We start from the raw sequence: 68,242 nt of genomic DNA, 5'->3' as shown, positions 1-68,242 counted from the left end.
AATTAACCTGCAGCCCAGGCCAAGCTGCTCTGTGGCCACTGTGGGAACACCCACTCCTTCCGGGGGAAGAGAGCTGGCTTGCAATTTCTCCCATCAGTGAAGCACTAACAAATAAAGAAATATTTACTCCAGATTTCATGACAACCCACAGCCTGAGAGACATCATCCTTACAGCAAAGAGAACCTCCTGGAGGCCAGGCATCCAGGTGCTCTCACTGCCCAGTGAGCCACTCTAAGTCTCATTATTTCCACTGCTCTACTCATTGACAACAGGAGTTCAGGCATTTTATAACCCTAAAACCATGACTAAAACAAAAAACGTCAGATTCTCTTTAGAATACAGAGAAAAATAAAATGTACCAGAAACCCATGTAAGCTCATAACTATAATTGAGGACATCTTTTAATTCTGAGCTTCCTGGGAGTCTTGGCAAAGAAGGAAACCAGATAGGTTCTGCTGCTTTTATCACCCCATGAAGAGAAGCACAGACATTCATTGAACTTTTTCCAAGACCAAATTCTTTTTTTAAGATTTTATTTATTTACTTATTTATTTGAGAGAGAAAACACAAGCGGTGGGGGCGGGGGGGGGGGTTGGGGGACGGCAGAGAGAGAGGGAGAAGCAGGCTCCCCACTGAGCAAGGTGCCAGATGCAGAACTCAATCCCAGCACCCTGAGATCGTGACCTGAGCCCAAGGCAGATGCTTAACCACTTAACCGGCTGAGCCACCCAGGCGCCCCTCAAGACCAAATTCTTAAAGGGATTTAACATCAGACCTTACATGAGGGAAAAGTATAACATTCCGACAACACCTTTAATAATAATTTTGCAAGATACAGAAGGATTCGCATGAACTTATCTGTTATAAATTCCCTCCTAAAAATTGAGGCCGGCATGTGGCATGGTAGCCTGGCACAACCACCGGGAGCCCGAGGTAACATCGCCAGACCCTCTACTTTCTGGGGATTCCAGCTTTGTCCTGTGCCAGAGTACAGAGAAGAGAGAGGCGGAAGGACCGGTATGTCCCCCCACAACACCCCTTCTCCCACTTGGGGGCCTCATCCCAGCCTCAGGCAAGAACAGTGAAGAGCTGCATTTCTGGGCTATCGATTGCATCGTGGTGCACCCATTCAACGCCAAACACTCGGGCAGCAGAACTGAATGGAATGGTATAGGAAAATACAGGTCTTCCACTCCCATTTTGTTCGTTGTGGGAAACCTCTATTCTCCAGAGAGAGGTCATAGGTAAGAAAAAGCACTTTGAACCTACCACGCTCCCTCCTTGACAAGAGCATTCAACTCAGCCATGTCTAAGGTCCCTTCGGGCTTCCAGTTCTGATTATTTAGGATTATTTTTCCCATTAGACAGAGCTCTGCTTTTATGAGAGACACACCACTGGAGAAGCTAAATTCATTTTATAGCCAGCTGTTGAGACCACTCCTGCCTTGTGCGGCTAGCACCAGTGAGGGGTTCCAACACACTTCACCCTGGCCCCTGGCCGGCCCCTGATCCTCACGAGCTGCTCTGTCCACTCAGGGCCGAGGCCACAGCCTCAGGGATGGGACGGTATAGATTGACCTCAAGTTCAGGATTCAGGCCGTCTGGCCTCAGTGTCTCCTTATAGAGCCCGGGCCGTGCCCCCCGCCCCCAACAACCCCACCCCAGCCGAGGGCGCCAGTGCTGTTTAGAGAGCTGCTGACAGGGTCAAGTCTAACTTTTTCGCCACATTTCGAATGAGAGCCTCAGACATGTGCCACTATTCTCACACACACTCATTTCCCCAGCTTTTGTAGCTCATTAAAGGAGCTAATGGAACCAATTTTGCAGCTATGGATTAGCTGGCCTCGTGCCAGATCAGACCTCACTTCATTAAGTTCTGGCCGTATCCTGGCCGCCGGCTTGCCCTGTCCATTTACCTCTCCTCCTCAGAGGCTAAGTTCCAGGGCGGTCAGCTCACATGATACCACTGACCCCGAATGCCCAGGCCCCAGCTGGGTGCTCCGGGACTGAGAGCGTCAGATCCGTTTTAGCCACCCCTTCGTGACAGCTATCTCTCCCTGGTTCTCGGCCAGTGGTGTGTTGGCCACGGCATCTGATCACAGAAACCACCTCATTCAGTGCTCACCATATCCTGAGAAGAACCAGTATCATCCTTTTAACTGTGGGGAAACTACGACTCCGAGAGGTTAAGTGACTTGTCCAAAGTCACACACCGGGGCAGTGAGAGTCAGGACTTGAGCCCATCTGTTGGCTTCTAGGCAGTGGGGACCACGCCGATAGCTGCTTTGCTCCTTTTGTATGTGGGGTTTGGCCCCACACCTCGGGACCTAGACGAGGCTCTGCCACTTGGTGGCTATTATAACTGTGGCCCAGGAGACTGAGGCTCAGGGAGGTTTTGTGGCTTCTCGGGGTCTCACGGCTCACACATGGCCACCTCTGCAGCCGGGAGTCTTTTGGGAACCAAGATTCATCCCTCATGCCTAGGGAGGCCTGCCCATTTTATAGATCCCTCCCCCACTTCTGCCAATGTTTACTGGCCCTGCCTGAGGGTGAGGCCCAGAGCTGGGGCCGGGAATGCAGCCGTGGGCACTCTGTCCCCAAGGATTTGGGGGTCCATGGATGATTTACTGCCAATCAGAGTGCTTGATGAGGATGTAAGCCCTAGGGAACTGGTCCTGGCTCCTTCTCTCCCTCTTCTTTTCTTTCTAGAGCCAGAACCTGGCAGAGCAGACAAGACGGGGAAGCCCAGCCAAGGGAGCCCAGGAAGAAGAGGAGCCCCCAAACAACCCCCTTCCAGGCCAAGGCCAGAGTACCTGATGGCAGGCGGTGGAGCGCAGGAGGGAGGGTAGGACCGCTGATAGGCTGGGTGCCTCCCACCACAGTACCGGAAGAGGAGAGAATGGCTGAGGCTCTGAGCCTACAGGAGATCCAACACACATTTGGAAATGGTTAAGTCTCAGGAACACAAGACTCCTTCAATTTGCTAAATTTTGATGGCCTCAGTTTACCTGTTTCCCACCAGCCACAGACGACCTGGAAACAAAGGCAGAAGTGCCAGGTCTGGGGAGGGAGATGGCTGGAGACACGTGGGAGAGGGGAAGAATGCTTCCGGAAAGAGGGAGTTGAGCTGGACTCCAAGGCAGGGAGGGAGAGGGACAGCAGGAACATAAGTGCTAGCTGGGGCAGGCCCAGGGGTCCCCGTGCCCCCGGCTGGAGACCATGTACTATGAAGGACCAGCTGTGGGCACAGGACTCCAGGGCAGACATGGACTGCCATCTTCCACTTGCCTCTAGCTTTGAGCAGGCCATTCAACCTCTCTGAGCCTCACTGGTCCCAACTGGAAAATGGGAACAGTGACAGTACGCATGTTCCCTGGTGGCCATGAGGACGGAATGAGAACGCAGAGAGAGCTCAGATAAGCACAGTGCCAAGTACATACTGAGTGGAAATGGGCCTTGAGGTTTGCTTGGCTCCAGGATTCCCCTGGGTCTGCCCTGAAGTGGCCCCATACTCTTCACCAGCAGAACTTGGGGAAATCCAGATGCAGCCTCTGGGATCAAGGGGAGACAGACCCCCTGCAAACCAGCAGGTCACAGGAAATGGTCTCAAACCCTGAGAGGGGCAGGACTGGACATGGCTTTGCAAAAATGGACTAAGAAGCAAGAGTCTATGGACCCTGCTTTGCTGTGAAAGGCCCAGTGAGGAAGGGACAGACTCTCCAGGGTGGGGAGAGGTTGAGATGGCTGACCTCAGGGGAGGGGGCCAAGGGTCAGGTGAGGGAGCAAGGTGGAGACCTGGGCACCCCAGCCAGGGAACCACCCCAGCTCTCAGCGTGGCAGACTAGGGGAGGGGCACAACTTCACTCTCTCAGGCGGCAGCCACCTTTATACATCTCAACTGCCCCCATGCATCCTTTTGAGCAATGTCCCTTTCTGCAAAGTGTGTGGTGACTCTGGGCCAATCCCTTAACCTCTCTGAGCTCCCGCTCCCCATCTATGGAAATGGATGTGCAGTCTCCTCACACATGGCAATGGGGACAGGACAGGCAGGTCTGTGACTATCAGCATCTACTTCACAGGAGGGAAAAGAGGCCCAGAGAGAGCTACAACATCCTCTCTCTCTCTCTCTCTCTCTCAGAGATTACACCAGCAGTAAGTGGCAGGACCAGAATTCCCTCTGCCTGAGGCAGGTACCAGATCCCAGCACCCCACCCAGAGACCTCTGAGAGGGGGTTTGAGGAGAGGCCACTCAGGTGCCTTGTGAGGCCCCAGAGTGCCTCCTCAGAGGGTCCAGGTTCTATTATCCTCCTTTAAACTTCTTAGGGGATAAAAAAAAAAAAAAAATTCTTAGGGGAAAAAAGCATTTTTCTGTCAAAATCAGCTATGTTATCGGTGAAACATTACCCTAGTTCTATTTCTCCTATGGCAGTGTAAAAATAGGACATTTTCAGCCTAAGAGTGGAAAATTTCAGCAAACGCAAGTGTTTTATTCTCATCTCAGAAGCCAGGTCCCTTTAATGGTCCCTCCTCGTGAAGAGAGCCCCACCCAGCCACAGTCTGTGCTCCCAAGTGGCCAGCTCTGCCACAGGGATGCCCACATAGCCAGTGGGGCTACAGAGGGCAGTGGCCACCTTCCCTAAGCAGGGGTGACCAGGGCAAGTGAGGCCATGCCCGGGGGACCCCTGCTGAGGCACCCAGCAGGCCACGCCCCGGGCCGGCCATAGAGACAGGAGACCCAGCACCCTCTAGCTCTGAGAAGAGTGACGGCTGGCCTCTGTGCCCTGGAGGAGGTGTCACAAAGATAACAAAGGAATAAATGTGTGTGCTGCGGGGGAGAGGGGAGACAGACTGGACTACTCCCAGAGGCATAGTGCCGAGACCCTAGGGAACCTTCTGACTCCCCACTCCTCAGACCTGCTCTTTCTGAAGCCAACAGCCAACATCATATCTGCTAGCATCTCTCCCATTTCCCTTGGCTTCATCCACGTCCCTGCAGCTCCCCACACAGGCTTGGGTGAGCACAGGCCGCCATGGCCTCACTCAGGCTCCTCCCAGAGGAGCGTCCAACCTCCACCGGCCCCTGGTCGCTCTCCCTCTCCTGCTCCTCTTCTGCTAGAGGGCTCTGAGGGTTCCAACTCCTGGGGAAATGTCCTGGTCTTTGATCATGCCATGGAGCCATAGCCAGGAGGAAAGGGAAGTCCTCGGAGAGGCCAGGGTAGTGGCCTAGCCACACTGAGGGATGCTCCTGCCATAGGAACGGGCAACAGTGACTCATCCCCACTCTCTCATGCCTTCCTAGGGTAAAGATGCGCCCGGGGACAGGCTCAGCCTGACTACAGGCTTTAACTGGGCAATGGAGTACAGTGGAAAGGGGTCTTCCAACCTAAGTCATAACCCCAGAGCTCCTGTCCGTAGCTGAACGCAGACCTTGCTGGCGGAGTCACACAGCTGACCGTCGTCCTGGCAACACCACTTAGTAGCTAGCTTACGAGAGGCATCTTGGGGCTCCCTCTAGCCAGTCTCCACGCTGCCCGTCTATTGCCACTATTTACCTGCCTGCTTCCCTAGCAATGCCCACAATCACTGCCCACCAAAAAGGTCTGCACAGCTAGAAGGGGGGCTCTCGTCAAGCAGAGCGCCCAGCCCCTCATCTTATAGATGGGTAGACTGTGGCCTGGGAGAGAGGTCTGGCTCCTGATCCCCAGAGATAGCTGAGAGCCACAACTCTGCCGCCAGAAAGGCCAGGGGTTCCAGCCCAGCAGGGCATGTCCCTACTCTGAGACTTGGAGTGAGTTACTTTACCTTCCCAAATCTCAGCCTCTGCATCCGTGACACGGGGGTGATACACCCATTCTTAGATGTTTCTGTGTCCGGGTTCAGCACGTAGGAAGCACTCAAGGGATAAGTGGGTGCTCTTATCCCCACCCTCCACCCCCAACCTCTGCCCCATGGGCCACTGCCTGCCGGACAGCATGAAGGCTCCCTGCCTGTCCCTCTGCCACACCCTGAGGAGGGGGCTGGTTTATGTTGGGGGAACATCTACAGAACAAGCTGTGAGTCCCTTGTTAGAGGCTGAACCCTTAGGAATGGGGTGATGAGTGTGCAGGTCCAGGCCCTGGCCCATCACACCCGTGAAAATAGCCTCGAGTGTCTCAGGTGACGGGGTCAGGTGCAGAGTGCAGGCTAGAGAGTCTGGTGCTCTGGGGTGCTTGTCCCGGCCAGTGCAGGGCAGCTCACATGCAGTTTTGTCCCCTAGAGTAGTGGGAGGTTGCACCTCATGTCCAAGCCCTCCCAGTCCCTCGACAAGTTCCTCCCACTGGCTCTGAGGCCCTGGCTCTGACCCCAGCCCCTTCTCTCCTCAGCCTCAGCCAGAGAATCCCTGGGAGTCACAGTGCTCCTAATCTCACACTGTTGTCCAGAGCGTAAGTCTCAGACCATTGAGCCATAAAAGGAGACCCAACAGCGGAGGCCCCCGCCGACGCTGACTTCCTACACTCCACAGGGGACTCCTCGGGTTACAAGCTTGGCCCAAATGTTCCTGACTCCACTGCTCTGGCTGCCAAGGCCACCAGCACCTGGTCAAGGCCAGCAGCAAGGAGGGGACATTGTGAGTGGCATGGGTACAGATGCTCCTCCTTCCTGTCCTACCCCTACCCAACCCTGTCGGGGGGAGACTTCAGGGTGACCCCTTCAGGGTGACTCGCGTGAATCCCCAGCACCTGACCAGCCCCCATCTGTCCGCTGCCTGCCCTTGGCCTGCAGGCTGCAGAGAAGAGGCCCATTAAGCCTGAAACTCCTGAGACAGAGAGTAGCAAGGCCAGAGAGGGGAGGAACTAAGTGACAGCAAGGGTAACGGAGAGGGGAAAGAAGAAATGAAAGTGACAAGGAGCTAAGAAGAACAGAAAGTGCCACAAAGAGAAAGCAGCAAGGACAAAAGCCCTAGTCTAAAGAAAAAGGCAATCCTAACACAAAACCCGCAAAAAAAAAAAAAAAAAAAAAAAAAAAACGCAAAATCAATATTCTCAGCGTCTCTGGCCTGTCCAGTGCTGGAAAGGCCTCCTGAGGCTCCTTGTTCCCCCAAACAGCAGTCTCCTCTTGTTCTCCTGCTCTAAGCAAAACCCCCACGGTTCCCAGCAGCAGGATTTTATTCACAATTACACAGGGCCTAATCCACTTAGTTCTAAAAGGGTGGGAGGGTAGGGAGGAGTCCAGGACCCAAAATTCCTTTCACACTATCCTTTCTCACCCCACAAGGGGCTGGCTTCCCCAGGTGCACGATGAGCCCAAGGGAATCCTCATAAAGGCCAATAACATGCCACCAATAAAATGCACTCAGGCAGCCTCTCACGTGGGAACACGTAAGATCTCAAACAGACAGGAGCAAGGCCAGCAGGACCAAAATTCTCCTGGAAAAAACACAGGAGCCAATGGGAGCCATGTTCTTAGTGCCCCGAGAGCAGGAGACCCTCACACGCAGGAGGGCTGGGTGCACACTGTTACCACACCTAGGGATGGCCGCTGTCTTCAACTCTTGCCTGGTGACCACCACCTTTGGACACCCGGCAGCCAGTCACCAGGTTGGAACCAAAGGAGGTGAGGGGACTGCAAAGCCAGGTGCCCCACCTGCTGCCCCTCACAGGTGTGTTCCATGATGATATCCCAAGGAGGCCCCTGGAGAAAAAGATGAGGGATCCAAGTAGGGAAATAGCTTCCCCAAGTGCAAACCTCAGCAGAGACATAACAGACCTCTGTTGTCACAGAGACCAGGCCCTTCCCACACGGCCTGAACTAAAGGACAGCTCAGGTGACCCAGGAGCCTCTAGAGCACCCTAAGCAACAGTGCTCCACGAGGGTTCTGGCGATGTTAGGAAAGAAAGCTCTGGGGGAAGGAGGGAGGATTTCTGCCCACTTAGTGAGAGAGGACACCAAAGACAGACAGAGGTCCCTGGGGGCGCAGTATGAATCTGAGTTGTGGGAGAATGGGGGGGGGTCGCTGACCTTTTTTCAAGGCCCTATGTAAAAGCCTCTCCTTCCACAGAGCCCTCACGGTCCCTCTACAGCTCGCAGCGTCTGTCAGGGCCTGGACGCCTGCCCCGCTGAGATCAGCCGCATCCTGCCAGGACCCCCGGCTGGGAGCGGGGAAGTGGTACTCCGCAGCAGGTGCTGAGTGGTGCAAATCAGGCATGCCGTCACGCACACCCTGTGCCCTCCTCTGTCGGCCACATCCTTCTCAGACCAGAGGCCTGGATTAAAGCTGGCAGTCTCCTCCAGGAAGTCTCCCCTGGCCCGCCCAGCCCAGACACAGTTTCTTCTCGCCCACTCACCGACCTCACTTCCTGCCTGTGGCAGTCTGGGCTCTGCTGGGCTGGGCTTGTCTGAGACTCACCAGGCTTGAGATGAACCACACAACCTCTCTGAGACAGCCCCACAGCCATCATGGCCCTTGTGTGCTGGCCTGTGGGACCACTGGTCCCCTCACAAGCAGAGTCCTGCATAGTGAGGAGAGCTGAGGAGAGAGAGACAACTATGAACAGCACCACTGGGGCTCCCAGTGGAGCCAAGGATGCCAGCACCCTTCCGGGGGCCAAGTCTTAGAGACCCCCCCCCCAGAAACTAGCATGAGGTGTGGGGTGACTTAAATGCAAAGACTCTGGCATCAAACTGCATAGGCTCACATCACAGCCCTGCCACTCTTCCCCTGTGCATTGTGGGCAAGTCGTTCACCTTACTGAATATCAGCGACATTACCCATAAAATGGGAACCACAGGAATTAGGTAAGAGAACACGTATCATGCACTGGGGACGGGGCCTGCTGGACAGAACACTCTGGAAAACCGCTAACCGTCTATGAGAATATTAGAATCCACAGCACCAAGGCCTGAAGCCTGGAGAGACGGCATCAGCTCCTGGATAGGATGGGAAGATTCTGGCACTCCCAGCAGAGGGGATCCCCAGCAGAGGTGTAGGCTTCGAGCACAGCTTCTACACCTGTGAGCAAGGCCAGCTGGGCAGGTGTGAAGCAGCTCAAAACAACCGACCTCTGCCCCAAACCCCACTACTTGCATTCTTTAGGGTTTGATGCCCTTCCTAGGATCTTTGTTTAAACAGCCAATTGCCCACCCCTGACAGTTCCGAAGGTTCCACTGGCATGGAAGCACACGAGCTCCAACGATTCTTTCCTTCAAGGAGAGGGGCAGCCCGGGGAGGAGGTTGGGTACAGTGAAACCCCTACTGGGGGCCTCCATGGGACAGGGCTACCAGCCCCTCCACCCGCTTCCTGATTGGTTGACTCGGTAACAGATGGCCCTGCCAAGGCTGATCTGACCGGTCCCGAGATGGCAGGTGAGGGGGCGGCAGCTGCCAAATGAGAAAGTACCTGGCCCGCCTGGCAGCCGCGCCCAGCCTCAAATCCAGCTCTGCGGCACCAGCTTCGACAGGCCGGCCCCACCCAGGGAGCCATGTGGGTAACTCCCCGGCCTGCGGCTCCAGCACCCCACCACTCCACTCTGTCCGATGAAGAAGTGAAGAGGAGGGCACGGGGAGCCCCAGGGGCCTCCGACATATTCCAGCGGTCAGAGAGGAGGGCCCCAAGCCCCAGAGCCCGGAGCACAGGGGCAGGAAAGAAGACTCCCCTTTCCCCACAGGCAGAACCCCTCTGTCCTCTCAAAACCTTTCATTGTGCTTATTTATCTAAGTGTCATGGTCACTCTGCCTGCCAAGAGGCGGGGGACCACAAGTGGGCTGGGCAGGAAGTTGGGAGGGGAGGAGACTCTGGCCTCTGCTACAATCTGCCATCCCAATCAAGCTACATGATTTCTGACCACTGACTCCAAGTCACAGTTTTCATATATGTGATAAGGATGGAGGTGTTGTGTCTCGGATGTGGTGGGGTGACTGATGGGGGGCAGATATGCAAGGCTGTGCCCAGCTAGGAGTAAAACTGAGGGGTACCAATTCATCAGTGAGGCCTAGGAGGGCACAAGATGTCGGTAGGAGGCAGGGGGCTCCTCTAGGTCCTGCCAAGGGGACTGCAGCAAGTGCTTAGGAATGGAGAGTGGAATGATGGCACCGGCAGCAGAAGTGGCCTTGGGAAGGAGCCACTGAGTGGGAGCGAAGCCAAAATGGACCACAACAGTGGTCAGGGGCTGAGGGGAAGAGGCTCAGCTCCCTGGGGAGGAGCCTTCCCTCCAGGGCCCCCAGGGAATAGTAACAGCTACAGGGACATTGACCACAACTCTTCCTGTTTTAGGAGTGCCTGCTACATTCCGGGCTTCAGGCTGAGCACTCTCTGCCATCTCAGGGCCAAGAGGACAAGCAGGGAGAGAGGCCGGGGCCCTAGGCCTGTACTACCAAGAAGGGCAGAGACGGCAGGGAGCAGAAGCTAAGTAGAAAAATGCCACTCTCCTCATCAAGGCTGGAGCCACCACTCACAGTACTGGTATGATGTTTCAGAAGCGGTGCTAGCGCCATCTTGGAAGATGGTAAAGACCTGCCAGATGGTAGAGACTTCCAGACTCACCCACTAGACCAGAGGGAGACTGGGGGCAAGACAAGAAAGGTGTTGGAGTGGGAGCCACATCTAATCCATGTCCTCCTAGGGCCAGCTCCTGAAGGTCCCAAGGCAGTAGCCCTAGCCACACTCACCCATAAAGCCTAAAGGGGTATAGCAGGGGAATTTGTTCTAGGCCTGTCCTAGTTCCCAGTCTAGAACAAAGAAAGCACTGAGGCCCTAGATTCAAGAGGAGGTGTTTTAGAAACTGATGCAGTCAGAAGTTCCCCCAAGTCATTTGTCAGACACAGCGTCTACGGAGAAGGGCCTAGATCCAGGCCTGCTTAAAACTGGTGCTGCCTGGGCCCAAGATCTCTGGCCTCCCACTCCATCCCTGCCTTGCTCACAGCATCTGGAACACCACAGGGGCTGGTCAGAGCTCAGCCCTGGTTCACAGGGCCAAAGCCTTGGTATTAAGAGGCTCTCTGGCTTCACTTGGCCCCTTGTCTATCTACCCAGACTGCCCCTTACCCCACTATAGGTGAGAGCGCTAAGATGGTGCTGAGCGAAGGGGTAGAGACTCCCCCCTGAGAAGAGCCATTTTCTCCTGAAGGACTCAGAGAAGGCCCCCCCACCCCATTCCACTGCTGGGTTAGTAGGTGAAGAAGCTGCGCCTGAGATTCAGCCTCACCAGCCCAGCCCTGAGCCTCCTCCAGACACATCCTATCAGCCCTCGTGCCCCTAGGAAAGACACAGGGAGTTGGACCCAGGTCCCTGCTCAGATACTTGCAGACACTGTGCCCTAAATAAGTCCCGTAACCTCTCCAGGCCTGCATCAGGCCCTGTACCAATTACTCTGCAAGCATCATCTCGTTCCAAGTTCACATCAACTCCTTATCTTTCCCCCTGAACAGAGGCAGAAACCTGATTTCCAGAGTCCAGGACCTAGCCCAAGATCACGGAGCTGGCAAATGCAGGCCAGAGATTAGAGCCACGTCCACAGAACTCTGCACTTAGGCTCATAATTGCAATGTCTGTAAAATGAGAGCCCTTGCTGTAGTCTAACTTTCCTTGCCATGATCTATCCGTCCAGGTGGCCACTGGCACAAACTGCAGTTGAGTGAAGTTCCCAGTAACAACAGATTCAAGGCATTCTGGGTATGGGGCAGGGTCCTGGGCCCAGAACTAAATGACTTAAGCCAGAACTATGTGGCTAGATCAGCCACCCCCAGAACTCCCTGGATTCCACCTCTATCAGTCGAGTTCTTGGCCTCCAGGGAGCACAGTGTGACACAGATAGATGGTTGGCCCGCCCTCTGCCCAGGAACCAGGGTGAGCCAGGCTTGGAGCAGGACCTGCCCTTTTCGACATAGGGCCGGTGACTCAGCTGGAGCCCATCAGCAACCTCTTGCTCACAGGTGTGATGGACACCATCCTTGCCCACCAGCCAGCCCTGGGAGGCTCCCACCCAGCACTCCAGCCCAGGCAGTCAGGGGCCACGAGAGAAAGCAGCCCCACCCCAAGCCTTGGTGGGGACTCAGCCTCAGGTAGAGGGAAACTCAGATCCATTCCACTCAGAACAGCTTCTCATGGAAGGAACAACCAAGCTGAGCGAGAGCACCCCCCCCCCCTTTGGCAGGAACACATAGGCCCAGCCATAACCCGCGTCAGGAACCACTCCTTCCCTGTTTCCGGGTCCAACAGACTCTACTCATACTGACTCCACCCCCTTGCTCTCTGGGAGAGAGAGCTTAGCTAGGCTAAGTCTTGTTTTCCCCATCTGTAAAGCAAGGAGTACCAGGAGCCTGACCTTACAGGGGAGTATAAGAATGAAAGGAGATACTGATCATAAGAAGCTTAGCAGGGGTCCTGGGTACACCTTGCACCCACAGGCCTCTGCTGTTGGGCCCTCTAGGTCACCCATGGAGCAGTGAGGGGTCACTGACCTTCAGGGCACATTTCTGCCCAGTGCGCCTGTGGAAGCACTCCAGCACCTTGCCGTTCACACCCAGGCCCAGCACCTGCTTGGACAACTGGTAGTCATCGGTCACTGCATACTTCTTGGGCTCCCGCCGCCCCCCGAGGGCAGGAGCGCCGGCTGAGCCGGGTCCGCAGGGTGCACCTTGCGGGGGCACATTGCCCCCCTGCTCCTCTGCTGTCTCGCCATCCATGGCCCCCGCGGGGCGCTCAGAGACGACCCCAGCCTGGCGCGTCCAGGGCCACCTGGGGGAGAAGTGAAAAATGAGTTCCGCTCAGACTCTTCCAATACTCCGCAGCCCGGAGCCCCTGAGCCTGGCTGGGCTGCGGGCAGCAGACAGGGCCGGGAGTGGGAAGCGAACTGTCCGAGAGTACAGGCGGGAGGCGGGGGGCGGTGGTTGCGCAGCCCGGCACTAGCAAGTCCTGCCCGACTCCTGTCAAGAGGGGAAGGGACTGGGCGCCGAGAGGCCGCGAGTTCTGGGAGCAGGAGGTGGAGGGAGCCCTATGAGGGCGTACCTGGCAAGAGCGTCCCTGACAGCAGGGTACCTGGCTGGCGCCGGCGAGGGACAGGGACCGGGGCCCCGGGAACCCGCGGCGGGAGCTCCTAGAGCCGAGTCGCGCCGGCGGCGGCCCACGTGACCGCTCCCCTTTCCCTCCCCCCCCACCCCCCATCCCCCGTGAGTCCTGGACTTGGGGCCGGGCTCGGTCAGCCTTAAAGGGCCAGGCGAGCCCTGGCAGGACCGGGCGGGGAGGGAGGCCCTGGCGGGCCCCGCCCGGGCGCCCGGACAGAATAGGGGGCGTGGCTTCTCGAAGGGGGCGGAAACCTAGGCGCTCTGGACACCCGCGAGGGCGGTGTGAGCCCCGGAGTTTACCAGCGACCTAGGAAGTGACAGTGCAGGAAGTCTAGTTTCTCTCGGAGCCTCAGGAAGCCACTTGAGTCGGGCGTTTTCCCTGCACTCTGCAGACGGCCCTCCAGCAAGGCTTGTAAGGCTTGCGACTTCCTTAGTGGTGGCCCACCGCCAGCCTACCTAAAGTCTTAATTTTTGCCATCAGGCCAAGTGAAATGGCATTTCGTTGTGATTCGCCTTTTTCCAATTCCTGGGGGCTCTGGGTGTCTCTCACCTTCTGTGCATCTCCTGCTCATATCCGTGGCTTATTTTTTTCCCTTGGGATACAGCGTCCTTAGACCAGATAGCCTAAATTCCCATTTTGTCAGATCCATTAACTTTTCATCTTATACATTAGGCTTTTGGTGCCCCGTTTAAAAAGTCTCCTCCTGACACTCCATATACTCTATATTAACGATGTGGTGTTCCCTTCCACTTTTAGGTCTCTATTCTGAGCCCATCTTAGACTATCTTAGGTATTTTGACCCAGTTTTCCCATCACAGGCTGTTAAACAACTCTTATTTCACAGATGAGGAAACTGAGGCCCCCGGAGAGGAAACAACTTGTATAGAGCCACAGGGGGTGTTGCTCTCTCCTGTGACAAATCTGCATTACTCCTGCACACCCGCCCACTCCTCAACCCTCAGGCTGAGGGACTGGAATGTGGTGGTTCACTTGGGACTGGGAAGGAGAGGCTTGGGTTAAGGTCCCTGCGCGGGCCTCTTCTGCCATCTACAGGCCACTTGTAGGACTGCAGGCGCTGAGGCCTCAGTCCCACCCGGTTCTCTGAGCCCTTCTTCTGGCTTTGGGATTGGGCCCAGATAGCCTCCCGCCCACCTCCCCATACGCCAAAACACATACACACACACACACACGCACGCACGCACGCACGCATGTGGATGCACGTGGATTCCTGGGCTGCAGGTCCAAGGCTCTTCAGACCAGCACTCCCAGGAGAGCTGGGACTCCGTGTGTGCAGGCATAGAGCCAGAGGAAAGGGCCCAGGGCTCTGCCCTGTCTCCTTGAGACAACCTTCAAGCCAGCAGGGTTTGGTGAAGCAGAGACCCTGATGATGGCCTCAACTGACTAAACCCTTCTTTCGGACCAGACACTGAGTGGATGTTCTACCGGGGCACTCCATGACCTCACTGAGACCAGAGGAGGCAGGGCTGTACCCACCCCACATAGCCTACAGGACAGACACGCCCTGAGAGATCAAGCAACCTGCCAGTAGCTTGATCAGTAGCTCTCATGGCAGGGTCTCCATCCCAACCCCCAAAGAACAACTCCAGGGCCCAGATCTCACCCTTGAACGATACCCTCCTCTCCTGTGCCTCCCTGCCCCCTTCCTACCTCCACTTGTACAAATATGCTCTTACACGTGTTCACAGATGCACACACATGCACAAGCGCAGATTTGCACATGTGCCCAGACACATGGGCTTACGCGTGCACCACACGCATACAGACATTTATGCCCAGCAGGACCCAGAACCTCAGTCCCAGAGCCCCACCTAAGAACCTGATCCAAGATCTCAGAGACTGTGATCTGGAAGCTTTCACAGCTTGGAGACTGGAGAAGGATCCTGCTTCTGGAGGTGACTGGTTTGGGCCAGGTGAAACCAAAGCTGAGCAAGATCTCATTCTGGACAAGCAGGGTCCCAGTCACAAGCAGAGTGCTGGGCAGCTGAGGGTGGGGGCTGGCTCCTTGTCCCAGCCAAATTATCTCAGTGTATGTTGCAGTTGTTATCTTATTTTCTAAAAATAGAATCAGATTACAATTGTTCTAAACATTTTATAACTGTATTTTTTTAAAAGATTTTATTTACTTATTTGAGAGAGAGAGCGTGAGAGAGAGAGAAAGAGATCACGAGCAGCAGGGGAGGAGTAGAGGGAGAAGCAGACTCCCCGCTGAGCAGGGAGCTCGACGTGGGACTTGATCCCAGGACCCTGGGATCAAGATCTGAGCCGAAGGCAGACGCTTAACTGACTGAGCCACCCAGGCACCCCTATAATTATATTTTTAAACTGATCTCTTTTTAATTCAAATTTTAATTGCATAAGTAAAACTTGCCTGTTATAATAAATTCAAACCATAGGGAAATGTAAGAAGTAAGCAATGGCGATGCCTGTCCCTTTGCAGTCTCCACCACCAATGCCAATGCTTACACAAGCACATACATTTCCCATGTAGGTAGGTCCATCATAGACAGATGTTTTGCAACTGTTCATTCAACCCAAGAGACTCAGAATGCTGCTCATTTTCCAGCAACCACTTGCACACTAATGGGAGAATTCACTGTTTGGGATAGCTGGGCTAGGGCAGGGGTGGGTTCGTGGTGTCAGACTTTGCCACCCAGCCCTCCATGATAGCTTTTTGTCCAAGGGGCCGAGGGCTGAGGCCTTTGGAATAGCTTACAGTGACAAAGGGGTCCAGTGTGTGTGTGTGTGTGTGTGTGTGTGTGTGTGCAAACGCTCGAGCATCGGGCGGGGTGGGGGTGGGCAGTGTAGAGGACTGAATATAGCCCCTACACATACACACACACACACATAACATGTGTAGACTATTCTTCCGGGAGAGGAAAGGCTGCAAATGATGAGACTAGAGAGACCAAATGAGCCAGACTTTGAGGAAGGCACTGCTGTGTATTATTGTGACTGACCCGTCTTGTGACTATTCCTGGTGGGGAGGAGCAGGGAGATCCTGCAGCAAGGCCCATCCCTGGAGTGTGGGGAGGGCTTATCCTGGAGAGAATAAGGAAATGTGTCGAGTGAAACCATGAGACGAATTGCCACTGGGTGGCATCGTGGGCCCAGCACTCAGAGCAGGGATGGGTAGGGAGCAGCCAGAGCAGGAGAGGTGATAATGAGATGGCCAGAGGGACCCACAACACCTGGGGCAAAACAGGGGCACACCATAGACCATGCACACAGGTGAGGTGCGTTACTCTGTCAAATGCACAAAGGTGGTTGGAGGGCAAAACCCTTGGGGCCATTTAGTTTAACACAGAGAACTGCATAATCCCTGACATCCATAAGGGAGCTTTCAAGGGGACACCCACGGTGCTCTGACACTGACTAGCCTGGCGGCAGGGAAGCTTCACTGTGGACCTTAAAGCTGGATCTTGAAGGATGCCTAGGAGTTGTTAGGTCAAGGAACCTAGAGAGGAGGCGGGCGGCAGGGGGTGCTGGGGTCCAAGCACCAATTCATCACTTGCCAGCTGTGAGATCTAGGGTACATTCTCACTTCTCTGTCCCTCCATCTCCTCACCTGTAAAGAGGACACACTATGTAGTGGTTAGACAATGAAATGAGGCTGGAAATCACTGATAGTACATGGCACATCCAAAGTGTTCAGTGAAGGGAAGAGGTAGTCCTGGGATAGAGAGCTTGGGATTTGGCCCCATAGGGACCCAGCTTCAAATCTTAGTTCTGTTGCTTGGCAGCTATGAGGGCCCTTTGTCTTCACAGTAATGGGGCAGTAGACAGTTTCTACTGAAGAGACTGCACCCTACATAGGTGCTCCATGCTGGGGTCTCCGAGTGCCCCAGCCATCAAATGGATAATGAGGTCGCCACACCTGCCCTATCCCAAGATTGGGATGTGCCTTCTCTCCCAACTCTTTCAGAGAAAACATTCTTGCCTGGATCCTTTTAGCTGTGGTGGATCCTTGACCCCCGCGGACCTGTTCGGATCTGAGGCCCCCCTCTGCAGCCCTCCCCTCCTCCCACGTCCTTCTCCAAACCCCACCCCATGCCACCGACTTCCCCACCACCCCACACAGAGTCCGGGGATCCAAATGCGGCCCACAGGGGGCGCTTGCACACCGGACAGACCGCTTTGGGGGAGTCGCTAGATGGGCGGACAGGCCCGTGACCCTGCCCTTGCGCTGCCACGAGTTCTGCAGAGACAAAGGGGACTGTCCCCAACGAAGCGGAATGCCCAAAAGTAGTCTGGGCTCGGGCGGGTAGAACCCCTGCCCCTCCCTGGCCTCCTCCAACCGGGTCTTTCCCTACTGGTCTCTAGGTCACGTTCAACCCGGCTCGTTCTTCAGCTTACGATCCCAAAGCTGCAATTGGCCCGCCCCGGCCACTCGGCTCCGCCTCCTGAGCTGCGATTGGTCGGCGAGCGGGACCCCGCCCCATTTTCCTGGAAAGTTCTTGGAAATCTGTCAAAGGTGTTGGCTTTAGCAGCCCTCAGCGCCACACTGGGGAGCCGGCGCCCCCACCCACGCCCCTCCCCGGCCCGGCAGCACAGCCGGCGGTTCTAGGAAGACGTCGCTTCCGGGAAGGGCTGGGACACAGAGAACAAAAGATTAGGCGGCTCGCCCCGCCCTCCCGGCCCGCCCCCCGCGCCCTCCCGGCCCGCCCGCGCGGTCGCCTCTCAGTCCCAGCCCGCCGCCCGAGCGCCCAGGGAGCCTCCCCTGCGAGCGAGACCTGCGCCCACGGGCTCCCTCCAGCCGCCGCCGTCCGGCCGAGCCCCAGCTCCGGAGCTGCTGCTGCCGCTGCCGGGACATGGTCCTCTGCGTTCAGGGGTAAGCGCGGCTCCTCGCCCCCGCCCGGCCTCTGCGGCCGGCATTCGGGAGCGTACCGCCTCGTGCTCGCTGCCGGCCAGTGAGAGGGCTTGACGGATCGGAGATGACCGAGTGCGGAAGGACCTCGGGGTGACGACAGGGAACGGTGACAACACCGTCACTACCTGTACTCGCACTGTGGGTGGTGAAACTGGGGGTCGGCTGGCGACGGGAGGAACACGGGGTAGCCTAACCCTGGGCTCTGGCTGGAGCAGTTGAACGCCCGCGAAGCGCGTACTCCCAAGACGTGGCTCACCTGCCCAGACCCCCTCTGGGCCCAGAGCTCTCTACCCTAGCCTGCAGGCCGCAGGGCCTACTGGTGACCTTGGGTTAGCCCCTGCCCCTCTCTGTCCCATCATCCGCTGTTCTGCCACGGGCTAACAATTAGGCTTTTCTTGGGAAGCCAGCCTGAGATCCATGGCACCCCCCAGGTTGGCACCTGCTGACCAGCAGCTCTTGGAAGAGCCTGAGTTTGGCCTGATTTTACCTGTGGTACCCCCACAATTGCGTCACCCCTCCTCTCGGCCCAGTCTGGGATCCCATTGTGAGGACTTGGCTCCTGCCTCCCTTCTCCAACTTTCCCCAAAGACAGGGGTGGGGTGGGGGCTGATAAGACAGAATCTTGGCCTCAGCTGAGCATTCTTGGTACATTCCTTCCGCCTCAGCATCCCCCTTCAACCAATAGGTCTGATGTTCTCCAGACTGATCTGACAGGAACTCAGAAAGCTCCAGGGAGAGAGAAAGGAGAGATGAGTGAGTGTCCACACCCAGGGAGAGCTGGGTGGCCCAGTGACTGTTGTTATCAGAACTGGCATAGTACCAAGTGAAGAAGGGTGGAAGGTGGGGCAAGGCTGAAGTGCCCCTTGCCCTGAGCCGTCCTGTTTCCAGGGAGGCAAGCTAGGAAGATTGTGCTACTATACTTTTACCTGATTGTCTCCAGCATCTCCCTCCTCTGAATTTTGGGACTCCCGAACACCCCACACCCTTGTCCTCAGGACCCCTCCCCCAATTCTGGGGTCCCACATTCTCCTTTTACTTTGTTCCAGACGAAGGCCCCTTGGGACCTCAGGGCCAGTGTTCGGTGTCAGGGAGCAAGATTTTTAAGACCTCCAAATACACAGCCACAACCCAGCTGGTGCCCTCCTGGGGTAGGGAGCAGAGATTCCCAGATGTAGGTTTCAGCTGCTGGCTTTGCTTGAGGGGCCCACCCTCAGGGCTGAGTATGCTCCCCTGGCATGTGTCCCCAGTCAGGACTCACAGGCGGGGCTCCGCAACAGGTACCCACACGTACAGGCACCCACACCTGGAACACACAAGCCATGGCCCTTGCCATGACGATGACAGCTGTGGACACACCCCTCCTCAGGTACACGGTTACTGGCCAGGAGCTTGCGGAGACCAATACAGCTGTTTCACACACCGAGACACCATGTTGACCCTAGAGGTGCCCACACGCACAAGGGTCCTGCTAAGCTGTCTGGACGTGGCCACACTGGAGGCTCTGGCCTGAGTGGCTAGCCTGAGCTGAGTTCGGGGACCCAGCAGGCAGGCCACCAGCTGGTTGCTTAGAGCTTGGCCTCTGTTTCCCCCAGTAGGATTCCAGAGCACCCGTAATGCACCCAGAGTGGCTGTGGAGAAGTACTACGCAGACTATGGTGGACCAGGGTCTTGTGACCCCTTCTCCGGGTTTGTTAAAATCTTCTAATGCTCACCTATAACCTACACTGTGAGATCTGGCTCGTCTGCCTGCGTCCCACCAAGGCTTCTGTCCACCTCTTCCCACCTCCTAAGAAGTCCCTGGCACTGTTTACCTGTGCTGTCACCTCTGCCTGGAGGGAGTGCCTTCCCCCTCCTCCTTCCTTTGGCCTCACAGACTCAGCTTAGGAACAGGCAGACCTTGACCCCCCATGACACCCTTTGCATTTATGACTTTGGGTTATAAGTTCTCCTTGAAGGCAAGGCCCATGGTTTTGTTATCTTCGTGTCCTGAGGCCCAGCAGGGGACCAGACCCAGAACTGAGGCCTGAGGATGTATTTCCTGAGGAGTGAGGAAGGATGAGCAGTCTCTTCCTTGGGATCCAGGGCCCATGCCCCTCACTCCCGGGAAGCCCCAGGATCACCATGCTGGGTGGCCTTCCCCTAGAGAAAGGCTACTGCTCAGATTGGGGCTGGCTCAGCAACCCAACTCTAGCCACCTGAGAATATGGTATAGCCAAACCCCGCAGGATCTGGACTGGTAGCATCCCTCATTAGGGGGTGGAGAAGCTGACAGCAACGTTCGCATAAGATCATAAAGCCTAGTAGGGCTGGCTTCCCAGGGTGGGAACTGGAATGTGGAGTGAGTACCCGGCCCTTTGCGGGAAGCTTATGTTTGTGGGAGGTGGGAATTGCCAGCGCCTTTAGAGGTCAGTGTCCACCCCAGACTCCCAGCTGGGAGGAGAAAACAGGATGGGAGTCTGACCTGTTTGGGGAGATTGGTCCAGCCTCTCAGCCCTGGCCAGTGTGGACCTAGGTCCCTCCGACAGATACTCCTATCCAAGGGGAGGTAGCATGTGACCTCAGGCATCCTACCATAATTTGGGGGCCTCTCTGGAGCACCCCATGAAGGCCCAGGCCATGGCTCAGGTGGGACCAGTGTCATCTAATCAGCCCCCCTCAGCCCACAGGGCACCAATGGGAGGCTTCTTTGCATTGGATCCTACCAATGGCGGGGACGCCAGTTGCCCATCCTGAGCTAGAAATGCCTATGGGGAATGATCTGTGTTTTCGGTTGGTACGCAATAGAGAGATTAATTACTGTTCAATAAATGCAGGAGGGTGGAGAAGGCTCTTTAAAAAGAGAATCACCACCTGGGGGAAGCCATCAAGGAGGCTTTTGTGGTGACAGCTGGGAGGTGGTATGCTGACGTCATTGAGCCCACAAGGGGGACACTGAGATGGACTGGCCAGAGGTCATGTCGCTGGTCCGGGGCACAGGGGGTCTCTGGAAATAGGGCGAGCACAGGGCCTCCACTCACTGCCCATCCACCCTCTTCTAGACCTTGTTCTCTGCTGGCTGTGGAGCGGATCGGGCAGCGGCCCCTGTGGGCCCAGTCCCTGGAGCTGCCCGAACCAGCTATGCAACCTTTGCCAGCCGGGGCCTTTCTGGAGGAGGTTAGAGAGGAGACCCCAGCCCAGCCAGAGAGTGAACCCAAGGTGCTGGACCCTGAGGAGGATCTGCTGTGCATAGCCAAGACCTTCTCTTACCTCCGGGAATCTGGTGAGTTTGAGGAGGGAAGCAGGCTTGTTCTGGGAAGTCCGGTGGGAAAAACTTAGCTCTGTCCGTTGAGTCTGATCTGAGAGACGTGGCCCTGCCCAGGAGAGTCTGACGGGGGAGGTGCAGCGCTCCCCATGGAAGCGTAAAGGGGCAGGCAGAGTCCTGCCCTGCCCTGCCCGGCCCTATGTTGTGCCCCCCAGCCGAATTCCCCTGTGACCAGTCTCTCGGCTCCCTCTCCACTTGCCTAGGCTGGTATTGGGGTTCCATCACGGCCAGCGAGGCCCGGCAACACCTGCAGAAGATGCCAGAGGGCACATTCCTCGTCCGCGACAGCACCCACCCCAGCTACCTATTCACACTGTCGGTCAAGACCACCCGAGGCCCCACCAACGTGCGCATCGAGTACGCCGACTCCAGCTTCCGCCTGGACTCCAACTGCCTGTCCAGGCCGCGCATCCTAGCCTTCCCCGACGTGGTCAGCCTGGTGCAGCACTATGTGGCCTCCTGTACCGCCGACAGCCGAAGTGACAGCCCCGACCCTGCGCCCACCCCGGCCCCGCCTACCCCGAAGGAAGACGTGCCCGGCGACCCGGCGCTGCCCGCGCCCGCAGTCACGGCCGTGCACCTGAAGCTGGTGCAGCCGTTCGTGCGCCGAAGCAGCGCCCGCAGCCTGCAGCACCTGTGTCGCCTCGTCATCAACCGCCTGGCGGCGGACGTGGACTGCCTGCCGCTGCCCCGGCGCATGGCCGACTACCTCCGACAGTACCCCTTCCAGCTCTGACGCGCCCGGGCGTCTGCCTAGCCTCACCCGGCCGTACCCCGAGGGGACAGCGGCCCCAGCTGGACTTGGGCTCCCGCCGTCCCTCCTCCGGTCAGCCCGGTGACTACGTGCCCCTGAGCGGCCGGACCAGGAAGAGCCAGCAGGAGCAAAGGCTGGGGGGTGAGGGGCAGGGAAAAGCGTCCCACAGCCGGGAGGTCAACCCCCACCCAGCTCCCTTGTGGCTCGTTGTGGAGAGCCATGGGTCAGAAGAGAGGGAGACAGGCAGGACCTTGTCTCACCCTGTGGGCTGGGCCCAGGCCCCCACTTGCCCGCTATGACCTCCTGGACTGTGTAGACTTTGCCCGCCCTGGTTTCTCAGTCCACAGGGTGGGGCGGGCCCCCTCCTTCCAGCCACCCTGTCTCGGGATGGCGGCCAGAGGAACTGAGGTTGGCAGTGACCGTCCCCCGATGGGGGAACAGGCCAGGCTGGGGGATGGCAAAGTTATACAGTATTTATTTATTTATTCTCCTTGGATTGGTCTCGAGGTGAGCCAGCCCCACCTCTCTGCCCTGAGCCCTGAGTGCTCTGGAGACCCCAGCTCTGCCCCAGCTTCTCTGGTTCCTCCTTGTGGAGAGCCCCATCCTGAGACCTGTTGCTGGACCCAAGGCAGTTCTGGATATCCTGGCGCTGACCCACCACCTGTGAATGTGTCCCCCCTCTTCTGCCCCCAGCCCTGCTTTGGGAGGGTGGGTAAATGGACAGGAAAATGGAGCCAAGGTGTCAGTGCCCGGCCCAGCCCGCCACTCACCCCATCACAGGGCAGAGCCCTACTGGCGCAGGGCTGGTCTGACTGGGCCCCGGGTCTGCTGGGCCCGCTTCCTGCCAGGAAGGCACCTGCACATGAGAGGGAAAGGAATACGTATCTGATAAGACTTTATAAAATAATTATTATTATAACAGGCAAAACCCAGTTCGGTAGTCTTTTTTTCTTCTACTGATTTTTTCTGTATCGACAATAAAATTGTACTTTTCATTTAAGGAGCCCTCAGTGGGTCCTCTTTTGAGTTCTTACACAATTTGTCCCATTTGATATTATTATTATCCCCCACTTTACATCTGGGTCAGCTGGGGCCCAGCGACCTTATATGGCTGAGCAGGCCCTACTAGGGGACCCACTAAAAGTTGGAGGGGAACAGGGAGCAGGCTTCCTCTCCTGCTACCTCTTGTTCCCCTTGGAGAATGGGAGGCAGGAGGTGAAGGGCAGTGGGACTGCCTGCCGGGTCACTGCCCAGGCCTCTGCCAGCTGGGAGTGGTGGCAGCAGACCACCCGACCTGAGAGACGTGTAAACAGGAGATGTCAATTAAAGACTGAAAGTGGAGGATCCTGGGGGAAGGGTGCTATGGGGACACCCACTCCTGGAGGCAGTGTCTTTTGAGATGAGGCCAACAGAGAAGTCGGGGCCAATCATTTCGGGAGAAATACAGGGAGTGCAAAGGCACCAGGGCGTGACCACAAGGAGGCGTGGGGAAGGGTCATTCTGTGCGGTGGGGCAGAACAGTGGAGCTGGGGATGGTAGCCAATAAGCTGGCAGGGTCTGGCCTGAGGTGGGACCTGGAAGGGTTCTGGCACAGGCTAGTTGGGGTTGGGGGGACCCCTCTCCTCTCAGGGCCCTATACCCCAGAAGTAGATGGAAGAGCGATTAAAATGAAAATACTCTCCATCATCTGATGGTCTGACTTTGTAACACTTCCGTATCTGAAATTCCACTGTGTCCTGAAGTCTTCTGCACTTTCACTTGAATAACTCACAGGAAAGCTCTTCTGAAACTCATTTATAGCCTTCTAACCCTTATTTTAGAAATAGTTTTAACCTTCCTGTTTTCTTGGGCTTTAGATGATTAGAAGAGACAAATGCTGGAAGACTGAGAGCAGAAAGGTATAAGGAGCGGCATACTGATGACAGGAGGAAGCAGGAAGGGATAAAAAGCCAGAACTGTGGAGGCACAGAAATTTGTGGGCGTGGAGATAGTTCTAGCAAAGATTAGAGCTGATACTGGATGAGAGTGAATAAGAGGTGAGTGAAGGCTGACTTTACTGGGACTAGTGCCCAGGCCCAGGTGCCCAGCCTGGCACCCTCTCTCTTGCCGGCTGCAGGGCCCGACAGCACGCCTCCTCCAGGTCACCATGACCCTGCCAGGGATATCTGCTGTTCCTCATTGCTCCAGCCTGGATCTCAGCCCCTTTGTGACTCCTCTGTCTGCTCCACCCCCAGATCTGAGTCACCCGATGGGTGAGTAGTGGACACAGAGGGGCCAAAGGCCGGGTGTTCCCCACTTCATGCCACGGCCTGGACAGAAAGCTGCTGTAGCAGGAGGAGGCCCACAAACTCTTCATTGTCTGCAGGGGTTGGGGGGTGGCTCAGGGTGCCCGCCAGGTGCTGGCAATGGACGAGGGCTTTGCACCTCATGCAGTCCTCGCCACAACTGTGGGACTAGACCTAAATATGACCCATACTCCACGGAGGAGGAAACTGAGGCCCAGAGGGGGCAAGGCACTGGCTGGGGAAGTGAGGCACAGAGCAGAGTTTACCTTGAGGGGTCCCAACGGCCCCCTGCCCCTGGGCTGCTACATGAGCTGGCAAGAACAGGCAGCTGGGGTTGGCAGCTTTCAGGCAAATTGATCTTAGATGCTGGGTTTATCCCCCTGTGTCCTCGAGTGTTCAACCAGTGGGGTCAGGAGAACTTTCTGAAGGAGGCAGCAGGGGCAAGGGCTGGAGGCCGGGCCCTAGAGGATTCCACCAGGCCATGGGGAGGTGGGTTTGGAGAATGATCCCACGTGGTATCCCTCCCTAGACTCATAATAGCCTTCCGGAATGACTTTGGGACAGAGATACCACCAGGCCATCCAGATTTCTCTCATCAGTGAGGTCTTACTGGGACGTTTCTCCCATGATCACCAAGTGTCCTGACACCCCTAGGATCATCAGTGCCCCTGTACCCAGGCTCAGCTTTTAATCTGCCAACTAAGTAAATCTCGCTGGGCCAAGGCCGAACACGAGTCTGGATAGGGCTGGGGGCAGAGCTGGGCAGCTTGCACTCTCAGGCGGAAACGCTCCCAGCCTGCACAGCGGCCCACAGTGAAGGGCAGGGGCAGGCGCTTGAAGTAAGTCCCGCCCAAGAAAGCAGGAGGATTCTGGGGACCTCACAAAGGCCATCTTCCTCCAGGAGACGTGGAACCTGTGCAGGCCTGGGCAGTCCCTTCACACCAACCTGTTAGACCAGTTTTAAATAAAGCAGGTTCTAGCTTTGCCAGAAACTCAACAACTTCTCACGGTGAGTGAGTCCTCACCACCCCGACTGCACGGTGTGGGCCTTGCTCCCCAGCTTAGGCAGGCCACGAGGCCAGCCGCCCGAGGGGTCTGCCTAGCTGCCCTCACGCAGCAGGCTGAGCCTCCCACATCTGAGACTCAAGAAGAGGCCCTGGAGGTTTAATCCTGGCCGACAGGGCCCCACCTTGGTCTTACCCTGACTGCCCCCCTGCCGCTCCAGTTTGGATTGTGTGCCATGCACTTGGTTCTGGGGAGTCTCCTTCAACCTCACTGACCCTGAGAAAATTCCTGGCTGTGAAGTGAGGAGAGTGACAGGGCCTCCCTCAGAAAGGACATGGGGAGCCTGACGGATTTATGCGGTGATGCTGAAGAGAGCTGCCACAGCTGTCATTATAACTCTTCCCTGTCCATCATTTTCGTCTTTTTTGAGAGGAGGGCTAGGTGTCGATGTCTGCTGAGGTCCCCATGGGGCTGCAGGGGAGCTGGGCTGGCACCACCTGGAGCTAGAAGTGGGCCCTCTCCCCATTAGCTCTGCCCTCTAAGCCCAGCCCTCCACCCTCAGGCGTCAGTTGCCAATGACCTTGGATTCTGGTCCTTGGTGAACAGACCCCTTGGTTGGTCTCTGCATGGGCTGGGGTGGAGGTGTGGCCAGCTCTACCTTCTAGCAACTTCTCTCACAGTAACAGTAAAGATTAGGCCATTGGCTACCCTTGCCCCAGACCCTGGGGGTGGTCTCCTTCAAGGCCTGTTCCTCTCCCGGCTCTCAGTGGTCTGCGCCGTCAGAGGTGAGCTACAGGGGACAGAGGTGAGCTGGGCAAGTGCCTCTGGGTCTGCCCCATTTCAAAGATGCAAGCCTGAAACCTAGAGAGGCAAAGTAGCTTTCCATAGTCACCGAGAGGCAGTGGGCATATGGGCTTGGAGCCCAGGGTTCTGAGTCCCACGCCAGGGCTTGTCCCCTTCCCCCTAGAACTCTTGAACTGGAGTCAGCTGCCTGCTGGCTGGCAACTTGAAAAGCCTGGTTCATGGCACCTCAGACTCGTCCAGACCTGGACTTTTCTTCCCGGAACCTTAGTGTCGCCATCTAACAGAAATAGTGGTAGTGCCTGTGCCGCAGGGTGGTTGGAGAATGGCTGGGTCTGGCTTCGGGGTAATGTGGAGTGAGTGGAATGATGCTCACCTATGAGCCAGAGGAGATGAGCTAGGCCCGGAGCAGGGGGAGCATTTTTGGTGTGGCCAAAGCTTTATGCTTAATGGAAAGATAGTTGCTTCCATGACCCCGGCCTGGCTGAAGCAGGCAGGGCCCAGAGTGCTAGAAGTGGTCTCTGAGGGCCGATGGAACTTGGGACTGCCACGACTCCTCCAGGCAGTCCTCTAGGACTGTTCCACCACAGTCTGCCCTGGCGAGCCCCACATTGGGACGGTATTGCCGGAGGGGGAGTGGTGCCCAGCAAACACTCCCCAGGCAGAACCCTATTCCGAGGACTCTCCCTTCACACAGCATCAGGGAACCAGACTGGGCTCTTCCTCAGCAGAGCTGGGCTCCTCCTCCATCAGAGGTGAGAATTTTTACTCATAGTCTGGGTTGGGCCAAAACTTTATTCTGGAAAGGGCCTCTAGGCCCTCAGCCTCCTCCCAAAGAGCACTTCACTGATCCCTACCCTACCCCCACCAGTCCCACCTCTGAGCAACATCACTCTGAGCTTGTGTGTGTGTGTGTGTGCGTGTGTGTGTGTGTGTGTTGACCTTTCCACTTGGCCAACATTCCTTTGTTTTTCTCAGCTTTTTGCGTTGATGGCCATGGCAGGAGGAGCTATTAGGAGAGCAGGTTCTCAGGAAACCTTTTCTCCAACGCCCCAGAGACATGGAGCCCAAGGAGACACTAGAAGATGAAGGTCTATTGAAAAGAAGGTGGGTTCCCAGGGCAGTTAGAGGACTGTGGGTAAGAGACAAGGACCTCCTCACAGAGAGCACTCTGGCCCCGATGTGAGTGCCTGTGGGGGCTGCCCCTGGGCATCATTGTTGTCAGCCTGGCCAGCAAAGCTGGGTGACCCTGCACAGGTTGCTTTATCTCTCTTTATGTCTCAAAGAAGCCAAAGTCCTGGGTTGTTTTTTTTTTAAGACTTTATTTATTTATGAGAGAGAGAGCTAGCAAGGATGAGCGGGGAAAGGGGCAGAGGGAGAGGGAGAAGCAGACTCCCTGCTGAGCAGGGAGCCCAATGCGGGGCTCGATCCCAGGACCCCGGGATCACGACCTGAGCCGGAGGCAGACGCTTAACGACTGAGCCACCCAGGTGCCCCCAAAGTCCTGGGTTTGCTGCCAGCGTGCGTGACCTCCCTACCCCAGAGGTGCCCAGGCTGGGTCTCTATAGCCCTTTACCTCTTCCCTCGGGGCCAGCGGGTCCCTGATTGGTAGCTGTGGGCTTTGGGGGCAGTAGCACCCCTATCAGCACCTTGACAATCACCCCCTTTCTCCCCTGGGTCTCAGTGGGCAAACCAGGGCATGCTGGGCTCCAGGAGGACCCCTGGGCCTTTTAGAGGGCAGAGAAGGCGTGGTGCGGGCACCCCCACCCCCACCCAGGGTGAGGTGTTTTCACCAGAATCGGAGCAGCTGTGGCTGGAGGCCTCTTCCCAGGAAGAAAGAGCAGAGCGCCTCTTCCAAGAACTCAGAGGAGGCCCACAAGCAGGGGAGGGAGGAGCGGGGGAGTTAATTTTAAACCAAACAGACTTCAACGCTTCTCAGGAACTGGTTGCTCAACGTGATCTGGCAGGTCCCAGGCGGGCAGGCAGGCGCGCTGCCAGCTCAGAGGTGGTGGGGGTGGAGGACTCGCCCCAGAGGAGAGGCCCAGTGACCTTGAGGGAAGTTGGGCCCTGTCCTTGTCCATGAATCCGAGCCTGTCACCCCAGACCTCCACCAGCCTGACCTGACTCGCTGAGGTATGGGGTGGGGTGACTTCCTCTGTCCTAACCAGGCTAGGTGACATTATAACAGGATTAATAATATAGATGTCACATCCTTCCAAGGGCCCCAAGCCTGACTGCCCCAATTCCCTCTCCCTGCTCAGAACCTGCCACGCCTGTCCCCAGCCTGTCCCTCTGGAAGTCACTGATGAAGGCCTGCTCTGAGGCCAGAGTAAGGCCCTTGCGTTTTGCCCAGGGGGTGGGACCCTGGGGTGCCGGGCTTGTGGGGGGGCGGGGGACAGAGGGAGATGGAGGGTGGAATTGCAGCAGCCAGCCAAATTTCTGGGCCCAAGGAGTGAGGCTCCAGGGTATGCGGGGAGGCTCTGAGCTGAACTCACTGGACTTGCCCCCCCACAGCGAACTGGGGTCAAAGTGCTTTCACACTCACTGACCTCCTGGCCTCCATCCCCTCTGGGCTGGCAGCCTGGGCCCCCCTCCCAGTGTCTGGTTCCTACAGAGGCTCCTCCCAGCGTCCCCCCTCTTCCACTACCTCCACCAGCTGCCCAATGAGACTCCAGCAGCCTGGGCGGGGCGAGGCCTGTGTTCTAGGAAAGGATCCTGAGCAAGCACTGCCAGGAGCTGCAGTTCTTGGAATCAGCACTGCAGGGTGAGGGGACACTTCCTGGAACCTGCTGGCCACTCCAGGGAGAGAGGCTCAGAGGACAGGCAGTGACCTCGGGGAGGGGGGGTACTGAGGCCTCCGCTTGGGTCCTTGCCTCCAGGAAGCCCTACCTGACTGCAGGTGCCTCCTGAGACTCCGCCATCTCAGCATTAAGTCTCCTGGGCCCCAGGAGAGGCCCAGTTCTGGCACGGCCTCTGCGGTGCCCGGCGTCCAGGCCAGGAATAGGTACAGAGTGGACAACCAGAAACAGTAGGGGAAGAGGGGGGTGCGTGGGGGTGGGGAGTGGGGCAGCGTGCGGTGTGGGCACACAGGTGAAGGTGGGATGTGCAGCCAGGCTGGGAAGGGCTAAGGAGAGTAGGAGGGAGAGCAAGGTGGGGTCAGCGGGGCCAGGCCTGGTTCGCAGAGTTCCCCTTCCTGAGGGACAGACAGCCTCTGGCCAGCACTCCTGTCATTTGTACAGGCCTTTCCCTCAGATCCCTGTCCCACTGTTGGGGAACAGGCCTCAGCTTTTAGCGTCAGGCCACGCAGAGTCGTCCTAGCCCAGTGCCCAGTTGTGCAGCCTTCAGCCCACATCCAGCCTGTTGGAGCCTCAGTTTCCCTGCCTGGGTAATGGAGAGGAGATGCTACAGGGCCCCCAGGAAGGCCCTGGGGACTATGACCCGGGTCTGGGACAGGGTTGGGGCCCAGCTACACTTTGCGGGTGTGGCTCAGTGTTCCCAGTACGGGGTCCCAGGATCGGCACCGTCAGAGCAGGAGCCTGGAAGTCTGGCTGAGGGGGGATTGAGGGCAGGTCGGGATCGGCACAGTGGGCAAGTTAAGGGCCTCCCTCTCTGGCTGTGTGGCCTTGGGGCAGCCTTCTGACCACTCAAGACATGTTTGCCTCCAGAAGAATGGAGAACCCTCCCTAGCCAAGGCTGGACAGGGGCAGGGACTTGCCTCTCCCCTCATGCCCTCAAGTCACTCTTTGCCTCTCACCGAGCACAGCCCTAAGCCTGCTACCACCCACCCCCAACGCATCACAGAGAAGGGGGCCCCAAATCCATCCTCCAGGGCCAGTCATGGAATTGAGAAGTCCTGAGGTTCAGTGCACGGGTGGGGCTGTGAGGCAGGGCTGTGACAGAGAGGTCCTTTGACCCCTGCAGGAGGATGGCGGGGCAGCCTAGGGACCCAGTTCATCACTGTGCTTGCGCTTGGGAGTGCCGGTTCTCAGGCTACCTGACGCAGCTGGCGCTGGGGGGGAAGGCTGCTGTGGGGGAAGGCTGCGCGCTCCACCAGCCCGAGGCCCTGGCACCTGCACCCAGGTCAAGCTGGCTGGGAGGAAGCTGCCATGGGAGACCTGGACCTGGAGCCCACCCATCCTGAGTGGGAAGAGCTGCTGGCTGGCACCTACTGGGTTTGCAGGGGGATACGGGTGCAGGGGGATACACCTGCTGTAGGTGGTTTCAGAGCCAGGCAACCTGCGTGACTTGAGCCAGTCACGAACCCTCTCTGAGCCGCCCTCTGCAAAGTGGGGGCGATGTTATCACTCACCTTTATCATGGTAAGGAGTAAATGTGTAGATCTGGTGATTTCCTTTCTCCTTAGGGTTTCCTCCCTAGTCCCACCCCACCCCTCCGCTCCCCCTTAACAGGAAACCAAGGAGATACGAGCCCCAGCAGCGCACTCTCGCTGGCCCTCATTGCATCAAGAAGTACCCATAGACACGTCTGCTTTTCCCACCGGAGCTCAGGCCTGATGCTCGTAACGCTCTGGGCAAAAGGACACATGGAGTCCCACATTACAGAATCTACATATTTTTTTTTTAAGATTTTATTTATTTATTTTGACAGAGAGACACAGAGAGAGAGGGATCACAAGCAGGGGGAGTGGGAGAGGGAGAAGCAGGATTCCTGCTGAGCAGAGAGCCCGATGCGGGGCTCTATCCTAGGACCCTGGGATCATGACCTGAGCCAAAGGCAGATGCTTAACGACTGAGCCACCCAGGCGCCCTGAATCTAAATATTGTTTTTTTAAGATTTTATTTCTTTGACAGAGAGAGACACAGCGAGAGAGGGAACACAAGCAGGGGGAGTGGGAGAGGGAGAAGCAGGCTTCCTGCTGAGCAGGGAGCCCGATGCAGGCTCGATCCCAGGACCCTGGGATCATGACCTGAGCCGAAGGCAGACGCTTAACGACCGAGCCACCCAGGCGCCCTCTAAATATTTTTTTAAGATTTTATTTATTCATTTGAGACAGAGAGATAGAGAGAGAGAGAGCCTGAGCAGGGAGAGCGGCAAAAGGAGAGGGAGAGCCGGGAGCCCGATGCAGGGTTCGATCCCAGGACCCTGGGATCATGACCTGAGCCGAAGGCAGACGCTTAACCGACTGAGCCACTCAGGTGCCCCCAGAATCTAAATATTACATCATAAATCAAGCTATGGACTGCTAATAAAATATGTTCTATCCTCCTATTCAGTAAAGAAACTTTCATAACAATACAAAATCTATAAATCTGTAGTTTTTCTATGTCTGGAAGTCACATAAAAATACCAGAAAGTCAGGGCACCTGGGTGGCTCAGATGGTTAAGCGTCTGCCTTCGGCTCAGGTCGTGATCCCAGGGTCCTGGGATTGAGTCCCCCATCGGGCTCCCTGCTCCTTGGGAGCCTGCTTCTCCCTCTGCCTCTCTCTCTCTCTCTCTCTCTCATGAATAAATAAATAAAATCTTTAAAAAATATATATATCAGAAAGTCAGATATCAAAGATGATCGAGTTTCATGATTATTGCTCATGTCCAAGGTGTTCAGTGGTATGAGATGAGTAAGAAAATAAAGACATACCGAGTTCATAAAGTATTATATATTTGCTCTATAACATTCACTGTTCTTGTTTTATTCCAGTAAAACTATTGGCTATGTTATCATAATCAAGATTTTTCATATAATTACTGTCCTATTGGCAGTAATGATTTAAAGTGAAATATTATATTCAAAGAGCACAAAAATATAAATTAAATTAAATATATTTAAAAATTGAAAAGTATTGGGGCGCCTGGGTGGCTCAGTCGGTTAAGCATCTGACTCTTGATTTCAGCTCAGGTCATGATCTCAGGGTTGTGAGATTGAGCCCTGCATCAGACTCCCCGTTAAGATTCTCTCTCTCTCCCTCTGCCCCTCCCCGCAGCCCCTCTCTAAATAAATAAATAAATAAAAACTGACATGTATTTAAAATATACTCCACAAAGCTATTTTAACAATAATCAAAATTAGTAAAATTAAAAGGCAAAATATACGTTACAAGTTACAATGAACTAATGTCAACATTTAAATTAAAAAGATTTAAAACTAAAACTTTAACTTTTTGAAACTTTTATTCACTGTTAACTATTTTTATAGAAGTAAACCTTCCCAATTCACATTCACATCCTCTGTGAACTCTGAGGCAGGGTCACAACCTTCCTGCGCTTCCCCGGGGCCCAAATGGTGTCACCATGAGTGGATGTTTGGTGTTTGGGTCTGTCTCACACTGTGTCAGTGCTGAGTGTCAAATCCCCAGGGTTGGTAATGCCCATGTGTTCTTAGTCCACTTATTGTGAATTGATCGTTTGTGTGTTTGTGATATGATCTAAATGACAGGCCCCAGGCAGATGAGAAAAGAGCGGTAAGAGACCAGGTACAATACCCAATACATGGTATTGGAATGCTTTGGAAAAAAAGAAAAGTCCAATGTCTATGTCACAGAGGCAACCACCCTAAATGTTAAATATTTAAACATGAAAAAAGAAACCCTAAGAGCCCTTTAGAGCACCTCCCTCAGGGTCACGACAGTATCGATTCTGGGTGAGGCAACCTCTTCTTCCTTCATGTGCTCCCCTGAATTATTTGCAGGGCAGGTCAGTCTGGGGAAAGGAGAGTCACATCAGAAATCCATTAATGTCCTTTTAGTGTCATCTCCCTGCCAGAGGTGGGGGGCTGGGGGAGAGTTTCCCCCAGCAATAGGCCCTAAGACAAGGATCCAAATACAAGTAGCTTATTTGAGAGGTGATGCCAAGAATCACCAGTAGGGGGGCGCCTGGGTGGCTCAGTTGGTTCTGTGTCCGACTGGGTCTCAGCTCAGGTCTTGATCTCAGGGTCGTGAGTTTAAGCCCTGCATTGGACCCCACACTGGGCATGGAGCCTACTTAAAATTAAGACTCACCAGTAGGGTGTTGGGAGACAATTCTCCATGGTTCTCTCCCATTTCTGTATCCTTGCCTTTGGAGGAGACGACTCCCTGTCCAAACAATCCTTTCAAGGGTGATGATTATACCAAACAGCCTTAGAAAACAGAGACAGTATCTCCCTCCAGGGAAAAAGGCAGATTTCTTTCTTGTCCAGCACAGCAGAGACTGCAGCTCCCTCTGAGTCCAAGGTTGGCAAGTTTGCTGGCAGCCTATTATAAAACATCCAGGCCCCTGACCCCAGGGCTCCTCTCCTGTAATGCAAACCCACTGCATGTGCACGCACCATCTGGCGCCTCCTGGGTCACCCTGCGGGAACTGGGGTTCAGGGAAGTGGTGCAACAAAATGCTGATCCTGCTGTTACTGTAACAAACTGATCCTTATTTCTGAACCACGAGTCTAGTGCCTTCTGCCAGCAGCCTTGGGAATATAAGGGGCTAACTTGTTAGCCTGCGAGTTGGGCAAAATCTCAGAGCCTTCCCAGTTCCTGATGTAGAGGAGAGGGGAGGTGAGGCAGGAAGGAAAGGATACTTATTAGCCAGGTGTGTTAACGAGTGGGTTCCCTCTGTGGGCCATGAGGCACAGTCCTCAGCTGAGAGATGGAGTAGAACACACCTCGCTGTTGCCCCAGCAAGGAGTGGGGAAGCGGGGGTGTGTAGCCAATACCCACCTTCCCTGGCTTAGGGCTGCTCCAGGGGATGGGCTTTCAGCCACTTACCAAGCTGCCCGGTGTATCAGAGAAGACCTCAGGCTGAGCATGGCAGCTACTGTGTGGGAACTTCAGTGGGAGAGGATCTGACTCCACCGGGGGCTCCAAGGGAGCAGGGCCTTATCTGAACACTGGCCATCCCCAGTGCCCCGCATGGTGCTGAGCAGACTGCCGTCAAGTGCAGGCCATGTGGCCCAAGGACAAGGGCCTGTTTACCTACCTCTGTCCTCCACTAGGCCGTGAGCTCCCTATGGACAGCATCTGTGTCAATTTTTCCTTCATCCTCTGGTACCAAGGGTAGGCCTGGCATCAGCAAACATTCACTGAAGGTTTGTTACACAAATGATGCAAATAAAGAAGCTTCTAAAATAAATGAGCAGGGGTGCCTGGGTGGCTCAGTTGGTTAAGCATCTGCCTTTGGCTCAGGTCATGATCTCAGGGTCCTGGGATCGAGCCCCACATCGGGCTCCTTGCTCAACAGGGAGTCTGCTTCTCCCTCTCTCCCCACCCATTCTCCCTCTCTCTCTCTCATAAATAAATAAAATCTTCTTAAAAAATTAATAAAATAGGGGCGCCTGGGTGGCTCAGTCATTGGGCGTCTGCCTTCAGCTCTGGTCATTAACCCCGGGGTCCTGGGATCGAGCCCCGCATCGGGCTCCCTGCTCAGCGGGGAGTCTGCTTCTCCCTCTCCCACTCCCCCTGCTTGTGTTCTCTCTCTCTCGCTGTGTCTCTCTCTGTTAAATAAATAAATAAAATCTTTTAAAAAAATTAATCAGATAAAATAAACAAGCAAAGCGGAGTCAGCCAGGAGTAGATGGATCTATCCTTAACTAGAGAAAGACTGTCTCTCTCTCCAAAATCCAAGCAAGTACACTTGATAGGGAGGCACCAGGGGCATCAGTCCGTGTGGGAAACAAGACACAAGTGCTCTAGCCATCACTATGTTTCAGTATTATACTGAAGATGCTAGCCAAGCCAAAAGACAAGGAAAATAAATATGAGCTATAAATACTAGAAAGGAAAAGGCAAATATGTCATTATTTTCAGTAGTAAAACATCAATGTAGAAAATCGAAGAGACACTACCCTATGATCTCACTCATGTGGAATTTAAGAAAGAAAACAGATGAACATATGGGAGGGAGGAAAAGAAAAGAGGGAGAGAGGGAAATAAACCATAAGAGACTCTTAACGACAGAGAACAAACTGAAGGTTGCTGGGGGGAAGTGGGCGGGGGATGAGCTAGATGGGTGACGGGCATTAAGGAGGGCCCTCGTGATGAGCACTGGGGGTTGTAGTATGTAAGTGATGAATCACTGAATTCTACTCCAGAAACCAATATCGCATTGTATGTTTAACTAAAATTTAATTTAAAAACAATCCAAGAGAAGCAACAAACAACAGATCTAAGAGAAAGCAAGAAGCGGCCAGTATAAGAAATCTACAGAATCTACAGAATCCACAGCAATTAACCTTCCCATGCAGCAGCAAGAACCAGTTAGGCCATCCCCCTGTATAATAAATAACAATGACCACTGTATAATAGATAAGCAGCAAAGCTAACTTTTCATGAGGGGCATGGGCCTCCAAGAGCCAGGGGAGGAAATGAGGCGTGAGAAACTTAAAACCACCTTCCTCTTGACTGTGAGTTTTACCCCCCCTACCCCCCAGAACCCACCGAACTTTCTCCAGGACCCCGAGCCAGGTGCACAGGCAAGATCCTGATGTCCTCCCCTGCGCTGGACCCTCTGCACGAGAGGCTGGACGCAAGTCGGCCGTTCCAGAGGCTGGGCCAGCTGGGTCCGTTCCCGGAGACCCAGCAAAGCCACCCGCTGTCGCCCTGGACAGAGTTCTTAGCTCTTAGGGGTGAGGAGGAGTGAGGACATGGCCAGGTGGCGATGGGGCCTGCAGCCTCGTGGGGCAAAGGCAGCCCCTCTGCCCCCTTCCCGAGACCAAGTGGAAGGGAAGAGCTCTGCAAAGGAGCAGAGAACTTGGTCCGGAGCCATTTAACGGAAGAACAGCACCCACCATACTTGAGGGCTCTGTACACGTCGTCAGCCCCAACCCTTCATCTGGCCAAACACAGGCACAGGCCTAGCGCACCTCAGAGGGGCGCTCCGGGCGCAGAGGAATAAACACAACCCGGAATGGCAAACTCAGAGGGGCCCATCTTGCCTCGAGTGCAGTGCCCCAGGCCTGCTCTGTCAGCCGGCAGTCTTCTCCTCCCTCAGAGGTCACACAGGGCTTTGCTGGGCCTTCAGAGAAGGAGCGGAGCTGGGAGCAGATGATGCAGTTTCCTGTCCTAGCTCCAGGCCCATCCCCGCCACGGGCAAAGTCTGAAGGGCTGGGCTGGCCTGGGTGTGGTTCCCACTGTCTCTGCCTCAAGCACCCTCCACTGCCAGCCTAGGCCTCTAGACATCAATTTTATGTTTAGTAGGTGGGTGAACAGGAGGTGGAAGTAAGGGGAGAGACACACTCAGGGGAATCCAGAGACAGGGGAACCTTCCATGGGGTCAGAGAAGGTGGAGGAAGCATTTAACTGGAATATGGAAGTCAATTTCATTCAGGGACTAGAGAGGGAGAGGCAGAGAGAGCATTCTAAGAATCTAGGACAGCCCAACCAGAGATGTGGTGTCTGGGAAACCCCGGCAATGGTCCATAAAGTGGGAATACCCTGGGATTGGTCCTCAGGTGAGTTTGCTGGGAGAATCACCGATCTCATCTCCCAGTTTAATGCAGTGTGGTTGTCAGGGGGTGTCAAGCCCCAAGTGCCAGGTCAAAGAGGTTAGGGATGTGGGCAAGGCACCCAGGTCTGGCTCCCTCCCCTCCCAGATCTCCCCTAACTTGCTATGTGATCCTGGCTGAGGCATGGACCTTCTCTGGACTTCAGCTTTCTTTCCAATGAAATGGGAGCACAGAACTCAAGCTCCCATGGGCTCCCATGACTCAGAGACAGTGGTTGGACCTCCAAGACAGGGTGACACCCCCCCACACACACGCACACAAGGTCCTGACCTGGGTCCCAGAGCCTAGAACTCCCCCAACCATGGGAGGCCCTGCACGGACACCTGTGATCATGGACATGGACCCAAGTGCTCAAGTCCCGCACCTATGCACATGCACGTGCACATGGGTCCCTGTGTAAGGGTGTATAGGTCTCTATGATGTGTGTGTATAAGGTGGCCTCGTTCCCCCAAAGCCTAAGGGCTCCCATGGTTCCCCATTGCTGACCAGAGAAAACCTAAGGACCCAGCCACGCACTGGGGGCCTGTCCAGAGTCCCTGTCCAAGTCCACAAGTTCCTCAATGACAGGCCCCACCTAAACCACCCCACCCCCTGGCTTGGTTTACAGTTGGTGCTCAGTGCTTACAGGTGAACAATGGGCCTGGCAATGGGAGGGGAGTGAGGACAGATAAGGACCTCAGTCACCCCTTCCCCAAGCTTGGGAGGTAGCCTCAGCCCTCAGTAACCTCACAGAGGATGTTGGCAGGAAAAGAGGACTTGTCCCAGATGCTGCATCCTCACATGACCCTGAATTCCACCCCACCCAAGTGGCCCCAAGAGGAGGCTGAGGTATTGGGCTCTTGGCTGTGACTCAGCGGAAGGAAGGCAGGAAGGGGGGGTGGTGCTGGGCCCTAGGGTTTTGCTTCTCATTTCTCTCTTTCCAAAGCATAGCATGTTCCCAGAAATGAAGGTACCCGGAACTACAGAAACCTCAGGCTTTCAGGAGCACTGGGTTCCCCAGTCCTCTCACCCCTGGAGACACCACCATAGGACCCAGGGAAGCCCCTAGTCCCTGTCCCCTGCTTGGAGCCTTCTTCCCGGCCCCAGAACCAGGGACTGAGTACCTGGAAGGTCCACACAGGAGCCAAGAGGGGATTGTGGATTCCTGAGACTTTTCAGGAGCATGTGGCCCAGATTCACTTGCTGAGAGAGATGCTAGGCAAAAGGCTCTGGGAATCTCTAGGATGTGTAGGGATAGACCAGCCAGGGCGGGCTTCCTGGGAGAGGCAGAGGCGGAGGCTGCCGTCACCAAGAACCCAAAGGAGCCCCATGAGTTCCCTCCCCCATCCCTTCCCCTTCCTCCTTTCCTTTCCTTCCTCTTGCTTTCCCTCTCTGTTCTTTTCATATTTTTAGTTATTATAAAGAGCCCAATTTAAAAACACACACACAGGGACCCCCGGGTGGCTCAATCGGTTAAGCGTCTGCCTTCAGCTCAGGTCATGATCGAGTCCCACATCAGGCTCCCTGCTCAGCTGGGAGCCTGCTTCTCCCTCTGCCTGCCGCTCCCCCTGCCTGTGCTCACTCTCTCTGACAAATACAAATAAAATCTTTTTAAAAAATAAAATAAAAAACCACACACAGACTCAAATGGACATACCACCAAATTATGACACGTGTCCAGAGAACTGGGTTTGTGCTGAGCTTGAAATAAGGCTTCTCCTGCTGTCCCTGTGAATGAAAGAGACTGCGAGGTGGCCTTCAGAAACACTGCCACCACTTGTAACCACTTATCTGTGACAGTCGGGGGTCACTTGGTCCTGTGTCACTGAAATCAAACACAGAGAGAAACTGATCTCTGAGGCTGACATAAGATGGTGGTTTCTATCCCAGCCCCCAGTTCAAACATGTGTTCACTGCTGGGTTGTTTTTTTTTTTTTTTAAGATTTATTTGAGAGAGAGAGAGCGCGCGCGCGAGCAGGGGAGCGGCAGGCAGAGGGAGAGGGAGAAGCAGGCCTCCCACCGAGCAGGGAGCCCGACGCGGGACTCGATCCCAGGATCGACTGAGCCACCCAGGCACCCCCACTGCTATTCTTGATGGACTTAATGCTAAGAAGATGTTGAGAATGTGAACTTTAAAAATAAATTTATGTTTGGGGCGCCTGGGTGGCTCAGTTGGTTAAGCGTCTGCCTTCGGCTCAGGTCATAATCCCAGGGTCCTGGGATCGAGCCCTGCATCGGGCTCCCTGCTCAGGGGGGAGTCTGCTTCTCCCTCTCCCTCTGCTGCTCCCCCTGCTTGTGCGCTCTCTGTCAAATAAATAAATCTTTTAATAATAATAATAATAAATTTATGTTTAAGATACTACTTTTTATCTTTGTAAAAATACATTTTGAGTTCCACCTGAACTTGGCTTGAAAGAACAAGCCCCGTGGCTCTAAGTGGCTGGGCAGAACGAGGAAGAGGTGGACTTCTGTGCAGGCAGAGAGAGGGACGTGTAGTCAGTTCTTGAGCTGTGGAACGCCTTCAAGAAGGGTGGTAGGCACATCTACCTGGCACCTCTTTCCAGAACCCCCCAGGCCTGGGGACCTAAAACGCCTTGCCTGCCACAGCAGGCTTCATCCGCCTCATGCTGAGATGGGACTCACTTTCCTCACCTGCCTGTCAGCCGAGAAGCAGAGTCCGAGGTCTGTCAGTCCCACCCCACGGCCAGAGGACATCGGTCTCCTTTCAGTAGCAGCTGCTCTCACTGCCCTCCCCTGCCCTGCATGCAGGGCCCTTCGCCTGGTTCCTCTCCTGCTTAGCAGAAAGCTGTGCACCTGGGAGGGAAGGCAGCTTGCTCTACACCTGGTGCTTCTGGATGATTCGCCACTTTCCCCTTTGCCTGGAAGCTCCGGTGAGCCCTGCCGCTCCCCCACCCGCAGGTATTGAAGCCTCTCTGGGAATTGATGCCCTGGGCTGTAGTCAGCCCCCAGGGCCTGCTCACCACCTCCCCCCACCCACCCCCACCCCGGGCCCCCAGCTGGGACATCAGAGGACAAGGTTCAAACCCCACCATGGCCACTTCCTGGTTGTGTGACGTTGGGCCACTTAAGCCTTAGTCTCTTTACCTGTCTAGCGGCCAAGGACGCCATTCCTGATGTGCAGACAGGATTTATACCAGGGTGTGCAGCACCTGGGCCAAGCTGGCACGTGGAGATGCCCGGTTACCGTTGCTGGCCGTGTTCAGGCGTGGGAGAGTGTTCTTCCCTATTTCACTTCAAGGGCTGCCTCTGACCTCTGCCCCCACTGGTTGCATCTGGATCTCCCGACATCTGTCCATTGCCCGACACTGCCTCTGAGATGTCCTGATGGCATCCCACACTCTTAAGCTGACTATCCGAACTCCCCCACTCCCCAGTTTATGGTGGCTCCAGGCACCCCAGGCTCCAGTCAGAGTCACAGCCCCGTTGTGGTCCTGGCCACCCCCTCCTCCATCCAGCCGCTCAGCAATGGCTGAGCTACCATGAGGAGCGACCTTAGGAGCTACCTGAAGAGCCATATGAAAGAGTCACACCATCCAAGTAAATGACCACAGGCCCTTGGCAGCAATGGAGGCCGAGAGCACTGCACCAGGAGTCAGGAGGCAAGTGCTATGTGACCCTGAGTAACCTCCTTCCTTCTGTTTAGAAGGAGGGAGGATCAGGGAGTAGACATGAGTTGCTACAATCCACCCCATCTATTACAATCAGGCCCCTCTGGGCTTCGTCCAAAGCATATCAGGAGAATCCACATTCTCAGACCTGCCATGAGGCACACCAGCCCATGTCTGGCCTCCCAGCAGTTCTCCCTGCAGCTCCTGAGTTAGGACTGTGGCTTCAGGAGCCCCAGGCCTTGGCCAGGTGGGATGGTGCCTCCAGAGCCCCTGAGTCCCCTTCATCTGTAGTGGAATCTTGGTCCTAGCCTGGACAGGGACAGGGTCAAGGACTCTCGTTTGTCACTTCAGCTTTGGGAACCACAGGCTGAAAATCCCAGGAACGACTTAATTCTATCTGAGCCCAGTCCAGGCCTGTAGCAGGAGCTGAGCACTGGCTGGTGGCTGGAAGAAGCCGAACCCTCCACAGCTTACATGGAGGGGTCAGGTCCATCAGCTTGAAGTCAGGGACTGCTGTACCCATTTCACAGATATGGTATCTGCAACCCAGAGAGTTCACATACTCAAGAGGTGCTGGGCCAGCCACGTGACTCCACGGGGGCCAAGACCAGGCTCAGATCCAGTCTCTGCGATCCTCTCTGAAGGCCACCACAGATGGACTGTGGAAACCAGCCTTGCTTCCCCTCCCTTGATCACAGTCCCATTCCCTAGCTGCCCCTGGTGCCAGGTTAGCCTCTCCAGAGCCCACTCTGAGCACTCTTCTAGTCTTTTCGCTGCAAGGGCCAGCTCTCTACCATATGTGAGACCTGTGGATGGGGGGGCCTGGGCAGCTTAGGTCTCCAGATGGAGCAGGGTTCCCCACCCCCCACCCCAGCCACTACAGCCACCCCAGCTCTCAGAGCAGAGATATTCAAGGCAATCTATCATGCACCTCAAAATCCCTCCAGCCCATGCCCATTGCCAAAGCCACTTCCATTTGTAGGTATCTGTTAGAGCAGCGCTTCACTTCAGGTACTCCCATCTGTAGTAGTTTCCTATTGCTGCTATAACACATTACCACAGATCTGGCGGCTTCACACAACACAAACTTATCATCTTACAGTTCTGGAGGTCAGAAATCCAAAATTAGCTTTACTAGGTGAAAACCAAGGTATTGGCAGGATTCTGCTCTTTCTTGAGGCTCTAGGGGAGAATCCATTTCTTCGCCCTCGCCAGTGTCTAGCGGCTGTCTGCATTCCTTGGCTCACGGCCCTTTCCCCCGGCTGCCTGTGACGTCTGCTTCCCTCGCATCTCCTCTCACTGACAGTCCGGCCCCCCTCTTCTAAGGACACTTGTTGATTACAACTGAGCCCATTTGAATAATCCAGGCTAATCTTTCCATCTCAAGATCCTTAACTTAATCACACCCACAAAGTTCCTTTTGCCGTGTAAGGCAACACATTCACAGGGTTGGGGGATTTAGGACACAGGCATCTTTGGGGCCATTTTTCGATCTGCCACAGGAGGGGTAGGGTTGCTTTGACAGTCCCCAGCTCCGTCCAGAGGGCTGATCCAGGACTGAGGATCAGGCTTCTATTAGTGACAAGGGATCAGGCCGTTATTCTGGCCAAGATTCTGGCTGGGGGCTGGCTGGAGCCCAGAGCTCCAGGAAACCTGGTGCCTGCCCCTGCTGCCGCCAAGGACAGCCTGTACTCCTGGCGCAGCCGCTGCGCACAGATCAGGTGCACTTGAGCCCATTAGCAGTCATGGCTCAACTGGGACAGCTGCCTAGCTCGGCCGGGCCCTCATGGCTTCTTCTCCCTACTGGCCAGAGTATGCAAAAGCTGCTGTCAGGTCAGACGTGAGCCACACAGGAAGTCCCAGCTTCATTCTAGAAAACACATACTTTGCTGGTTTATTAGTGGATATTACTGACCGTGGGGCCCCGGAGAGATGAGGGAGGTTTCCAAATACATGGGGCAGACTGTCACTGGTGTTGACTAGGGGCTGGCGGTGAGAATAGAGAGGTCAGGGCAGGCGTTCTGGAGGAGGCAGCTTCTGGGTTGCAGCCTGAAGGAGGGGACCATTTGGACTGGCGGGGGTGGGCAAGGCACTCCTGACGAAAGGCACTGCTGGGTGAAGGGAAGGAGTTGTGTTTAGGGAATGGAGAGTTCTGCAGGGAGGCTGCAGTCCAGAGCAGCGGACTGAAGAACCCAGAAGTGGACAGGGAAGGACATGCTGGCCTGAAAAGGTTAAATCAGTTCTCAAAGCCTGTTGAGCAGTGGAACCCGCTGTTCTGAGGGAAGCTTACTCAGAGCACTGACAGGGCTTCGAAAGGGTCTGCAAGGCCTTTCCCATAGCCATCCTCCCCCACCTCTTCAGACCTGGACTCTGTAGGATACAGTGACCACACTCATGTCATGAGGAGACAGCCAAGGGTTTAGGGCATGGATTGGCAGCAGTTAATGGCCCAGGGTCCAGCTACAGGCGGGTGGTGGAAAAGGGTTTGGGGGGCACATTTCAATAGAGCAGCTAGATGGGCCCCCATGGAGAAACCCATGGGCAGCTAGGACAAGCATCCAACTGTGAGGTAAAGCCTCAGCTTCCTCAACTGTCAGCAGAGGGGATGGAGTTGCTTTCAGAGTACATCAGTCAAGGACTCCTACGCCCCCTGCCCATGCTTAGGGCTTGGCTGAAGGAGGCTGGGTGGGCAATAGGCACATCCCTCAAGACCTCAGGGGCCTGAAGAGCCTGGACTCTACCATCAGCTCCGTGACACATGCTAGAGGGGGTAATTCATCTCTTGCTCTGGCCCCAGGAAGGTGGGAAGACAGGGCAGGTGAGCCTGGCTTTCCCCACGGAGAGCCATTGGCTATTGTGGCCTGGACCTCAGAGCATTCAAGCCCTGTGAGGAGGGACAGGAGGGGCCTCACGGTTTTCTGGGAAGGGCTGTCCCCAAAAGTGGCTCCCGCTTCAGTGACCCCAGCTGTCCCTACACTGTTACTCTCCTCATGTTACCTTAAGGTGCCATATCCACATGTTTGCCAAGACATTTCCTCAGTGATGGGTCTGAGGCCAGGAGGGTGAGACCATCAGGGAAGCCAGCACTGGCTGAGGTGTGGCCCAGGCTGTGGGACAAGGGGCAACAGACTGCTGGCTCAGGGCAGTTGCCCTGAGATGCTGCCGAAGACAGCAAGAGCCAAAGGGCACGGGCAGGAGGAAAAGGGCAATATCGGTAAGGCCCTACACAGGCAGAGGTCTGAGAGCACAAGGGGCTCTGAAAGCCAGGAGCCTCACTCTGGCTCTGCCCTACAACACCCTCCCAGGTTCCTTCCAGATAGCCATGACAGGGAGTCCTTGCTCCTCCTCAAAGGAGTCCATGCAGCTGGGGCTGGGCAAGGGGCAGGATACTGGAGCCCTGGGAGCCACCGTGTGGCCCCTGCTAAGGCACACGTGACCCCCAGCCACAGTGTGTGTGGCGGGGGGTGGTCAGTCAGGCCAGGTATGACCCCAGCAGTGCAGACTCCCAAAGGCAGGGACCTTACTTCCCATCTCCACTTGGCTAGCTCCCACCACGGGATGTGAGGCCCCACCTTCTCTTGGGGAGCGCCTGCCGGGAGAGTGAGCATGCAGATGCCAGCTACTCACACCACCGGGCTGACTGAGAGTCAAAGGAGGCTGCTACCTTGCGCTGCCCTTGGAACCAGGAGAGAAAGGAGCTGCCTGAGGTCCCAGTGGAGACACAGCCCTGGAACCCAGCAGCCTGGCCCCAGCTGAGGATGCCACCCACTAGACCACACTGCCTCTGGCCACCGCACCACCAGATCAGGCCCTTCAAAGTGCCAGTGGGTGATATGAGGAATTTGAGAAACAAGACAGAGGATCATAGAGGAAGGGAGGGGAGAATGAAACAAGATGAAACCAGAGAGGAAGACAAACCATAAGAGACTCTTAATCTTGGGAAACAAACTGAGGGTTGCTGGAGTGGTGGGGGTGGGAGGGATGGGGTGGCTGGGTGATGGACACTGGGGAGGGTATGTGCTATGGTGAGCGCTGTGAATTGTGTAAGACTGATGAATCACAGACCTGTACCCCTGAAATAAATAATACATTATATAATAATAATTTTTAAAAAGGCAAAAAAAAACAAAACAAAAAAACAAGAAAAAGAAAGTGCCAGTGGGGTCAGCCAGCTCGGTCTGCCAGGCTCCTCAGAACCCAGCCTGATGCAGGTCACATCAGCACCTGCCGACCTGGAGGTGTCCTGCCGCTATGGGCAGGAGGGCTGGCCTTCTAGGCTCCGGGAGGCCACACATCTGCACAGACCAGAGCAGGGGTGGAGGTCACAACCAGGTGCCCACTCTTCTGGGCTTCTCGCTCTCCCCAGCCCCAACCAGGGACAGAGGAGTGATCTGAAACTCCAAGGTGAATTTGGAAGGAATGTTTTAACCAAAAGCTACGATAATAAAAAGTAAACATAAACCTTGCTCACTCCTCACTGACACAAACCTTCCGTTAAATAAACGTGGATGTGTGATACCAGAACAGTGCAGGCCCTCAGCCCACTCCCCTCCAGCAAGCAGGCAGCCATTTCTGAGCTGAAGCTCAGATGACATTCCTGTGCTCAGAGCCTAGGCCCAGTCAGGGAAGTGTGTGAGAGCACACCCAGGGCAGTGGAGGGCTAAGTCAACCCCCAGGAGTGAGCTGCTCAGTGCCAAGGCCCCTGGCATCCAAGGCCCAGGAGGGGCACCCATGTGCCTTTTTCCACACCATGCTCCTACACCCCCACTAGGTAGGAGACTGATGGCCAGCCCTGCTGGGGTAGGAGGAAGCTCCTACCCCCAGCACTGCCTGGGGACAAGGGGTCAGGCGACCCACAAATCATAGTAACAAAACATTAGATCACTACTTGTTGGTCTCTCGACACTTTATTGGCCCTATCTCCCAATATCCCCAAGGCAATTCCACCCCCAGAGACATTGAGCAACCTGCCCTTGGCAACGCTGATGGGATGGAACCAGACCAGGAACCTGGGTCTGCTCAGCTCTGGGCCAAACTATGGATGCCCTTGTTCTGTGCCACCCCAGGAAAGACATCCCCACCCTTGCTTCTACCCCCAAGTCTCCTAGAACATAAAGAAATGTAGAATCACAGAATCATGGGAAATATCATAAGCATCTGGGTTCTGGAAGGTACCATCACCTCCCTCCAACTAGCTCTCCAGGAAGAACTATCAGCCCGGCACTCTGGCAGGCTGGGGCCCTGGCCAGGCATCTGCGGGGCAGCCACGCTGTCGCCCAGACCTCCGGATATGCAGGAATCGGGGCCTAAGGAGACAGGGACAAGAGGCCAGTTACTTACTGCCTGGGTCCCAGGGGATGCGCAGAGAGTGGGAACGGTACACTCTCCCTACAGCCCTACAGCCAGGGCTGTGGATAGCCTGGGTAGAAAGACCGGTGTGGTGGTGGGGGTAGGGGTGGGTAGAGCTCACCTCCCACAGAAGTCCCTGCGCACAGCCACGAGATCAAGGGACAGGTTAGGCTGGCTCTGAAGCCAGCTGCCAACAAGCTCTGGGTGTCTTGGGTCCACTTCTAAGAAAATGCTCCTACATGGGGGAGAAATGGGTCAGCTCAACCAGGCAGGGCTGGGACCTGTACTTCTGCGTTGCCTGGGCTGGGAGGGGTGGGGTAAGAATGACTGTTAGGGCAGGCCCAGTACACACTGGGACAGACCCAGGAGACCTGCCCTATCCATACCCAGAGTCCTTCAGGAGCCAAGGTGCCAGGGCCAAGATGTGGGTAATGATGTCCATGCCCTCCTCCCCACCATCCAGGGCTAGTGGGTCTTCATAGCTGAAGGGGAAACAGAGGAAGGTGAGAGCCTCTGAAAAGTGTGGAAGAGCAGAGCAGGGCCCTCCACAAAGGGGCCCCGTGGAACTTACACTCTCAGCCTCAGAAAATCTGAGGACTCAGAAGAGAGGGCCCCTAAATGGCAGCTCTGATTCTCTTACCTCCTACAGGTAGCATCCCACCAGGCAGTGCTGGGCTGCTCAGTGACTCCCACTGACTGATAGCAGGGCATGAGGGTCTCCCCACAATAAGGCTGCTCCTATGCTTGGTCTGGGGAGGCCTGGAGCTGGCCCAAACCACTCCTGAAAACCTGGAAAAGGGGAGCCAGCACCCTGACCCACATTACCACTGCCTTGTCCAAGGACTTCTGGGCTACCTGTGGTTCTCAGATCGTTTGAGAACAGGATGGATCAGTGCAAAACCTGGAGTAGGGTCTTAGTCCCCGCTTTCCTGTTAAGCCCCCACATGACCTTGGACCAGGCATCTTTCCTCTCTGGGCCTCAATCTTCTGTAAAATGATGTGCCCATCTGAGCACCTTCTATGTATTCTATACCACATCTGATACATGAGTCATTGCTAGGTCCTCCCCGTGGCCCTGCAAAGGTCTACCACTACCCTTTCAAAGGTCAGAAATGAGGCTCAGAGAGGTTCTGTGATTATCCAGTGGTCTTCAGTGGGAAGGCAGAAGCTGAACCAAGTAGGTCTGTGGGCTCCAGAATGAGCCTTTCTTTCAACATCACTGCCCCTTTCAGTCCCTTCTCCCTCCCTGTACCTCCCAATGGTGTAGTCCCCCAGGGCAGACACATCCTACTAGGCCCTCTCAGCGCCGGCCTCCCTCCCACCACACCCTGCACCTGCGGATCTCAGGGGCCAGCTGCTCCATGTCTTGGTGGAAGATGTAGGGAGGGTTGCTGACGACCAGGTCCATGGGGCCCCAGGGCAGGAGGTGCGCCCAGCTCCCCTCTACAGTCAAAGGGAACACAACGCAGAGAATGGGTGGTAGCTCTACCTGCCACCAGGTCCCTTGGGTAGTCCCTCTCCCCAAGCCACACCCTGGGCCTATCTCTGGACCTGATAACCCAGGCTTGCAGATTAGTGCCCAGGGTCCCCAGCCAGCAGACTGGTCAGAAGCGTGTATACTCTGACATGGCAGCTCTTCACCTAGAATATCCTTGCCCTCTCTTCTTCCTGTCAAAAACCTCCTCAATAAGCAAAACTCAGCTCAAGTGCCACCTTCAGGAAGCCCTCTCTGATTGCTTGGGCAAAGCAAGAGCCTCTGTCCTCTGTAGCCCCACTGGCCCTGCCATGCACTGCCTCCTAGCCAATATGGACTGAGTGTATGGAGGACATGCCTGGTTTCAGTCAATTCCTGGCAACTGTTTCCTGGTTCCATCCAGATGCCATGTGCTACACCAGGTGCACCGCACTCTAGGGATGGCACGTATGAGGCTCAAAGATCCTGTGGATACGTAATGCAGCCAGAACCAGAGCCAGAACGCAAGGACACTCTGCAAAGGTGTGGCTGAGCTGTATGTACCGTGCCTGGGCCAGACACAGGGGCAGGGCAGGCAGTATTAAAGTATTTTGGTCCTAAAAGCTTTCTCTTGAGCTTCTGCTTATCTCTCAACAACAAGCAAGCCCTAGTTAAAAACTCATTAGTTATGGGGGGGGGGTTCAGAAAGTAAGAAAGACCCTGTGGCCGGTCCCTGCATGGGTCAGGTCGGCCCACAAGGCAACAGGGACTTGCCTGTCCTCAGCAAGGATTGGTCTGAGATACCCCGTATGTGTACGTGTGTGTGTGCACGCGTGCACGGGCATGTATAAATGAATGGTGGGGAAGCCCTCCTTCCATTTCTGCAGAGTGCCCATCCACCGAGCAGCACCAGTGCCCAGGATCCACTCCCCCAGGGAAGACCAGTAGGGAAGATACCTAAGGTCACATCGAGGGGGACGATCCGAATTCTGTCCAGCAACCGAAGCCTGGAGAGATGGGAAGTGAGGTGAGCACAGGGAAGACTCCTACCCATGGCTACCAGGACTATGAGAATAAACCCTTCTTGGACTGACAGATCTCTGGTGCCCATCGTCCTTCATAACCCTGTGGGGTCCATGCCAGGCCGCTCCGCCCCACCTCCCCTTTCTTAGGAGTGGAAAGCAAACATCAGTTAGTAAGATATCCAAATAGGGATTGAGAAGAGGCCCCAAAGCTGGACTTCCCCAATCCTGGCCCTTTTTACCCCTGTCCACCTACCTTTGAGCATTCTCCTGGGTCAGGCAGATGGCAGCTTCTCCTTTATCCACGGCAATGACTCGGCTCTGCCCCCAAGAACAAACAAAGGGTACATAGGAGGCAGGGTGCCCAGAGAAGCCAGGCCTGGAGACCAGAGCTCCCCTCTATCCCCGTACCAGAGAGGAGGGAAATACCCAACAGCTGTCCCCTCTTTGTAGCCAGGGTCTGGCCAGACAAAAGGGGATGGGGGCTGTGACCATGATGGGCTGGAGGCAGCCCTGTCCTCCCACATCTGGCCACCTCCCATCAAGTGCTTCTAGCAGAGATGGGTGGGGGAGGATCAGTGGGAGGGACAGTGAGTGGCAGTCCCAGTCTACTCAGGGTGGGGCACAGGGATGCAGAGGGGGCTCACCTGGGGAAGCTGACTCAGCAGGCTGAGGGCGATGGCTCCCGATCCGCAGCCCACCTCCAGGATGAGGGGGCCACCTTGGGCTCCCACTGTACAGGGACTCTGGGCCACCTCCTCCAGCACCCATTCAACCAGCTCCTGTGAGGCAGAGGGGTCCGAATCAGAGTCAGTGCCAACCTGGCCCCCCTGGGGGTCTTGGTACAGAGGCCCAAGCACGGTTAGGCCCTGTGTGAAGGTAGCAGGGGTGGCTAAAGCCAGACTGATATTCATGTCAGGCTGTGGGCAGGTCACTCTGCCTCTCCATGCCTCAGATTCCCCATCTGTAAAACTGAGCAACTGAGGATAACCAACCTCACCGGGTGGCAGGGGGATTAAACAGAACCACACTCATGAAACACAGATCCCATTCCCAGTGTATGGTAAGTGTTCAATAAACCCCAGCGAGGCCCTTTACAGACAGCCTCCCATCTTGTGCTCATGGCAATGCTAAGAACCATACCTGATGGTCCCTGGCCACTTCCTCTGTGACTGGCCCTGCTTAATGGAGCTTTCCCTCCATTAATCTGTTGTATCCTCACAACCAGCCATTGAGGAAGCCAAGTTCCCTCCTGGAGCCCAACTTACAGCTCACGATTGCTAATTATCAGGAGCCGGAGTGTCCCCAGCTTCTTCACAGAGCTGAACTTAGGACGCTCCCAGGGAGGTTTCCAGGCCAAAAGGACATGGAATTCCCTTCATGGGGGTGGGGCACAGTAGGGAGAAGACAGTCCTGCCTGAGCCCCATATCTGAAGGGACTATGGTATACACAGGGCACAGGGTAAGTGGGCATGATGTGACAGGGGATGCCTGACTGCACCACACCTGTCTTGGGGGCCGGGGGACACTTCTAGACAGTGTCACTTTGGAAACAACAGGCTTTCAAGTCTTGTCCACCATCTGCCACCTGCAGAGACTGTGCATGGAAGCCAACAGAGGGTAGAGGTGAGGGTGGAGGGCTGCTGCCGCCCAGAAGCCAACTGTTTCTAATGAGCAGTGGAGTGAGGGCCCAAGTAGCCAGGCATGGAGCCGGGGAAGGGCAGTGTGCTTCGTTCTCAAAGGCAGCCCTTAGGAGAGGTCTCTCTACTTGGGACTCCAGGATCCCAGGCAGGGCTGGCTCAGGGAATGGGCAGAGGGATCAGCAAGTGGGTGCTTCCCTCATCTATAAAGAGGTCCACCTCCTCCAGAAAGGCTTCCTTACTCCCTGCCAGGCTGTCTCTCATGGCTTTCCTCACCATTGAGTCTCAAGTCTAGGATGCGGTTTGCCTCTCCCACCAGACTGAAGGCTCCATGATGGGAAGACCGGGGATCCAACCCATCACAGTGTGTCCCAGAGGCAAGGTCTGACCCTCAGGGGGCCTCTTGGCTACTTCCCAAGGGCCTGGCAAGCTCTTGTGGGAAGCCACCCTGAGTCTCAGACCCCTCACCAGGTCCCCCCAAATCTCCAACATCAACAGTCAGGCTCAGTGGCTCCAGATCGCTCAGACCCATTCTTCACTTAAGCTCCTCAGTGCTGAGTCCCAAAAGGCATTTCATCCTTCCAGGCCCCCCAATCCCCAGAGCAGAGAGCTCACCTGTCCGCAGGGTAGCAAGTCCAAGGCAGGTAGAACTTGGCCAGTGGGTCCAACCCTTTCTATTCCCCCCACCTGTTCCCACCAGCCCTGTACCAGGCACTAATGGAGATTTTAAGGGTGCTTGCAGCAATTTGGGCCCTCAGTGTTGGGACTGACATAGCGCCAGCAGCCTAGGGCTGTGGTGGAGACTGTGGTCTCAGTGCTGAGGCCACGTATGAGCGGCTGGTAGGAGAGCTGAGACTTGTCAGGGCTGTGAGCATCTCCTGGTTTCCTGGCCACAGACAGACCTACTCTGGTTGGAGAATGACCTCTTGGCCAGCCTCCTCACAAAGACACCCTTGACCTGGGAGACACACACCACATATATGAACAGCCACCCTGGGCAGCGTGTGAAGCTGAGAGACTGGGCCCCCACTGCCCCCAGTACCCTCTGTTACACTCCAGAGGATCATCCTGGCTATGGGACCACCTGGGGTCTAAGGGTAGAGACCACCTACAAAAGTCCAAAAACTCTCCTCTTCACCAAGTGAAGAGCCTCCAGCCTCCATCAGTCTGAAATTGGTGGCTCTTTAGGGAAGGCTGAAAGCCAAGTGGTCACAGACCCAGGGCACCTCCTCCAGATGAATAAGGGAAGAATCCAAAACCATGATGGGATGGGGATAGGAGGGAATGTGGGGAACAGGGAGCTTTTGGCTCTGCTGGAGCCGCTGTCTCAGCAGGACCCTATACCCCCTCAAAAGGTCGGCCCAGGCCTCAGCAGGACCCGAGTGCTGTGAGCACCCTCCATTAGGATGCTCTGGGTGGGCAGCCCGAGGAGGGTGGCATGGCCTCCCTCAAGCCAATCACAGACAAGGCATTGAGCCTCCTACACCCCACAGAGCCTCACCTTGCCAGGCTGGATAGGAATGGTTCACACTGCCAGCCTTGGGTTTCCCACTGTACACACTGCCAGGCTGAGGACTGAGCCACCTTCCCACCCACAGGGAAAGCCCAACTCATCGGGCCACGTGCCACCTACAGCTTCGCATTTCTGACTTCTGCCCCCGTCATCAGAAACTGCCCTTCAGTGGATGGAAAGAACACAGGCACCATGATCTCTTCCCTGCCCCCATTCTCCCTACTCCCTGCCACAGGCCACGTCCTCTCAAGTTCTTGGTAAAGCACCCCACAGTGCGGCTTCACATTGGGGCAAACCTGGCAAGTTCTCAGAAATCTCTGTACAGTGAAGTGAGGACATGGCCTCCCAACCACAGCCTCCCCCTCTGTCTTCCCTCCCCCTCCCCCTTGCAGCAGAGCTGCTCTCCTGGCCCAGACCCACACAGGAATGGCGGGGGAGGCCCCACATGGGAGCCGGAAGTCCACATCCGACATTCAGAACCCTGGAGTGCATGGCTGGTACCGAGTCAGCTCTGAGGGGATTCAAAGGTCATCATGGTTGCTTCCCTCCCATGCCCTGACCCTTGACAGCCTCAGGAGACAGTGAGTGACCTCCCAGCCAGAGGTCACAGGCTTGGGGAAGACACAGAGTAGCCTCCCAAGAGGCTACAGGTGGCAGGCCACATCCTGCTCTGGATCTCTGCACCCCATCCCAGCTCGTCCAATCCCAGATGGGGTAGCCCCAAGGGAGGTTTGGGGCCCTGACCCAGAGTCAGGAAGTCCGAACGCTGCCCCCATTCTCCTCCCCTTGGCAGCCCTGTGACTTCAGGAAGTTCTCAGATTCCCTACTGTCCCTCCCAACACTGGGCTGTAAGGCAAGGACCTGGCTTCTCAACCACATGATGTGGAAGTGCATGGGGTCAGAGGGTTTCTCGACTAGGGGAGAGAGGCTAGGAAAGTGAGGAGGGGTTCTGGGTCCCTTTTTGGGCAGGTGAATGAAGGCTGATCTTTCCCAGGAATGGTTGTATGCCTGGGTACCTTTCGAGAAACACCCCTTCTCAGAACCTGGTGCCCTCTAGCTCGCCCATCAGCCCACACACAGCTCCATTCACCTGCTCTGCTCTCTGTCACTCCTTACAAGGTCAAGGGGAAGCCCATGAAGGGCCACAGAAAGCATCTCTCCCAGAATAAGGGTGCCTCACCCAGGGACAGCATGCTGGGGCCACACAATCCCTAGTCCTAGTAATTTGAGGGACAGGAGGGGATTACCTGACCAGACAGTAGATCTAAGAGGACCGCCAAGTCACAGATTCCTTCCACAGCCTCCCTAGTCTGAAGGCCCAACCCTCTTATCATCTGGGCCCAGAGAGGACAGTGACCTACCTGAGGTCACACAGCTGCACCAGGCCTCAGGGTGTCCAGCTGGAACCCTATCCACTTCACCCATGCCTCCTGAGGAGGAGGAGGGCATTTTCCCCCCATGGATTGGGTAGGCCAGGCCTGCGTACTGGGGCAGTGGCCTGAGATGTGAGGACAGTCAAGGAGGCCAGCAGGAGACCCCTGCACTCTTAGCCCCACCTACCCAGCCAACCAGGAGACACCAGTAGGGAAGAGCAAGGCCTCTGAGAACCACAATCATGGGGTCCCAGCACCCCCTGGAGGAAGTCCGGGGCAAGACAGGTGCCCTAAACACCACCCTTAACTCCATCCTGCCCTGTCCTAGTGGCACACCTACCTCTGTTTCCGGGCGAGGGATGAACACTGGGGGGGCCATCTTCAGACTGAGTCCTTGAAAGTCCCACTCGCCAAGGATGTACTGCACAGGCATCCTGCAGAGGGGGCAGCTGGGTGATCAGTGCCAGAGCCTGGACCAAGAGGACCATGACTGGGTTGAGAGATACCACTTGTGGGATACCAAAAATGTCAGGTAGGGTCATGCCTCCTGTGCCCCAGGACTCTGCGCCAAGCCAAGGCCTTCCCTCCCTCCCTTCTTCCTTTCTACTCGCGTGATCCCCCTCTCATCGATACCTCATATCAACACCTCCCCAGTCGTTGGATACTTTCCTCCTTCCTGACCATGAATTAGTCGGGCTGGGGGAAACCAGACACCTGTTCCCCACACAGAGCCCTCAGGTCTGGTCCATGGGTGCTCACCTTTGCAATCGGCGGCTACTCAGCTCCTGGATGCATTGTAGCTGCCAAGAGGTCAGGGGCTGGGTCCAAAGTACTGGTCTCAGGCTCTGAAACTGCCCCACAGAGAATGTGAGCAGCTGGCTCCCCAATCTAGGGGCCTGACCCAGGTTTATGTGGACAATGCCTATGGGCCCAACACTGGCCACCTTGGTCATCCCTGGACCCCTACTGTCTGACACACACTGTAATAGTTCATTAGATGAATGAATAAGTATCTACCTAAGACATTCCTTCAGAAAATTCCCATCACTCTCAGCACTCTCAGTGGGGCAGAAAAGCCCAGATGTTCTTCCCCAGGGTCCTCCCTCCCCCCTCTTCTGCCCTCTTGACAACTCTGCACTTAACTGTTTTGGCTCCAAGGACATGAGCCACGATGTACTCACTGGATGCCTGGGCCTCAGGGATGCCCCTCTTCTCAAAGACTGCAGTCCAGTGGCTGACCAGCTCTGTGGCATTCAATGACCCAGCCAGAGGCAGATGGGGTTGCCATGAGCTGAAGGCCCAGCCCCTGGTGCCTCCCCTCCTCCCGGGGCCAGACAGGAGGGCCCAGAGCATTCGGCCCCCAAGCTCCATGTCTCCGGGAAAGACTCTCCTGAGCGCTCCCAGGTCCCTAAATCTTCCTTGTGATATCAGCTGCTGAAGATGATCACTGGCTCCAACCAGGTGGAGATGGTCACGGGCTCTGACTCCTCAAGGTGGCTTTGGCCCAGATGTGACTGCCACCCTGGGAGAGGAAGGAGAACCAGAAGAACAGCTGAGCCTTATGTGACCCACTCCCCTCTGACCTGCTGCCTAAGAAAGGGCATGCTCTTGCTCGGCTACCTCCTTAACTCCATTAGACCTTCACCCACCTATTTGATTCTTCTTGTCTTGACCAGTTATGTTTTCTTCACGTTTTTAGCTGAAGTGGGCTGAAGCCAGAGCTCAGTCCCTGGCGATGCGTCCGGACCCAGGCTTGAGGGTTGAACAGATCTGTTCCCCCTAGTGTGTGTGACCTTGGGAAAATCATCATTTCTAAGTTCCAGTGTCCTCCTCCATGAAATGGGGAAAATAACACCAACTCCATAGCAAGCAGTACATTAGACAATGAATACCAAGGGCCTGAGAGCCAGCTCAACACATAGAAGGGACTCAGTGTTACATGCTCTTAACTAATATTACAAGACAGAGGAAGCTGCCTTTGCTTGGGGGGCTTTGCTTTTGACATTTTGCTTGTATTGTGACTGATATGTATGCTAAAACTCTCCGTCCCCACCCCCATTTGACCCATAATCCTAAACATCAGCATAAATTGCCAGGTTAAAAAAAATGGACAATTTTTGTTAACTTTATATTTAAGATGTCACAAACAAGGTTTACCAGAAGGTTTAAAATCAGTGGCTCCCTTTCCCTTAGCACGGACCAAGGTCCAAACTAGCATGTACTGAGCACCTGCTACGTGTCACATCTTCAAAAACAAGCTGGGAGGGAAAGGAGGCTCCAAGAGGGAAAGCGACTTGCCTAAGATCACCTAGCTAGAACTGTCCCAGGCAGGACACAACCCCAGGTCCTCCGGACTCCAGAGGCGGCTCTATCCACTTGAGCGTTGCCCCAGGAAGAGCCGAGACCCGAAGTCAGGGATGCCGCTTCCCTGTCAGCTCTGCAAGGCATCGTTAATGACCCAGGCGAGGTCGCCTCTCCCCGAGCCTGTTTCTTCATCTACATAACGCGAGGTGGGGGGGTCTCGAAGGTACTGCAGTCCAGGGGCCCCCGTCCCGGTTCCCATTTCTAGCGCATACCTGCCTGAAGAGTTACCCAGCCCGCCCTCCTGGCGGCAGAAACTGCCGGGGCTCGGCTCCCGGATGTGCATGACCCGCGGTGCGCTCCCTCGGACGCCCTGCTTCCGGGGTCGGCGCGTCTGAGAAAGGGCTCGGGCGGATCCAGCAACGCCCCCAGCTCCAGGGTTCCTAGGGCTCCTGGGTTCCAGCGGACTGCTGGGTAGGCTGTGAAAGCCACGCGGGTTACGCCCGCAGCCCCACGGGTGGGAGAGTGCGTGGATGTGTGGGAGGTTGCTCCCTCGGGGCCAGGGCCCTCGATTCTTCCTGAAGGTCACGGAAGGGACATGGCTCCAGCCCGCGAGGACTACGCGGAGCTGGCTTTTGGGTACCCGGCCGCCGGCGGTGTGTTGTCGGTCCGAGCGGGGGCGTGTCGCCAGCCAGCTCCGGGTTTGGAATTGGGGCGCGAGATCCAGGGGCGTGGTCGAGCGTAGCCTCAGGGCAGACCAAGCAGCACGTGGACGGATTCCAGTGTTGGGGGCGGGTAGCAATTTGGGGTGGGATCCGGTGTCCAGAACTTGGCCGAGGAAGTGGCCCGAGTCGCGCTGGGGGCCAGGTGGCTACTGGACCCCGGGGCCGCTCTTGACCCTTTTGTTCCCGGATTTTAGGGTTTGGAGCAGGGGACTCGAAACCGGACACAGGAGACCTGTGTTCGAATCGTGACTGTTGCCAGCTCACTCTGTGGGCCTCAGTTGCTCCTAATACAAAATTCATGGCAATGTCCCTCAAAGTGTGGCCTGCCGACGCCCTCCCCCACCAGAATCTATTGTTAACTAGATCACTGTTAACTAATAAACCTGCAGTTTCCCCGGACTCGGTCCCAGACCGGGGGGGGGGGGGGGGGGGGGGGAGCCTCGGGGATCTGCATTTGTAACAAAAGCTTCTCGGGGTGATCCCCGTAAGTTCCTTTGAGAACCCAAGGATTACAAGGTATCTGAAGGCCCCTCCCCTGAGATGATCGCGCCCCAAGGATTACAAGGTATCTGAAGGCCCCTCCCCTGAGATGATCGCGCCGTAGATGGAGGCTATTGTGAGGGGTATATGTAGCCTTGCTGCCTGTGTCAGACTGCCCAATAATAATACCTCTCCAATAATAATACCAACAGCTCCCAACTTCTCTGGACTGAGCTACCCCATTTCTAGCCCAGGTTGGGTGTAGTTCACCAAGAACCCTCTCAGTAGAGCCCATCTGAGCAGGAAGCCGAGCTCCAGGGAAGGGAAACATCTCGCTCTAGGTCACAAAGCAGTAAAGGGGCGAGCCACAGTTAACGCAGGTCCAAGGACTCACAGTCCAATGCTCTCCCGGAGCCTCCCGCGTCCGCCTCCGTTTGGGGAGCACGAATCTATCTCGGCGGAGGTGGAACTCCGCCCGAGTTCTGGTAAAGGAAGGGCTTGGCCACCCACGGACCTGCACCCGACTTCGGCGTAGACCACGGGTAATGAGGGGTAGTATCCACGAACCGAGACCCTGTGTCCGGCTCCTGCTGGGGGCGGAGCCAGATCCAGCGACAGGCGAGCGGGCCAGTGCCAGGCAGGCTTTGGGCCTGACAGCCAATGGGGAGCCGGGGGCGAGGAGCCGGCAGGGAGGCGAGGCGCTGGAGCGCGGGGGACCCGCGGGGCTACTCGCCTCGGCCCCACCCCCGCGGTGGGTCCAGGCCCTGCCTGTCCCGGCCCCGGCTGGCTGAGCCGGCTCTCGCGGCTGCGGGCGGTGCGCTGTAGCGGGCCCAGCCCGCGGCTCCGGGCGCACTGGGAGGGCGGACCTGGGCTCGGACCCGCTGCCCCCCGCCCTGGCCGTCTGCCGATCGCCACCACCCCTAGCCTCTCCGGCTGAGCTCGGCGCCCCAGAGAGGATTAAGTAAGTGCTGAGGTCGCAGCTTCTGTGCAAGAATGGAGGAATCACCGAGTCGCAGAGGCGGGGATGGGGATTGGAGCAGGGAGGACTGAGGAACCTGGTAGAGAACGGTATGCGGGTTCTCGGAGGTCGCGGTGCCAACCCATCTCAGCCGTTTCCTTCTCTTGCCCTTTGGACCCTCGGGCAGTACCAGACAGTGATGAGCAGGGCCTTTTCTCTGTTTTGGACCGAGGAGTAAACAGAGCCCAGAGCAAGAGTTAAGGGTCTGGCCCAAGGTCATGTCTGGGGTCAGAGGCAGAGCCAAGAAAGAACCTGGAATTGCTGACGCGTTCAGCCTAGCTGGAGAGAGAGAGGGCAGAGAGGGATGAGCCCCCATATCCCTCTGCCAACCTTGCCCCTTCCTGAGGAGCCATCATAAGTGTGTACACACCTCCCGCACACCCATGCACCTGCACAGGACGGCACCCCACATACACCCATGAGCTAGCACAGGGATGTATGTGTGCAGCCATGAGCTGTGTACCCCCCCTCCCTAGGCCCACCCTTCTGCAGCGTGGCTGCGACCCCTTCCCACCTTGCCCTACCCAGAGCCTCTGGCCTGGGAAGAGGTAAGCCACACCCTGGTCTCCACACGTCTTACTCTCTGTTCCCAAGAGAGGAGGGGGGGAGAAGAGAAGCACCTCAGAGTGGGAGCTCCATGCTCCCTGCTCACCTTGTTTTTCCTTGTCCCTGGCAGCCCCTAGCTCCCCTATGGGGGTCCAGTGACCCTAAAAGCCTGCAGAGAAGCCCTGTCAGGGGACCTGACTTTAGGCTCTCTCCCCTTCCTGTCTTCTGGTCTCTCTGCACCTGTCATCCACTCCCCGGCCCCCATCCCCTGCAAACATAGCCTGGATCACACAGCGTGCTAGGTCAAGGGGCTCCTGTGGCTCCCCCTTTCCCAAGTGTGTTGGCCAAGGGGGGGAAAGTCGATATACTGGGTGCTTACTGTGGGTAGGGGTTACGCTGAGCTAAGTCTTTTCTAGGGACCAGTTCATTCTGACATTTCAATGACCTTATAACCCTGTGAGGCTGTGAGGGAGGTGGGGTATTGTTTGTCTGTTTGTTTGTTTGTTTTTAATCTTGATCTTAGACTCAGAGGAACTGAGACCCAGGGAGGTGGAGTGACGTGCCTAGGGTCATCTGACTCTTGGGCAGGTGTTTCCCTCCAGGAAAGGAAAACGCTGCGGTGTTTTTTTTTCTCCCCAAGCAGGAGGTGAGGGATATGGGGGGCAGGGAGTGAGGGGGTGGGAAATGTGGGGAGTAGGGGGGCGGAAGGGTGGGTATTATGTAGGGGAGAGACTTTTTCTTTCAAACCTCCCTACTACCTTTCATATCTTCCAAGTATGATCACTATGTTATCATACCCTCAAAGAAGGGGCATTTTCACCTTCTTAAATCTACACGGGAACTGTACTTGAGTAAAGCACATGTCCTAATGTCCCCTGAACTTGCCCTTGCCCTCAAACTTTTATTTCCCCAGTACCTTCAGAACTTAGGGGTACTTGATCTCACCATTGAGTCCTGTCCTAAGCCTCATGTTTTTCATTCTTTCTCTTCCAGCACCCAGGGGGCCGGGGAGCTCCCTTTCTCCTCGGAGGTGGCAACCTGGAAGTATAGCAGGGGCCACAGGCTGGGATACTACCCATGTCAGGAGCGAGTTGGCAGGTCGACTGACCACAGGCAGTCTCTCAGCCAGGGCCCTCTCAGCATTGGCATGGACTCCAGGATCCTGCCTGCCAGGGGCTGGCTCAGCAGCCGCCCACCCACCTCTGAGCCCGACCTGGAGCCTGCCACAGAGGGGCGAGCCTCTGAGACCACCACCCTCAGCACAGAAGCCACCAACTTTAATGACACCAGAATCCCTGATGTGACTGGTAGCACAGCTGGTGTGGGCACAATGCTTCTGTCCTTTGGGATCATCACGGTGATTGGCCTGGCTGTGGCCATGGTAAGAGCTGGTAGGCTGGGGCTGACCAGTTGGGGGGGGGCACTCTAATCAGAAGACAATTGTCTGTTAATGATAGCACAGTCTTCCCCTTCTCCAGGGATGTGTCCACTGGAGACCAGAGGGGCTGCCTCCAACCGGAAGAACCAGAGAGGGTTCTGAGGATACATGGCATCTTGAGCTGGGCCATGAGGGCCACAGAGGAGTTGGGGAGGAGGGCGTTCCAGGTGGAGGGTCCTGATGGGCGAAGTTTGGAGGCAGACAGGAGTTTCTGGGCACAGCAGGCAGGACAGTGAGGCAAGTGCGGGGAGGGGTGAGTAGGAGTAGAGGCTAGAAGGCGATCGGAATAGATCACAGGCCACAGTGCGGGCAGGCTGCTCTGGGCATGGCAGGCTGCTGGCGGCCTTCGTTCACTTGCCAGGTATTTCCTAAGCCCCTGCCCTGGACCGAGCCTTCAGGTCCCCAGGGACTAAGGAGACTAAGGCCTGCCCGGCGGTTCTTACAGGGAACAGGAGACCAATAAAGCCAATGATGCCAAGGGAAGCCCGGAGGGACTGAGTTGGGGAATTGGGCAGGAGGACTTTCTAGGCTAGGTGGTCAGGGACAAACTGAGGAGGCAACATTAGAGCTGAGACCCCAAAGTGGAGGCCTGGCCCCAGTACCACAAGAAGGGGCAAACTTGGGCAGACCTCTGAACGGAGGTGAGCTGGGGTGAAGACTGAAGGTGTTCCCTGATAGGGGATATGGCGTTTCCAGATCTGGTGTCTGTCCCTGCAGATATGGGCCCTCCCCCTAATCTGCTACACGGACACTCAAAATGTCACTGAGGGACTGCTGGAGATGGTGCTGGCTCACACAAGGAAGGGGGGAGGTGCACCTGAGGTCCCCCAGGGGGCCTGACAATGGTGGCATCCTGGCCACCGCCCCTCACAGGCTCTGATGACCAGCCTTAGGCTCAGGACCGCATTGTTCTGGCAAATAGAGCTGTGGATGGTCCATCCGTGACCTGGCTGGAGCTGCTGTCCAACCAAGGTTGCCATATGGGCCCTGTAGGCTCCGGATCGCCGCCAGAGAACAAGTGCTGGCCAGCGAGCAGGGCCAGGATGCAGCCCACAGAGCGAGCGGCCTCCTGGGGCGGGGGCGAGGCGGAGCGCCAGTGTTTCCCCATGCCACCCATGTGGCAGCGAAGCAAACCCAAACAGCCTTACCTCAGGGAAAAAGTGGGGTCTGGAATCTGCCCTTGCAACTCTAGGCCAGAGATTATGTCCCAGGAACTTGGGAGGACTCCATGATGCTTCATTCTGGAGGAACGTTCAGAGGGCCAGGGTAGAGGGCCTTCTTGCCCAAACCAGAGAGGGGTCAGCCCCTTCTTCCCCCATCTCTCAGTGCTTTGTACAGGGACGTCCTGCTCCAGCCCAGAGTGCGTGGGTCTTGTATGTTTCCTCAGGCTGCCTAAGCCTTTATCTTCAGGTCTGTACAATGGAGGTTAGGACCCAGGGGCCTTCCTCCTTCCTCCAGCATGTGGGTTCTGCCATTTAGTTTGGGCTGCTGTCCGGGGACTCGGGCTCTCCTCCCCAGCCCCCGTCCACTGAAGGCTATCAGCCTCCCATGGAAACCCCAGAAGCCCAGCCCAGGGTCTTGCCTCGAGCACTGCCCTGCAGAGTCTGGCCACTACCTGTCCCCTGTTCTCTTTTCCCATACAAGGCTCTGGGCCTGGGGGGTGTTGAGAGGAAGGGGGCCGCTGAAATCTTCCCCTCCCCCTTGAAGAGTCCAAGGCAGGTGCTGAGTGGCCGGAGCTGCAGTCTGTATTGGTGGAGATAACGCAGGCCTGCTCCCCACTTCGCAGCCCGGGCACCGTCAGCATCTGATACACATCAAAAGGAGGCACAAATGCAGGATGTGTGTGTCCCTGGGAGGGAATCCCAGAGGTCTTGGGGACCCACAGTTCTCCTGTTCATCAGCCTCAGCTTGTCCCTTGTCCCAAGGAACTGCTGGTTAATCAGGGACTCCTTGCCCAGCCATCTGACACTGCTCCTTCTCTTGCAGGTTTTGTACATTAGGAAGAAGAAAAGGTAACTCCCCAGTTGCCACCCAAAACTGCAGCCTGTTGGCAGTGTTGGGCTGGACTCCAGGGGCCGTGGGTGGGAAAAGAGAGTCCCAGCACCGTCGGGGCCCCTCTCCGTTGTCAGAGAGCCGGTTCCTCTTCTGCCCACTGAAGGCTGGGGTTGACGGCTTGCCCTCGGGGAGTGCTGAGCCACTTTTGCCCCACTGCCCCAAGCTCCAGGTCACTGACTCCCTGCCCCTGCCCGGCCCCCAGAGGCTGTGGATCACACAAGGGCCTGGCCTAGGCAGTCCCCATGGACCCCACAGATGATGCCTGTGTGGGCCATGGCCCCATCTGGTCCCGGGAGTGGGTAACTATCCATCTGAAGGGTGGAGGTGGTATACAAGTACAAAAAATGTCTTTCATTTAATCCCGGGGGAAATCTGAGCCCCCCACCCCCACCCCCAGCATAGCTGTGTGCTAGGACTCAGGCGCTCAGTGAGCAGGGCCTGGAGGGCTGGCGGGAGGGGAAGGGCCTGCCGTGCCCCCAGCAGCCTCTGCCCCCACCCGCAGGCTGGAGAAGCTCCGCCACCAGCTCATGCCCATGTACAGCTTCGACCCTACAGAGGAGCAAGATGAGCTGGAGCAGGAGCTGCTGGAACACGGGCGCGACGCCGCCTCCATGCAGGCTGCTGCCTCTGCGCAGGCCGCGCAGGGCAAGGTGGGCACTAACGGGCTCCCCCAGCAGCCTGCTCAGGACTCTACCACCCCCACCCTCCCTCCTTTCTCATGCAGCTTTCCAGCACTCGCCATGTGGTTGGGTGGCAGCTCTCAGGTACATAGGTTTAGAAACTGGTAGAATTTCTCCATGGCCACCCACAAACTGACTGCACAAGGCCAGGGCAGCCCTGGGATCCAGCCGGGCTTTGCCCCTGCTAGCCTCGTGATCTTGGCAGCCCCCTTGGCCTCTCTGAGCCCCTGCTTTCTCATCTGCAAGTGAAAATTCTAATTCTTGCCCTGTGTGCCCCCATGGCTTGGCTAGGAAAGCAGGAGAGGGCTGATGGGAGAGATTGTTGGGGGCTAAGAGCCTGGTGCCTTTGCCCCCCTGAGGGCCCATGTTTCCTGAGCGGGTTGTGGTGGGGGTCAGATTCTGGAAGAGTGGCACCTCTGAGTAGACTAATGGGTCCTAGTAACTGACAGACCCTGGGCGGATGGCGACGCTAGCCAAACTTGCCTCTTACATCCAAAGGGTTGGGTACCTGTGTGGTCACCGGGCCAGAGCCGCTGGCTGATTGCCACCAGCCCCCCAAATCCCCAAGGGCCAGAGCACCATGAGGAGGCCTGGTCTCTCCCTGACCCATGAAACCCCTTTGCATTTCTCCTTGCCTTGGCCCCACAGGTTGCTGGGGGCATCTGGCCCTCCCAGAGGCAGAATTAGGAGACCGGACTCCAGAAGAGTCCACACTGGGAGAGTGCCACCAGTTCTGTGGCAACTGACCAGGACACATTCCCCACTTGGGGTATTTGGGAAATCAGGCTGAAAACCTTGGTCCACCCAGCCCATGGGACGACTGACAATTTGACAGTTGTTTCCTGGGCGCTTCCCTTGGTCCAGCCCCAGTGCTAGGGCTGGGGGGTGCAGAGGTGAGCCCCCTTCTGCTGGGAGAGAGGAGTGCCTGCATCGTTCATGCAGCCTCTAGGCGCACAGGGTAAGCGCGTGCTGGCAAGCTGGTGATGGCTGGGGGCGGGGAGGGGTCATCAGAGCCAGATGGTAGTTCCAGGCTGAACTTGCAAGGGGGGCATTCCAAGCAGAAGGCATAGCGGCTGCCAAGCGCAAACAGGCAAACCAGGAAGCACGGGTGGAAGTGACTGGGCCAGAGAGTACGTGGCCTTGGTCGAGGTCCCTGATGCCCTTGACTGTCTCTCTGCAGACCACGCTCCCCTCTCAGGGCCCACTGCAGAGGCCCAGCCGGCTGGTGTTCACTGACGTAGCCAATGCCATCCATGCGTGAGTGGCCCGAGGACCGGCCCGGACCTCTGATGAAGACATCTGCCATCGTGCCCCTTGAGCTTGATTGTTAAGACCCACTCTCGAGACCTGCCTTGCTGAGGCCCAGCTGTTCCAAGGACCCACCTGCTGACTCTCCAGGCTCTAAGAGAGGGCCCTGGCCAGGCTAGACATCTGGCTACTGAGGTCTCCTGATCTGAGGGCCCTGCATAGAGGGCATCCTTCATATCAGGAAAGTTGAGAGCCGCTGCTGGCTTCCTTGTGTCCTGCCCAGACCCGTCACATCACGGTCTGCTCCGCTAATGTGGAGGAAGTAGGGGGGAGACATGGGATGGGAGGGGGCAGGGGAGGAGAGTAGGGAGGGGTTCCCCTTTGTCAGGGAGAGACCTGTCTTTGGAATCTGCAGCCTCCTCTGGAGTAGGGAGGGGCAATCAACCAGGTCTTGGGGACAGGATGTGGTGGCACCCTGGGAGAAGCCCAGGGATAGACTAGAACTGCCTGGTGGGCAAGGATGCCAGGAAGAGGGCTGCTCCTACCCAGGGCCCATCTGTATTTTGGAGGGTCCACGAGGCCTCCCAGCCACCCTCCCTGGCAGCCAGCTACTGGCTGGGAAAGGGGAAGGAGGTGGGGGAATAGTGTGGAGGGCCCCAGGCAGGCGCATGAATGTGTTCACGTGCAGGCGTATGTCCCTGTCCCGGCACAGACTAGGATGGAGACCCTCTGCATGGGCTCCACCCTCCAAGTCCACCCCACCCCTTGACGTGTGCGGGGGCACCAGGATAGGCCACTCTCTCTGCCTTCAGTGTTCAGGGGCTGAAAGGAGAGGGAAGCCAAGGTAAAGGTCCTGCTGCCCACCACATCTCTTCACTGGGCTCTACAAGCCAGGTAACTGGCTTCTGAAAACAGTTCCCTGTCCTGGTGTATATTGGGGATCTAGGGTTGTAGGAGAGGCTGCCAGTCTAAGGGCAGTGGTCCCAAGCTGTGGGCTATCTAGGGACATTGTGACTTTGCCTGAAACGGGTGTGGGGATGGCCCCATGGGAAACAGACCTAGTTTTTGATAGCACAGCCCACCCACCCATTGTCCACCCACCCAACACCCCTCAGGAAATCTTCTACCAGTCTGGGGCATCTGGACAAGGCATGGGACCAAGCCAGACCCCGAGAGCTGGGCAGCCTTCTCCTCTGGACGTGCATGCACACACGAGCATGCAGAGAAGCATGCCCCCTGCCCCCGTGCCCAGCCTCCCCGCTGTCGCTGTCCCTGCTGGTTGGAAGGGGACACGGGGGCGATAGCACATACCTTCTGTCGGGCAAATACCACGTGTCAGGAGGGGAGGGCCTAGGAGACCCGTGTGGGGAAGATATGGGATGTATTCCCTCCTCTCGATGCTATAAATACATTAGCACTTGAACCAACTGGAGGGCTGTGGGTGATTTGGGACGCACAGATGCTGTAATGGAACTTGGCACCTCCATGTGAGAGCATTAAAGATGTAATTAAGATGTTTACACGAAGAGAGTGTGAACCTGTGACACTTGGGGTGTGAAACCCCAGGAGGGACAGGATGGGTTAGGGGCTGTGGGGGGCCTGGGAACAGTCACTTGGATCCCAGCAATGAGCTGGCAGCCCAGCTGGTTTTCCTTGATCTATCTGATGAAATGCCTCGGGCCCTGAGTTCAGGCTGCTCTGGGGCCTCGTGTCTCAACTGTGGAATGGGGTCACAATGCCTGCCATCACCCGGGGTGGAAAAGCCAAGTGGACAGGACCTTTTGGGGCCTGAGGAAGGAGAGGGCTTGAGCCCCAAGGTCCAGGGGGAGGTGGGGTGCCTCAGGATCCATAGGAGCTGGGTGTGGAAGAAAAGGGAACAAAATAATGTGGTCTTTCCCAGAGCACAAGGGTGCAGGGGATAGGTGGAGGTGGGAAGCGCTAAGGTTATTTGTGTGGAAACCACCTACAGGGTTCAGAAGGATTTGAGGTGAACAACTGTCCTGGTTCTCTCAGGGCTGCCCAATTTATAGCACAGGAAATCCCACAAACCAGGACTCTAAGTGACATGCAGATCTTCCCCTAAAGGGCTGAGGCTTCGGGCCAGTATAGGAAACAAAGACGGAGTGAGCATCCCAGTCCCATGGTGGAGGGCTGGGCTGGAAGCGGGGGTTGTGGGACAGGGCCTTCAGTAAAGGCCCACATTGGGGTCAGACTGCTGGGCTGTCAGTCTGCTTGGTCTTGCAGAGGGGTCTCCCTCCCCCAGCAGACTAACAGAAGGATTCCTAAAGACCATGGGGTGAGAGAAGGGGTGGGTGGGCTCTGTTCCCCCATCCTATTGGGTAACTCCTCAATCTAAGAATGTGGAAGCTACAGAAGACCCAATGTCTGAGGGACCCTAAAAAAATGGGGCCTGCAGAGTAAGGCTAGCGCCTAGGGACTAGGGCCAGGGTGGAGGCTCCAGGAGGACCCCGTCCCCATTCTCTCGGGCTGCCTCCCTCATGCCCCTTTCCCACAGGTGGACATGGCTAGGTGGTGGACAGGGCAACCTTCTGTGGGTGACAGGGCCACTGCCTCATCCCTGTCCCCTCACAGATACCTCCTCTTCCCTCCTCCCCACCTTCTACTTGCTAGCTCTCTTTCCCAGCCCTGGAGGAGAACTGAACTCCCCACCAGTCCCCAGGTCTTCCACAGACATTGGATCAATAGATATCGGGGTGAAAGGATCCGGTTGACACGTCCTTGTGACCGTGGGCCTGGCAGGCTGACCAGAACGCCCCTCACCGCCCTCAGCCAGGCAGACAGAGTGAGACAGTCACCTGCCCGTGCTTACTGCTCCTGAAATTGGCTGCTAACGGAGGCCCTTGGGAAATGCTCCTTCGGGATACACACACATCCATCAGCGAAACCCCTATTCATGAATAGCAACCAGGGCTTCGGGGCAGAAGCTACAGCAGCTTGCAGTGGGTGCTGTCAGGATGGACGTGGATGGGTGCCTTCAGAGGAAGCCATCTTGTTTAATGAAGTGAAGTGTCAACTTCCAGCCAAAGCGGATACAGTAATCCTGTTGCCTGGCGGCAGGCAGACACCAGAGACCCCTGCAGAATGTAAAGGAAAGTTCTCGCGGAGGCCCAGAGTGGCTCTGGCTAGGGACCAACATGCATCATGTCTAATGCCCAACATGGCTGGGGAAAGTGGGCTGTCTCACTCCCATTTCATCAGTGAGGACCTTGCGACTGAGCCATGAGGGGAAAGCAGCCCAGGGCTCCATGTACAGCCGGGGCAGGGCACATCAGGGCCTGGGTTTGAACTTGGTACAGCCTGGCACAACACTGTCTGCACCCACAGGGTGGGGGGGTGAGGGGGTGGGCAAGGTTCTCCAAGACTCCACCTTCCCAGTCCTTTAGCCTGGCAGGAGGCTGGGCATGTCCCCAGACCTCTTACAAATGGGCATCCCAGGGAAAGTGCCCCAGATTCAGCCCAGCTTTCTTAGGTGAGGGCTAGGACTGGGTCCCTTCTGAGGCTTCGTGGCAGCCTGGATCCTGGTCCCATGTCCATGTACATGTGTGGTATTGCGGGGGAGGACCCATGGCCTTGTCCACCAGTCCTTCTGTTCTCCTGATACGTGGTTGCCGGGGGCCAGCATCTCCCCCCTGGGGCCGCCCAGGCCTCACAGGACACTGTCAAGGAGGAGGAGGTCTCCCAGTCTCTCACACTAGTCCTGCTCCTGTCTTCCTGATCGATGTGCCCACTTGCCGGGGCTTCCCCAGTGTCTCCTGGGTGAGGCCCAGCCAATCCCCTCAACTTCTCCTATACCCAGCTGCACCCTGGGGTCTGGCCTGGGAGAATGTAGAGAGGGACAATGGCAGACGTCCTAGCCGTTGGGGCTGATGGGCCTCCTGTCCTCTAGCTACTGGTTGAACAGGGGAGGAAGGATGCGTTCCCCCTGGCCATCGGCAATCCACCCAGCCCTTAGTACATTTCCTTGGGAGGCCTGGAGGCATGGCTTAGGAGGGGGCAGTCAGCTCTACTTCCTGGGGTGCAGCAAGAGATAAAAGGACTCGGGGTAATAACAATGCCAATAATAATAACAGTAATAATAAATAATAATGACGTGTGATTTATGGAGCTCACGCCACGGGCCCGACACAGTGGATCACTCATGCAGGGAGGGCCGGGTCAGACTTCCCCGTGCCAGCAGGACTGCCATTCAGCTCACAGGTATCCACAGCCCGACAGTGGCCAGAATCTGGTCTTCGTAACAGTTACCCCTGATGGGCACGATCCTACACAATCTCACTTTATTCCCAGTGTCTGTTGTGAGGGCCGACTGTCATTCGTCTTACAGAGGAAGAGGTCAGCGCCCAGAGACTGAGGTTATCAGGCTCAGAGCCAGGGTCCTGGCTCTTCTTCTACACCATTCCAGAAAGGAGTTGCAGACAAATCATAGAAACAGGAGGCTGATGGGGCCTGACAGGGCGCCCTGATGGCACTGCCCACTTGGGTCCCCAATCTGCTTCCTAGCCTCCAAAGCCAGCCCGTGCTGCAACCTGCTGGTGGCCACAGGCACTGCAAGGGGCCTTCCTGCCGCCCCACCCCCACCCCCACCCCCTCAGCCAAGTCATGTGTCTGGTGCTCACCACCACCACCCCCAGTTCTCCTCAGGCCCCATCCTTGAATCCCTCTCCTGCACTCAGCCTCTGCCCCATCTGGTGTGGAGAGCCACCGTCACACTGCAAGCCCCACATCAGGGGTTCATCTGACAGACCAGGGCTAGGCTGAGGTGAGTGGGGGCCTAGGGTTGCAAATGTCAGCAGCCACTCCCTCGGGGGCTGACATGGCACATGCACCAGCCTGAGTGTGAGCGCCTCCTTCAATTTGTGCCCCGGGTGCCTCACTCACCTCATCCTAGTCCTGGCCTGGCGGCTGAGGTCCCTCTTGGTCAGGGCCCAGCAGGCAGGCACTGATCCCCACCGCACCCCCACTACCCTGCCTGTAGCCTGGAGGCCCCAGGAGGCCACGCAGCGAGAGTGAGGGCCTGTGCCCTGGCCGGAGCTTACGGAGATGCTCCTCATGCGGAGAAGGCTGAGAACACCAGATTATGAGAGACTTAAGGGACTTAGCAGCAGCTCGATAACGGGTCAATAAGGTGACACTCAATAAGTGAAGTCTTGGGCAAAGGAGGAGGGCAGGACTCCCGCTGTAAGTCCCTGCAGGTGGGCCCGACCCGGAGTCTGTGTGTGTGTGAACCACCTGGGACACTCACAGGCAGAATCAGAACCCATATAATCC

At 56.3% G+C, this 68,242-nt stretch overlaps 4 protein-coding genes across 12 annotated transcripts in view; 2 read left to right on the top strand and 2 right to left on the bottom strand.

The window, feature by feature from the left end:
• Positions 1–13,097, bottom strand: part of MAPKAPK3 (MAPK activated protein kinase 3) — a 29,857-nt gene extending 16,760 nt beyond the window's left edge. Inside the window, exons 1-2 of the mRNA XM_032411364.1 lie at positions 12,985–13,097; positions 12,438–12,714 (exon numbers count right to left, since the gene is read on the bottom strand). Coding sequence (XP_032267255.1) covers positions 12,438–12,662 — 225 coding nt within the window. The 5' untranslated portion in view covers positions 12,663–12,714; positions 12,985–13,097. The remainder of the gene's footprint in view (positions 1–12,437; positions 12,715–12,984) is intronic.
• A 4,660-nt stretch (positions 13,098–17,757) lies between these two features.
• CISH (cytokine inducible SH2 containing protein) lies at positions 17,758–23,002 on the top strand. The gene is made up of 3 exons (XM_032412192.1): positions 17,758–17,890; positions 20,968–21,188; positions 21,434–23,002. Exons 1-3 carry the CDS (start codon positions 17,871–17,873, stop codon positions 21,964–21,966), a joined length of 774 nt encoding a protein of 257 aa, XP_032268083.1. The 5' UTR covers positions 17,758–17,870; the 3' UTR covers positions 21,967–23,002.
• Positions 23,003–44,235: 21,233 nt separating this feature from the next.
• HEMK1 (HemK methyltransferase family member 1) lies at positions 44,236–56,504 on the bottom strand. 8 transcript variants are annotated; one of them, XM_032411358.1, is made up of 12 exons: positions 56,363–56,504; positions 54,112–54,255; positions 53,606–53,984; positions 53,222–53,313; positions 52,803–52,896; positions 48,584–48,718; positions 48,193–48,257; positions 47,872–47,921; positions 46,796–46,904; positions 45,848–45,943; positions 45,583–45,696; positions 44,236–45,418 (listed from the first exon to the last, which is right to left on the bottom strand). In XM_032411358.1, the coding sequence occupies exons 3-12, from the start codon at positions 53,831–53,833 to the stop codon at positions 45,325–45,327; spliced, it is 1,077 nt and encodes a 358-aa protein (XP_032267249.1). In that variant the 5' UTR covers positions 53,834–53,984; positions 54,112–54,255; positions 56,363–56,504; the 3' UTR covers positions 44,236–45,324. The 8 variants fall into 8 exon arrangements, with proteins under 8 accessions (XP_032267249.1, XP_032267247.1, XP_032267246.1 ...); XM_032411356.1 differs by lacking the exon at positions 56,363–56,504 and adding an exon at positions 55,039–55,403 and having other exon boundaries at positions 54,112–54,899; XM_032411355.1 differs by lacking the exon at positions 56,363–56,504 and adding an exon at positions 55,039–55,403.
• A 158-nt stretch (positions 56,505–56,662) lies between these two features.
• CUNH3orf18 (chromosome unknown C3orf18 homolog) lies at positions 56,663–64,479 on the top strand. Of its 2 annotated transcripts, none has more exons than XM_032411354.1 (6): positions 56,663–56,929; positions 58,056–58,178; positions 58,526–58,913; positions 60,957–60,982; positions 61,528–61,675; positions 62,886–64,479. In XM_032411354.1, exons 3-6 carry the CDS (start codon positions 58,680–58,682, stop codon positions 62,964–62,966), a joined length of 489 nt encoding a protein of 162 aa, XP_032267245.1. In that variant the 5' UTR covers positions 56,663–56,929; positions 58,056–58,178; positions 58,526–58,679; the 3' UTR covers positions 62,967–64,479. The 2 variants fall into 2 exon arrangements, with proteins under 2 accessions (XP_032267245.1, XP_032267243.1); XM_032411352.1 differs by lacking the exon at positions 56,663–56,929 and adding an exon at positions 56,960–57,036.
• Positions 64,480–68,242: the final 3,763 nt, after the last annotated feature.

This window comes from Phoca vitulina, unplaced genomic scaffold (genome assembly GCF_004348235.1).
Source record: "Phoca vitulina isolate PV1807 unplaced genomic scaffold, GSC_HSeal_1.0 scaffold13, whole genome shotgun sequence".
NCBI classification, from domain to species: Eukaryota; Metazoa; Chordata; class Mammalia; order Carnivora; family Phocidae; genus Phoca; species Phoca vitulina.
Note: the sequence above shows the minus strand (reverse complement) of the source record. Positions and strands in the feature narration are given on the sequence as shown.

Bases quoted from the DNA above. Each gene is read 5' to 3' on its own strand.
- CISH (XM_032412192.1), top strand. From the start codon at position 17,871: ATGGTCCTCTGCGTTCAGGG. The intron at 17,891-20,967 runs GTAAGCGCGGCT...ACCCTCTTCTAG, and splicing joins ATGGTCCTCTGCGTTCAGGG to ACCTTGTTCTCTGCTGGCTG. The intron at 21,189-21,433 runs GTGAGTTTGAGG...CCACTTGCCTAG, and splicing joins CTCTTACCTCCGGGAATCTG to GCTGGTATTGGGGTTCCATC.
- HEMK1 (XM_032411358.1), bottom strand. From the start codon at position 53,833: ATGGAGCTTGGGGGCCGAATGCTCTGGGCCCTCCTGTCTGGCCCCGGG. The intron at 47,922-48,192 runs GTAGGTGGACAG...CCATCTCTCCAG, and splicing joins ACCCAGGAGAATGCTCAAAG to GCTTCGGTTGCTGGACAGAA. The intron at 46,905-47,871 runs GTATCTTCCCTA...CTTTGACTGTAG, and splicing joins CCCCCTCGATGTGACCTTAG to AGGGGAGCTGGGCGCACCTC.
- CUNH3orf18 (XM_032411352.1), top strand. From the start codon at position 56,993: ATGGGGATTGGAGCAGGGAGGACTGAGGAACCTGGTAGAGAACG. The intron at 57,037-58,055 runs GTATGCGGGTTC...TCTTGATCTTAG, and splicing joins GAGGAACCTGGTAGAGAACG to ACTCAGAGGAACTGAGACCC. The intron at 58,914-60,956 runs GTAAGAGCTGGT...CTTCTCTTGCAG, and splicing joins TTGGCCTGGCTGTGGCCATG to GTTTTGTACATTAGGAAGAA.